Here is a 72,089-nt window from a genome sequence, read left to right as displayed (position 1 = left end):
TACATGTAGATGTGACGCAGATGCCTTTGTGGTGCCATTGCGTCTTTGCTGACCCCCTCTGCGACCAACATAGAGACCTTTAACCACATAATTTCTGATGTGGTTAACCCGATGCAGAACTTCAAAGGGTTGATTGTAGGGATGACTGTGTCCAAGCGACTGAGTCCAGTAGTTTTCACTTGGAACAAAATGACTGCTGTTTGACAAACGGCATTTAAAATAAACCAAAATAAATTATCCAACAGAAAAAGGGTAAACCTTTATTTTTCAGCTTCAGATGACATATCTTCAAACTTGAGCCTGAAGACTAGTTGTGAGCTGTAGGCTGTACTGTATGCTGTGTGTAAGATGACTTGTGGACTATTTACAGTGGCAGAGTCTGGGAGGACACCTGGGAGCCGGCCAGCAAATTCGCCTGATGACCTGTACTATTACTAATACTATTACTACTACTTATACTGTTGTACTATTTGTTTTGTATATATTTGTCAATAATTAAATTCACAATTGTTACATTTTATGATTGGTCTGTCCAATTCATTGACTGCACTGAATAATTAATGTGTCATGACTTTGTACTGCATTTGATGGGAAAAGTAAGATAGTGGAAAGTTGCATGTAGTGACAGTCAAGTCAAGTCACCTTTATTTATATAGCACTTTTTACAATACAGATTGTATCAAAGCAGCTTCACATTGATAACATGAAAATAATACAACAAAGTTTCTTTCTAAAAGAAAATTACGTCCTCGTCCACCTTAAGGCAGATTAGCAAGCCAAACTAAGCAAGCCAAAAGCCAATGGCCTAAGGCAACCAGAACAAGTACCACATTGACATTATACTAACTGATCATGTACATTTTAGTCAGTATTTATGGTCATTTTGGAGCAAAGTAAATGGGCTCCTATCCCTGGTGATAGATGACTCCGTCATCAGGATGTATTACTGAAAGACTGCATCCTTTTTTACCTCTGATCGCTTGCACACAGTACTGTTTTTTTTTTTATCATGGTTGTCTGTTCAGAACAATTATGAGAGTTATTAAGACATTTCAAACATTCCCAATGAAGAGAAGAGGCACATTTATCAATTTTCATCAATGGTACATGGGTCAGCAATGATTTTTCAGGTCAAGAAAGAACTATGACAAATAATATGAAAATGAATTGAAATCACACAAATATTTTTTCCCTCCTCTTTGTCATCAATCAACATACATTATGTGCATGACATAAGGTACATCTGAAGTCTGATGTGCATAAGGACATCAGACTTCAGAGACCAGAAAGACTGGAGACATGAGCCTGAGAAATCGTTAAAGCCAGGAACATTTCCAGCTTGGCCATCAATATAATTTTAAAGTCTAATGTTTTCTTGTCATAAAACCAGGGAGAGGTAGGTTTCCTATGTTTCCCTGACAATATGGAACGTGCCAGGACACTGAGGACATCAATCTGGTCACCCTGGAGTGACTTGACTGTGGGCGGTTTGTAGGCCTATGACAGTGGTAGGAAATCTAAGGCCTGGCTGTGCAAGGTGGGCCACATGTGGACTGATGTGCTGTTTAATCTGGCCTATGTCTTCATGATCAAAGGCCTCTGGTCTTAATTCTCAGGAAAATGTTGCATTATTCATGAAATACCCTCAGTCCCCACTTATTCTAACTTTAACCAGAGGTGGACAGTACCAAAGTACATTTACTTGAGTACTGTACTTAAGTACACTTTTTGAGTATCTGTACTTTACTTGAGTATTATTTTTTTCTGGAAACTTTTTACTTAAACTTCACTACATTTGAAAAACAAATATCATACTTTTTACTCCTCTACAATTCTGTCAAGGTCCATGAGTAGAAAGTAACATAAGTCAGTGGATGATTTTGGTTGCAGGGGTTGCATTGTGGTTGGAAATGAAAGTCGGGTTGACTGATGTTGGTTTCTGACGTGAACCTGATTTTCATTTTCAACCACAATACAACGTCTTTCCAACGTTGGAGATCAACGTCAATCTTACATTGGATTCTGACATAAACCTGACATAGATTCTGACATAAATTTTCATTTTCAACGTTGGGTTTGGTCTTCTAAATGTGACTTTTGTCACTTTTTTGGAGCACACTAGCTTATAGATAACAGTAAGGTTAACATATTCATACTAAAAGCCAAAAAAATGTAAATAGGGCAATATTTGAGGGAACAGCCATTTGGGTGTCCGAAACCATTGTGGACGTTGAGTGCACTTATCCAATCTTACATTCAATCCCACTACTGGAACTGTGTTCAAGAAATAAATGTGATATTGGTATGAGGGTAGGCAGACGTAGATTCAGAGGCATACAGTACTTTAAGTATTACATACAACAATAATAAAACAATGCATTGACATTTACTTTTTACTTTTGATACTTAAGTATTTTTAAAAACGAGTACTTCTGTACTTTTAAAAATAGGTCTTTACAACTTTTACTTGTAACGGAGTAATATTTGACCAGTAGTATCTATACTTTCACTCAAGTAAGGAAGTTGTGTATTTCGTCCACCACCAAGTATGAGCTCTTATCCTTAGGCATAAGATATAGGGGATCCCAATGTAAACTAAATATTTCTAAACTATAGGCCTAATTTAAACCTACCTCAACTACAAATTTTAATAATGTTGCTTGAGGCTGCAGCAGTTGTGCAATAGCTTCATGATATAATGCATATAGGGTGTGTAGGTTGTGGATAGGTTGAAAGATGAGCAATAGACTGTGGCTTTGATGTGCTTCAGTCTGGCTACATATCACTTTGTTTATGTTTTTTTTTTTTTTATTGTAAGTATACAAGATGTGGCCTTTAAAAATGCGCGTCTCAGAGAAAAGAATGCCACGAGCACTTCCGAAACTCTGCGGGATCGTGCAGAAGGGGGATTAGGTGTTGGACGCAGGAAATACTAAAACCTGTAGATGGCAGTCGTGTTTCATGTGGCCATACTGAGTTGACGAAGTATGACGAATACAATGTTTTCTTTTGCCAGTTACATAAACAGTCACATATTCTTCATAAAAATCCGACTCAAACGCGCATCATTTGTCTTATTTTTTTTTCCTGTGTACTTACAGTAGAAGAGACGTGATGTAGGCTATGATAACTGAGTCTTATAACACAATCATTTGCGCAATATCATTATCTAATTTTACATTTAGTTCATTTTTGCATCTTAACGTTTTAAATAGTTTTAACATGGTTGTAATGCGCTTTTCTGCATTACACACAGTACTTTTTATACTATCATGTTTCCCTTATAGGCGTCGATTTCGGTGGGGACGGTGGGTACGCACCCATTTCGTCACGAGTCATTTTGTACCCACCACTTTTAACTTCAGTCCATATTAATTTGACTTTTGGTTCGATTTTTTTTTACCGTTTTCAGTGGTTATGAGGAGTTTAATTAATTTAACCTGAGATGTGCGTTATATCGCTTTTTGATCATTCTTTGTGTTGTCGAATTTTGACACAGTTTCATTATTTGTTCATAATAATTTGATTCATAATTATGTCATTTTTTTCTAAAAGTAAAAAAAAAAGTTTTTTCTAAAAGCAATATTCTAAAGAGATACAAAGACATTGTACGTGTACCCACCAGATTTCGTCATGAGTCATTTTGTACCCACCACTTTTAACTTCCGTTGACCGTTTTCAGTGGTTATGAGGAGCAATATGAGAGAAAAATTTTGTAATCATTGTCTGACACAACAAAAAAATATATAATATGAATTTTATTTTAATTTTCGTGTTCGCATTTATGAGGGAAAAAACAATGTGTCAGTTTACGGTTATGGACGTGAGTGCTCTAAAAGCGGCAATAAAAGTCTGCTTTAAAACTTTCACAGAGACCTTAAACAGAACAGCTGCCTTTCTTTAAATCGAATTTCGTTTTGTATTAATTATATCTTAATTTGAATCAATGTTTCGTGAACCAATTGCCTGGATTTAAGAAGTAAATATAGCAGACAATCACGACATTGGAGGCGCTGGCGATATCTCATAAATGAACCGAAACTCAGCGTGTAATGCACATTCACATTTACAGTGTATTTAGACACATTTAGACGCATTCATAATCATTACGTTTACCGGTTCTTTGTGGCAAGCTTTATGCGTGCGGTCGTGCGCAGTGCGGCTATATTACGTAAACGCTCATGATCCATAAGTAGGCTAATTAAATTAATATAAAGGGGCGATTTGTCCACGAATTACTTAAATAAACAACTAGCCTAGTATACTAGTCGACTACAAAAAAAAAAACTTTTAGTCGAAAGCAGCCCGTATTCCACATATTTTCGAACCAGGCAACAGGACATCTGTGTTGAGCGAGTGACCCTGCGGAATGAACGAGCGGAGCGGAATATTCAGAAATGCGCTCTCCACTCACGAGCTCTGATCGGAACAAACCCAAACCTCACTGTCTGCTGAACTTGCAGAGTCATCAAAATATAATATTTTCTAAAGAAGAATTTTAAAACTTTATTGGTGGTAGTTGAGAAGAATTCCTCTTTCCATATCTAAATCATTTCGAGTGCAATATAAATGTATCATATTGTTATTCTTATTATATAAGAATAATACGTATTTTTTACAACATTTTTAACATATAGAGAATATAACCCAGCTGGCATTCGACTGACCTTAAACGTTTAAATGTGGTTGAAATAATGTCAGTTTATGGAAAAACATTAATTCAACGTCAAAACAACGTTGAACACCAAATGGTTGAAATGGTGTTGTTAACTCACTATGGATTCAACATAGAAATAGAAATAAAATTTGAGTTGTACGTCAAATCAACATTATTTTTACAACCATGACTTTTAAACATTTTGTTGAAATATATCAGTAGAAAAATAACGTTGTTCCAACATCCAGACAATGCTGATCAATTAACTGTTGAAAAAGTGTTGATGCATGAATAATGATACAACGTTGAAAGATCAACTCTGAATTAAACGTTTGTTAAGTAACATTAATTCAACGTCAAAACAACGTTGAACACTAAATGGTTGAAGTGGTGTTGTAAACTCACTACGGATTCAACATAGAAATAAAAATAAATTTGAGATGTACGTCAAATCAACATTATTTTTTACAACCATGACTTTTAAACATTTTGTTGAAATATATCAGTAGAAAAATAACGTTCCAACATCCAAACAATGCTGATCAATTAACTGTTGAAAAAGTGTTGATACATGAATAATGATACAACGTTGAAAGATCAACTCTGAATTAAACGTTTGTTGAGTCGTGATAAAAGCGCCGTTACATCTTTTTTTTAAAAAAAAAAATATATATTTTTTTTTTTATTGCATAACACATTTGTTACAATTTGCCGAAAAAAGAAATTGATCTTGTAATACATAGATACAATTCATGTTTTCATAAGGAATAAAAAATAAAAATAAATACACATCAGCCAATAGAGAATTGAGACGCTTTCTACATCTCCTGGCTACTTTGAGAGCAACTCCAGTCTGATTGATCATTTTGGAATATCGTTCAATACAAGAGCTTGATTGGAGGACGGCGGTTGTCCATCACACAACTGTGATTCTATTGGCTCTGACGGTTCCAGACAACACCCGATTGCGCATGCGCGAAGTGGGTCTGTGTCGTCATCGTCAGGCAGATTCTGACCTCGACCGGTTCGGAATGAATTTGGGGGTAACAGCTCAAACGGTAAGTCACATTTTATAACTAGAAAATTCCTAAATAAATGTTGTGTGTGCCTGACTCTGTCACATATATTAATACGTATTGTGTTAATTAATATTGTGTGTATGGGAAGAGACTAGTTTAACCGCGAACCGCCGTTGTGTGCTAGCTAACCGCCAACCGCCGTTCTCTGTGTGTGTGTGTGTGTGTGTGTGCGTGCGTGCGTGCGTGCAGACTAGTTTAACCGCGAACCGTCGTTGTGTGCTAGGGAGTGTGTGTGCTAGTGTTAGGGATGTCTCTGTTGGTCGAACGCGGCACATTGACACACTTTCCATCCACAAACTTTAAAAATAAGGTTGAGATTATTCTCTTTTCCAGAGATTTGGAAGAACACGACTTGAAAGTCTCCTTCAATGGTGAGTTGTCCCCATAACTTACCTAACCCAACCATCTATTTGAATCTGAAAGTAATTTAACCCTTAAAACAAAAATCATTTACATTTTTGTAAAATTTAAATACAAGTTGATGTGGAAGATATTATTTAAAAAATGATGAGGACAGCCCTCATTTGATTGATTGTTTTTATGACTTATTTTCAAATGATTTTCTTTATAAAAAATTTAGGCTAAAAAATATTTAGTTTTTATATTTTACACTCCCAGATGTATCACAAAAAATGGAGATGACAAAATGCAAAATTGAATGCGAATTGAATGTGAAATCTCAACCTTATTTTTAAAGTTTGTGGATGGAAAGTGTGTCAATGTGCTGTGTTTGATCAACTAGAACAAAATTAAAAATTGCTCCACTGGCAAATTTTTCTATTTATTTTGTGAAAATTTGCATGAAACAAGTGAAAATTGTCTAAACACAAGTTACTTTTTAGTGTATGAGATTATTTTGAATAGAAAATAGACATTTGACTAGAAATATCATAAATATTCTTGGTAAAATTTTGAGTTTTTGCAATGCATTTTTATTGGGCAAATGAAAAAACTTGGATTTTGTGGTGTAGAGCGTACTCAATACATTATAAAAATAATAATCAATCGCTTCTTTTTTTGGCTAGAATTCCAGAAGAGAGTTCTTCAGCTCCTTGTCGAAATCAAGGATAAAATTCATGTTGCCACCTAATCTGCTGGAACAAGTTATGAAGTGAAGCCGGCAAACACTGAAGAAGAGCTTGAAGCTTTAGAGAATCGCTTGGAGGACAAGAATGAGGGAGCAGAACTGGTAAGTTTTAAATAATTAATCTTGTAAAGTGTTGGCAAAGTTTCATTATGACAATTGGCTTGTTCACTTTGGTGACCACTACAAACTCCTCGTCCTCATCATGTGCCTGCTTTGTGGAGGTCTGGACTCTACTGACCACTTTTTCTGGTTATATTTTTAATTTCTTGTTTCTTGTTCTTTTCAGAGTAAACATCTGAAGACGTTGGGAGGCGTTGATGCTGCAGACCATGTGAACAAGTCAATGGCTGCGTAAGTAACTTTGTTCCTTTTTTGCATTAGTTTACAGTGATGTTCCCTGTCATATACTGTCATGCACTCCCCCCACACACCCACTTACTCACTCTCTGCTACATTTTCATAATGAACTTGATTGCAATATAATATTCTAATATAAATCTGTTTTACCATGGCAGAACTATGACAAATAAAATGATGGCCATAATGAGCCTCAGAGGAAGAAGTGGGAAGGTTGCCTTCATGAAGACCCGTCTCTACAAGATAATCTGTGGTGAGTTTGCTTTAACATAGTAGTTTTGTAACAGTGTTTTAAAATAATTGAATATAGTAAGCAGAATAATAATTCATAAGAAATGAAGAAATCATTTTAGTTGGAGGACTCTACAGAGCATGCTCTAATATTATATATAGTACTCCATTCTGGGCTCTAGACTAACTTCTCTACCGGCAGCACTGGTTACTACCAACTGCCTTTTGTTGCTTGCCCAAGCACATGATTATCAATGACCTTGCACATTGATAAATACTAATTTATATACTTGAAACATTGGCAATTCCACAAAAGTTGATATTTGCTAAATATTTTAATTTGAGAGGTTAATGTTTGCTAATACTGATCTGTTTTTTCCCCCCTCATCAGACGCTGTCTTGAGCTCATTTGATACAACTACAACAAAAGCAGACGAATACATGGTCAAATACTTGAAATATGCACCAGAGAGGATAGGTGGCGGTGGCAGAAAGAAGTAACAAAAAGGGAAGATTTAACCAGCCGTGTTCAATGTTGCCCAATGTTTGGGCCGTTTTTCTAAAGGTTAAAGTTCGACACGTGTAAAATGATGTTGTGTGAAATGTTGGCACACTTGCAGCCATGCAATAAAGCATGTTTCTTATGTCAGTGAAATGTCTTTATTAATCTTCTTCCTGGTCTTGCTTTGACCAATTGGCTTCTTCCTAGCTGACTGTGCGTGTCCGCAAACTTAGTGTTTATGTATCCATTTCAAGGTGTTTAGTGTTATTGTTGAACACATCAATAGTTTAGTGAAAACAGTTTAACAAAATAAACTATGTTGAAAAGCAGGACTTTATAGTGACGTTGAAATTTCAACGTTGATTGGATTTGCAAAATCTAAACCAAAATCAATATTGATTCAATGTTGGCGAATTCACCTATGTTGAGAAACGTGACGTTGGAATGACGTTGCTATTTCAACGTTGATTAGATTTGCAAAATCTAAACTAAAATCAATATTGATTCAACGTTGGCAAATTCACCTATGTTGAGAAACGTTACGTTGGAATGACGTTGCTATTTCAACGTTGATTAGATTGACGTTGGAATTACGTTGCTATTTCAACGTTGATTAGATTTGCAAAATCTAAACAAAATCCAACGGTTATCCAACACTGACACCTGACGTTGATTCAACGCTGACTCTACGTTAAAATGCCAGCTGGGGATAGATATACAGTTGTGCTTCAAAGTTGATATACACCTTGCAGTATCTGCAAAATGTTAACAATTTTATCAATAATAGGGATCACAAAAATGTGCGTTTTATCTTTATTTAGTACTACCCTGATGAAGCAGTTTATTCTGAAAGGTGTATGTAAACTTTTGACTGTTAACTGTTGATGAATGTGTGATGTGATTGATTACCTCAGTCACCAGGGCCACATCGTAGTAGAAAGCTGGGCAAGGTTCCTTCTATTTTCCACAAACAGCAGGATTCCACTGACTACGCCATCTTTACTGACACTGGGCTTAAAGTGATTAAAAATAGAGAACCTTTTTATTGCTACTTTACAGGGAATTAAGCATAACTTTATCAATTACACAAGATATATGACCCATGCAAACCCAAGACCAATGCAAATTAAGAAAGGTATTCTTACATTTTAAGCTTGCCCCACATAGCTATCTTCATGAAGGATGTTCCTGTTGCTGTATTTACCACGGTTGACACAGCAATGCTGCAAGCCTTCTTCCTTTGGTTTGTTACCTATAAAATATATGATGATTATAGGGCAGGTGTAAATGCACAGGTGGGAATTTATTACTTGCACATGCAAAAGATTCAAAGCATTTAAAAGCTATAGGGATAGTTAGAGACTTGAAAGTAGTGTTTTAGCTTGATCAGGATGTGCTGTCATGATAAATCTTGTAACATCACCTCATCAATACAGGTCTGTGATTCCACACCGCTTGCACTGTATCTCCAATAACAAATATGAACTGATCCTGCAAAATGAATGTTTAAATCCAGGTAAACACACAAATATTACATATTCCAAAACAAATAGTAATTGAACAACTCTTTAAATACAAAATGAAATTGAACACATTACAAGCATTTTTTATAGAGGTGGGTAATATATTAAATATTTATGGTGGTTATAAGATTGATTATTTGTATTAAATGTATATAAACGTCTTCGAGTGTTACAATATTGGATCAGCATTCAGCAAATGTTTAGTAGCTTGTTTAAAATAATTTAAAAAGTCGGTTTAGTTTTAAAAAAAAATCAGCAACCAAATTCCTCGAACACGACCACACACGCCTTCCTCACATTACAATGTAAGACATTATTAGAATGCAATCATATATAAATTATTGAAAACATGATTAATTCACCTCCCGAGTCTATTGAGTTTATAATATATGCGATTAAAATGCACTCAGCAACTGACATGTTACGGTGAAAAAATAATTAACTAAAGAAAGCATCAATATATACTTACTTGACTGATTATTTGCAGCATAACGTCTCATCTGCAAACAAACATCCAAACGTGGTGCTGCTTTTGTTCTCTTGTTTGGCTAGCTTCAGTATCATCACGCATCGCAAACGGATCGCAAAACATAGCGCATTTTTCAAACTCTAGTGAAGTAGAGCGTCATAATGACGTAGTATTTCTCGCGCATGCGCATTAAACAAAATATTAATATATCATGCATGGTTAAATGTTATTTCAGCTTTTCTGTTTAAGTTGAAGCTGTTCTAACTCATTGTGTTGTTAAACTCTGTAAGTTTACAAAACTTTACTCATTAACCTAACTAAAAGTCAATCTTTTTTTTCAATGTAGTCTAGTGTGATTAAAATTAAATGTATTTTAACTGAATTTAAATGCAAATTCATTTTGTTTACATTTGTTTAACTTTTGCTCGCAATTAATACAATTTTAAATGTGTGTTTAATTGACTTAGAACAACATAATGATATTGAAAGTATTATGTTCACAGATGTAAAGTAGCTACAACACATTACTATTAGACTCCTCTCATATATTACATTTTATTTTCAAATATTATGTAGAAAGCTGACACTAGTTGAGTTCATAGAGCAAGGGCTGGTGATAAAAATGTCAACAATAAGTTGTACTGGATTATACTGTATAAGCAGATGTATTGGAAAAATACATTTCAACTGCATAATGCACACAGTATATATTATAGACAAAACACATTTAAAATACATTAACAAATTAATTTTGGACAACACACTTGAGTTGGAATTAAAATCAATTATTTTCCATGTTTTCCATTAAAACTGTTATTTTATATATTAGTCAATACATCAAAATAAATTCCCTTTAATAACTTATAACTTTAACTTTAATAAATTTAAAACACTATAAATCATAATTATTTAAAATGTATGTTTAAGTAAAACTTAGTAGACATTGCAAAGTGCATTTTTTAAAACATGCACTTAAGTGTGTTTATAAATATTGTCATGAAAGTGTTCTTTCTTTAAGTTAAGCTTAATTAGACATTATTACAAAGTGCATTTTTAAAAAGTGTACTTAAGTGTGTTAATAAATATTGTGATGAAAGTGTACTTACTTTAAATTAAACTTAATTAGATATTATTACAAAGTGCATTTGTAAAAAGTGCACTTAAGTGTGTTTATAAATATTGTGATGAAAGTGTACTTTCTTTAAGTTAAGCTTAATTAGACATTATTACAAAGTGCATTTTTAAAAATGCACTTAAGTGTGTTTATAAATATTGTGATGAAAGAGTACTTACTTTAAGTTAAACTTAATTAGATATTATTACAAAGTGCATTCGTAAAAAGTGCACTTAAGTGTGTTTATAAATATTATGATAAAAGTGTACTTTCTTTAAGTAAAACTTAATTAGACATTATTACAAAGTGCATTTTTAAAAAGTGTATTTAAGTGTGTTAAGAAATATTGTGATGAAAGTGTACTTACTTTAAATTAGACTTAATTAGATATTATTACAAAGTGCATTTGTAAAAATTGTACTTAAGTGTGTTTATAAATATTGTGATGAAAGTGTACTTTCTTTAAGTTAAGCTTAATTAGACATTATTACAAAGTGCATTTTTTTAAATGCACTTAAGTGTGTTTTTAAATATTGTGATGAAAGTGTACTTACTTTAAGTTAAACTTAATTAGATATTATTACAAAGTGCATTTGTAAAAAGTGCACTTAAGTGTGTTAATAAATATTGTCATTAAAGTGTATTCCCTTTAAGTACACTTAAGTGGTCTTTAATTTTAATTTTATTATATTATCTGCAAGTGCACTTTTCAAAAAGTATACTTTGATTATTTTAAGCACACAAAAAGTACACTTTCAATACAATTAAGCACACTTCTTTTTCACAAGGGCTCATCTCCTGGAAACCACAGCAATGACAAAGCATATAAAAATTCGTAAACGTTGTCCAATACCCCTTCTTGTCTTAATGAACCTTTTGCATTTACAAATATTTTCAAATGTCTGTATAATACAGTAGCCTACTGTAAATATTTGTGTCTATTACTATTTATAATTTATATTTTATTGTGGATGTTTTCTCACAATCATGACGTAATGTGAAGTAAAAGAAAAAATCTAATGTAAAGTTGTTTTTTATGCGCCACCTGGTGGATATTCTGTGAAGCGAAACACATTGAGGGAATTTGTAAGTAGCGCCCCCCGAAAGCACTTGCAGAATTCTGCGAGACTCTACGAGACGAATTGCCGAATGCCGCGGGAGAAAACGCGCGTTTTTAAAGGCCAGATCTGTATGTCAGATGTATGATAAAATAATATGTTAAGTTTTATGTGTGAAGTATGTGAACTCAAGGCAAATATCCCTCTGGGGACAATAAAGGAGGCTATCGCCTGCAAAATGGGCTTCATGATATGTAAAAATGTAAACGTTGTCGTAAGACTATAGCAAGCACATCATTGGAAAGGTCTCAAACCTCAACAGTAACATATGTCAGTCTGAAGAGGATACATTACTCCTGATTTGAATTATTGACCTCTGCTCTGAACCTTGAACCCAGTACATGTTTGTGCAGGCTTGTCATTTAGCAACAGTATGTGCTGCACACATAGGACCAGCTGTTATAGAAAGCTCTGGACCTTAGCTGTCATGCAGATATGGTCTCCAATGTTTAATCACTGTCAAATATGGTAATAAGCTAGTTTGACCTATTTAACAATTCAATTTTTAAAATCTGATGAGACCAGTGTGTTCCCCATCCCCCCCAAAATTCTACACTGCCAACTTCTACTTATGAGAAATATACCAATATATTTTAAAACTACAACTTCACACAGAACAAAGTTACAACGCTAGTGTTACTTGTAGTTCTTCCGGGCTGGGTGGTTGGACTTGTTCGACGACTCTGTTTTTCTGCTGTCTGCTGTGAATGGGCTCCAACTACACTCGAAAAGTTTAAAACTGAGCAAAGTGTTGTTGCTGGTGACAAAACCACTGATTAAATATGTACATTGAAGCTATACTGGTGTTAAAAAAACCCTGACCTGCATTGAGGGATATGGGATTCATAGAGTATGTGACCCGCTCAGCCCACATTGTAGTGTTCTGTCTTACAGCATACTGTAATGTTTCACCAATAATAATACTGGAATGACATTATTAAAATAATGTAATGAATACCATGATAACATCTAAATAAATGTTGATAAATGTAGCATTATAGTTTTAAAAATATCAATAATCAAATCAATCCAGCTTCCCTGGCAATAAGACAGAAATAATAACATTAAAAGAAATACATATAAACCATATGATCTCATGAATAAATGTTATCTATGTATCCATGTAAGATGTATCTAGGAGATGGAGGAAACTGTCATGATGAAATGTCTTCCCCCTAGTATAAACACTGTACTTAAGACGACACACCACATTTTAGGCTTTTATTAGCTTATACAACCACAAAACAACACACATAGCTCAGACACATAACAAAAATCACAAATGCAAAAAGTGAAGAGCATGTCAAGTGATTACAAAGGCCTGGTAGGGACTGACCCTGTGATACATGATGGGCAGCTATGGAGTGATTTGCAGTGGTGGTAGTGCAAAAGTAAACATTGCAGGGATTTAATCAGTGCAAAGCTGTTTAATATTACTATGGAAAAAAAGAGTATAATAGTATTGCTTAACAAAAGCAATACAAAGAAGATCAAATAAATAGAACAACAGAAACTTAAATATATTTATAAAAAAGAAAAAAAAGATTATACAAGCCAACAGGGGTAAATGTTGGGACCACGGCCCAGAATGTGTGGAGGGGCAAATGTAGCCTGTAAGACAGTGAAATGGATAGTGGATACTAGACAATAGAGAAAGTGATGTGATGGTTGGCGCAGGGTGAGACTCATGCTGAAAAGTCCATTTCTCCCCTAACCTTTTCTGTGACATTGAGTTGCTGGTTTGCCCTGGGGACAAAGGACCTCCTCGTTGTTGAGCATGACAGAAGACTGCTACTGCAAATTATCCTCAGTTTGTTAAATGATTAACCTCAGCTCCATGCCAAACACAGAGCCAGCTTTCCTTACCAACCTGTCCCAGCTGCCCTCTTCTTAATGCTGCCTCCCCAGCACACAACAGCATAAAAATAGGACTCTGGCCATGTTTAGTCTTGCTCAGAGTCACTGCTGGTATGGTACTCCTCAGAATACCTCGGATACCATCTTGAAGCAGACCCCACGTCTTACCTTACGTTAAAACACATTGAGCCTTTATTAATCAGAAACATTCAGAAACATTGTAATGTATGCCAAGTATAACAAATACATACCTGATGTCACATTAGAAAGCTGGGATGACATCTGCTTCAGGGTGTCTGCACGGGTGCAAAGAGACTTCCAATGTTTGTTCATCTCAGCTATAAGAATCCTCTTCTCCTCCTCAAGTCTCCTTACTGCCATCACAATGTCGAACGCTTTCCTCTTTGTCCTTAGATCTACAGAGTCTGAAATACATAGATGAAACATAAGTCAGTTGTAATTAAGATTAGCATTTCAATATTTTCTGGGGTTACAATCGAGCCATGACAGATTTTGTCCTACTATGTGACTATTTCACAAAGTCAATGGAATTGTGTACATACCACCGTGTGTAAGCTGCCATGGCCAAACAATCTCGTCAGAAAGAATGGTGTCCAATGTCACTTGTTCTGCATTAGGAACCAAGGTGTTGTACTTTTCCACTACAGAAGTTAAGATTTTTTTTTCCTCCCTGATCTTTCGGCGGATTCGGGCACGTCCTTTGCATCCGTCACTATCCTTATAAAGATGCTGGGACCTCCTCTTAACACTTGCCACCAGCTCCTCTATGCGGTTGGCAACAGCGGCAACATCAGCATCATTTGGGGATGTTGTTGCTGAGAGGAAGAAATGAAGAGATAAGAAATATGCTTCTTGATTCCATGAAAAAATATTTTTGGTGTATGAGCAAAATAAAGCCTCAACAATCTTTTCATATTTCTCTGTAACTGAGAGGCTACACTTGTAGCTAAGTTTGAGTATAGTTAGGTTAGCTAGGTTCTTTATTGTCCCCATGGGGATAATCTTGTCCACACGTCATCAGCAATCAGAGTATGTGCTCTTTGACTACGATTACAATGAGCCTCTTTGGAATTGCAGCCAAGCTTAGTCAGAAGTGATACATCAAGCACCATATCAAACAGTATAAAACAGTATATCCTACCTTCTGCCCACTCATTGACATCAAAGATCCACTTCTCCAGTTGACTGTCTGAGATGTCCATTACCGTTTTCATGGCCTCCAGGTTATGCAACTGGCCTTGCAGGGCTATTTTGGCCTTCAAACATAAATGACAATGAGGGAAACGCCTACAACTTTGACAATTGTTTATAAGGATTGTGAAGTACCTTCACTATTAGAAAACCACATACAATACTAATTAAATATACAGTATATTCGTATATATGTGGACTATGAATATATGTGGTATGAACATTTAATATTTTATTTTACAATATCGCTATGCATTTTGCAGAAGGGAAAACTGGTGTCTTTACCTTCCGATATCGGCGGGCAAGGGTAGAAGCCAAGTTGTCAAACTTTTGTTGGTTCCAGCGCATGGCCATGATCGTCAGCATGTCTATGCGTCCTGCAAAAATAAAAAAATATGAGATTATCACCTTTCTTTCCAGTAGCAGTAGGAGAAGAAACTGTGCAGACAAGAATAACTTACAGCACTTTGGAACTATTAATCTGCTGTCTTGTGCCAGTTGATTACTGTCCCATGAAAGGGTTGCACAGGATAGTGAAGAAATAGCATGAAACAGTGGCGCAGGACAGTAGTCAAATGGCTTAGAGCACTATGGCAGGACAGTAGGTGAATGGTACTCTGATGTGTATTTTTTATATCGCACTGCCCTTCCTTATTATCCTCACGTCAAATAAAATAGGATGATGGTATTGTAATCGATCCATCCATTTATGTTGAATATTCTGAGCTTTATATTTTCAGAGTCAGCATATATGCATGAGCTCAAAGTGGCTCACCATTGTCATCAGGATAAAAATGTACTGGTTACCTTACCTGCTTTTGACATGTGCTTTGTCGTAACAGCAATCCTTGAGAGGAAGGCGTTGCACTGCTCCACCTCTTCCCCAAGAGTCGAACCAGCCCCCTCCTGATATGCTCCACTCCATTTTACCTTTAAAAAAGAAAACAAAAAAAAAGAAAACCTAAGTGGCAACAATATTATGCAGGAATTCAGGGAAAGAAAATGTCATGGACAATCATTTTTTCTTACCTCACATTTGAAATCATGAGCTTTGGCATGGAAAACAGAAAGAAATGGCCTCATGGTGAGGAGATCCTGAAGCTCAGGGCATTTCTCTGCCACTCTCTGGAGGTAAGGCCAGTACTTGCATGCCACATCCATTGCAAAAAATGTAACTGGTTTACAGGCCATTTGCTTTTGGAGGTACAGGGGGTAGGCAAAAATCTCCCCCCTGAACATATTGAGGGCACGAAGCAGAACCCCATGACGACATACAGCGAGTTCCAGGCCCTCCTCGTCTGTTTTTCCTGAGGACTTCTGAGACGTTTCACGCGCCGCTGACCATTGCCCTCCACAGACACCTCTTCCAGAGACCTAAAACATGGAAGATGGTTAACAGTCCAAACTTGTTCAAACAAAGTCCTCTGTAGGACATGGTGTTTTATAGGTAAATATAGTGAAGTTGTGCAAGTTTACATAACTGGTTGAGGTATGGACATAGTCATCAACGTCATCATCATTCGCGATGAACACGCCATCAAAGATGGCTTTTTCCTCCGATCTAAATAAAAGAGATACAAATTAACTTTAAATATTCATATGATTTTGAATTCACAGCAGTTACTTTCAAAGTAATGGACCGTCAATGCACACACAGTACCTTGCTGCACTCTCGAATCTGTAGTGCTTACGGTTTCCATCAACGGATACTGCAAGCATGTCTGGGCTGCACGCTGGGCAGTCAAAGTGGTCCTCCTGGCATAATTTTTCCACTTCGAATCGGACAGCTTCCCACTGCAAGAAGCTTTTCCGGAAGCTGTCTGCTGTGATGTTTCCGCTCTGTTTCAAAGAAGAGTTTAGTAAAAGAGAACAAAAGAGAACAGTAAAACGGATCAAATTAAACAATATACTCACTTAAGTAACATGTTCTAAATGGATGCATTTTGGGATGTTTGTACAAACTTTGTTACCACTCCTTAGAATACATATCGAAGGAAATAAACAATGTGTAAACTTCACTCATACACTATACACTGGTGTATTTGGGGGACCTGGCCATTAAACATACAGGATAGTTTGACATTCAGTCTAAATCTATACGCAAAGAGAGCTACAACAGCTTCCATACTGTTTAGAAGTAAGCCTGTGCAATGTTTAGCCCATTAATCCAAGGGAACACTTCTGGGATCAGGAAATGATATTGGGGAGAAGATGTCAAAGTCAGTAGCCATTGGAGTTGAATTTGAGATCTTCAGAATGACCTGTTTTTTCATAAATGTCTCAGTGCAAACTGCTGATGAGAGAACATGAGTTTATGGTTGTCTATAAAGGGTCTAATGGCTCTTTTCATGTGTGCTATCATCATCATCATGCCCTCATAGTATTATATATGGAGTTATGAAATTATTACCACAAATACTTACACGGCCAAAGCGAACAGTGCGTTGATCCAGCATTCTAAGAAATGCTTGGCTAGACATCCCTGGTGCAGCCATCTTCAGCTCTTCAAAAGAAAAAAGGACATCTGTTGCGTACACAGTTGAAAAGTGAGAAGTGGCAGGCCAGTAGTCATTATGGATCAGGTCATCCACTCCAGGACTCCAAGTGGCTTCACATGCTTTGCATATAATCTGAGGCAATCTGAGATCATATCGCCCTGGAAAAAGAAGAAAATATATACACAAAGTTAATTATGACAGACCAAAATTTTGTAAGGCACTCTATTGGAAGTCACACTTTTGTCAGGAAAATGAACTATCCCCATTCAAACAAAGGTTAATTGTTTTCCTCCACATAGATGGGCCCAGCCAATCTAATCAACACACAACCTATTGACACCTCTGGATTTCCATCCATGATAAAGAAAATCAGAGAAAAATCAAAAAGAAAATTCGACAGAAGTGACCCCCACCCAAACCCATAAAGTTCTTCTTACCATTCATTGTAACCACAACTATGGACTGTCCTGCGATGACACTGGACGATACTTGTAGACAACCGCATATTGTCTCTGGCATCTCCAAAGGAACAAGACGCTCTTGAAAAAAACAAAAAAACAAAAAACACATGGATGAGAATTAAACAATAACATTTATTTACTGGAAACTATTTTAAACAAGATGCACTTGACGGCTTCATCGACCTATCAGAAAACAGCATTTCGTTTTTCAGTCTAAGAATTTGACTTAAAAACTACAACTTACCACACTGGGTTAGAACCCTCTCCACAACACAAGTTGTGGGAGGCAATGGATGAAAAAATGCACGTGTCATCGTATCCCTGTTGTGGAACACTTGACCTTGGTGGACCCTGACATCACACTGGCCACAGAGGAATGGGTGTGGTCGGCAGTCACAACAATGGATAACGGCTGGACCATTTCCACAATGTTGGCAGATCCGAGTTGCTGCATGTTGTCGAGCCACCATGGTGTTGACCAGTCGGGGTCTCTCTTTCTCCCACCACCCTGATATGAGGCTCTTTCGAGTCGACCAGTCTGCTGAGGCTTGAAGTGCCGTTTCATCTTCCTATATGTCCTCCTCACCCAGTGAGCGTTTAAGCTCTTGAAGGAAGGACTCTGTTAAAACAATGCACAATATTTAAAAACAGTAGTTTATTATAACAAAAGAGAATAGCATTGAACAATTTTATAATAAATGAACATACTGTTTAGAACCAGTGAAGTCAAAATAAATAACACACCTGCAGTAACGGAAGGAAAGTCACTGGTCATTTCCGCACTGGTTTCCGGAGCCCTGACATGAGAGACACCAGTCTTTCGACTCTGGCTTTGACTGGGACCTGCTGTAGCAAAAAACAAAAAACAAAGCTGTTGCTTTTTACACTCAATGACACAAACTTTACCTGATGCTAGGCACAGGTACGTAATAATAACCTCAGATATATTCTAATTCAGACCCATGACTTGTGATTATGCTGTATACCTTTCCAAGATACAAAACTAGATCTGGAGTCTACATTTTAATAAACATTAATGTAAAAAAAATCGTACCTGCTTGTTTCCGGGATGATCTGGGCCTGCCGTAAATAATGTTTCCATCACTGTCCCTCTTAATCCACCTAACATCTTGCTTGCTGTTTGATGGCCGGCTGGTGGACGGATTACTGGTGGAAGGCTGACTGGTGGACGGATTACTGGTGGAAGGCTGACTGGTGGATGGTTCTGCTTCCTGCATGCCAAAGAGATGTTGGAGGTGAGCTTGATGTTCAGCCTGATCAACAAGGTCACTTATCTCATTCAGGAGACGGTCCATCTCATTATCAGACATGGCACAAAATATAAACACACAGGGACAAAAAAACAACAACAACAACAAATAGAGAGACGGGGGGGGGGGGGGGGTAAGACAGCAAGAGAGAGAGAGAGCACAATACAACAGTAGAGAGAGGAACAAGATACAAGACAAATGTGGCTCTTAAAAGTGCCTTTTTTTTCTCGATGTAATGAGGTGCTGTTTTTTTTTAAAAGGACAGGGATTAAGGAACCTGCAGAGAAAGAGAAGAACAAATCAAAAAAGAATAGATCACCAAACTACATATTACAATATGAATAACTACTAGACTAAGAAGTTAAGCAAATGCTGCTCTTGTTTATTCATGCAATCACAATATCATAAAAAATGAATGGCTTCAAAAAGAAGTATTTTGAACACATCCTTGTTCTGCTTTAATTCTATATATCCCCAATAACCTTTCCCCCAATAATCATTTACACGTCCAAAATAAAATTGAGTTTATTTCCACACACAAAAAATGTTGTATAGCCTACCGGTGTATATATATATATATATATATATATATATATATACACACACTGTATATATGAAGAGTTCAGATGCAAAAGCCTCTAAGTGCCAACTGAAATTTTCTTCTAGAATGATCATTTACAGTATATAAAGCTTGTATATTTAAGTTCAGTAATTTCACTTAAATGACAATTAATAGGTAATTTGCATTGCATTTAAGTGAAATTATATATTATATTATATATTATATGTAATATTAATACAATTACGAGTTTATAAAAAAAAACATGTTGTAGGCATATTGTGATGTGGAGTGCCCGTGTGAGCCACTGGAGGGCACTCTCTCCTTGCATTGTTTCACCATGGACTCATTATGTTTAACTATGTTTCAGTGGTGTTTGATTATGGGTCATTGAGTTCCTTATATAAGTCTGAGTGATCTCTGTGTCCGGTGCGAAGTCTTGTCACACTGTAAGCGTACATCTCTGAACATTCTTCCCTGTTTGAGTATTCCGTGTTTCTCTGGACTTTTGACCCTTGCCTGCTTCTTGGACTGTGTATGAATGAACCTGTGCTGCCTGCTTTGACCTAAGCCTGTTATCACCACTAGTTACTGGATTGCCCCTTGTTTAATTGTATGCCGGAGTTTATGTCTACTTGTGTGTGAGTTGAAATAAAGTGCTGCATATGGATCCGACTGCCTCTGTCCGTACGTTACAGAAGACCTCGCCTCTACAGGATCCAGCGGACTTTCAGCATCTATCCACCGTGGCCAAGACCCAAGTTTCCATGCTAGCCTCTCATCATTTACAGCTGACGAGACTAACATCTCTCCTCGAGGAACTTACAAGCTCTATGCAATCTGTGTCTCCGCAGAGCTCAAGCACAGCCAATAATCAAGCCCAAGCTCTCGCTGCACCTGTTCCACCGCAACCCAGTGTGAGTGCTGTATCTAATTATCCTAGTCTGTCATTTCCTGAAAGGTTTAATGGCTCACCTGTGGCATGTGAAGGATTCCTTCAGCAGTGCAGCTTGTATATGAATCATCAGCCCCAGTTTTACACCTCGGATGATGACCGCGTTTCCTTCATTTGTTCACTGTTCACTGGAAAGGCTCTGGAGTGGGTAGGCGCGTTCTGGGAACCAGGTCGGATATCGTTCCCTTCTTATGACGTGTTTATCGCCCTGTTCAGAGAGGCTTTTGAACTCCCCGCAGGAGAAGAGGATCCCGAGGAACTGTTCTTGTCCTTGCACCGGGGAGGTTCGTTTGCGGCGGATTTCTCTCACTCTTTCCGAACGCCGCTAAAGCCTCATCTCGCCAAACTGTTTGATCCTCCCTTGATGACCGTTAGAGGGGCTTTCAAGTATACAGTTTCTGTCAAACCCATTCATCGTGTCGGACCCCTCGAGCCCGTATTCCGCACTGGTCCTGTTGAATTTGTTAATCCAGAGACAGTGGAGGTTTCACCGGCTGAACCGGAGTTCGAGCGCGTGCCAGCCGACTCGAAAGAATCAAGTGTCGAGTCGAGTGAATTGAGTGGGTTAAGCGAGTCAAGTGAATCGAATCCTGAGTCAAGTGAACCGAATCTTAAGTCAAGTGAACCGAATCCTGAGTTAGGTGAACCGAATCCTAGGTCAGGTGAATCGAATCCTGAGTCAAGTGAACCGAATCTCAAGTCAAGTGAACCGAATTCCGAGTCAAGTCCTGAGTCAAGTGAATCTAGCCCTGAGTCAAATGGATTCAGTCCCGAATCTAGGGAATCCAGTGAATCAAGTTCGGCTGAATCTATGGAGTCCGGTCCAGTTAAGCTAAACGAGTCTGTTCTCCTGGATCCAGAGTTATCAGTTCCTACAGCGCGCCGTCGCAGGAGGAAGAGGAAGAGGACCCGCTCGGCTTGCCAGGCTCCGGTGAGCGTACCTAGACTTCTCGCCCTGCCGGCCCCGCCTCTGCGCCTCGCCCTGCCGGCCCCGCCTCTGCGCCTCGCCCTGCCGGCCCCGCCTCTGCGCCTCGCCCTGCCGGCCCCGCCTCTGCGCCTCGCCCTGCCGGCCCCGCCTCTGCGCCTCGCCCTGCCGGCCCCGCCTCTGCGCCTCGCCCTGCCGGCCCCGCCTCTGCGCCTCGCCCTGCCGGCCCCGCCTCTGCGCCTCGTCCTGCCGGCCCCGCCTCTGCGCCTCGCCCTGCCGGCCCCGCCTCTGCGCCTCGCCCTGCCGGCCCCGCCTCTGCGCCTCGCCCTGCCGGCCCCGCCTCTGCGCCTCGCCCTGCCGGCCCCGCCTCTGCGCCTCGCCCTGCCGGCCCCGCCTCTGCGCCTCGCCCTGCCGGCCCCGCCTCTGCGCCTCGCCTTGCCTGCACCCTTCAAGCTCCGGGAGGCTTCTCTTGAACCCGTTTACAGCCAGGAGGTTCTTCCCATGGATTTCCCCAAGTATTTTTTTGGGGGGGGGCAGTAGGTATCCTGAGAGGGCCATGGAGGTGGCGCTGACATGGACCTTGTCTGTGCTATTTTCACTTGAGCCTCCTTTGTCGCTAGTCCTGTCTGGTCCTGTGCTTCCCATGCCACTGGTTACGTCCAGTCCTGAGTCTGCTCCGTCCTTGTCTCCGTCTAAGTGTGCTTCGTCCTGGTACCTCTCCAAGTGTGCTCAACCCTGGTTTCCGGTCAAGTGTGTTCTACCCTGGTTGCCTACGACACGTGCTTCCCCATGGTCTCTTACCCTGCTCTGGTTTCCAGGCCCTAGGTCTCTCCATGGGCCTGGCCTCCTGCCTCTCCATGGGCCTGGCCCTCCATCCCAGCCCCCGTTGACCTCCCCCCAGAGCTTTTAGGAGCGTCTGGAAGCCGCTCCTTTGGGGGGGGGCTATGTGATGTGGAGTGCCCGTGTGAGCCACTGGAGGGCACTCTCTCCTTGCATTGTTTCACCATGGACTCATTATGTTTAACTATGTTTCAGTGGTGTTTGATTATGGGTCATTGAGTTCCTTATATAAGTCTGAGTGATCTCTGTGTCCGGTGCGAAGTCTTGTCACACTGTAAGCGTACATCTCTGAGCATTCTTCCCTGTTTGAGTATTCCGTGTTTCTCTGGACTTTTGACCCTTGCCTGCTTCTTGGACTGTGTATGAACCTGTGCTGCCTGCCTTGACCTAAGCCTGTTATCACCACGAGTTACTGGATTGCCCCTTGTTTAATTGTATGCCGGAGTTTATGTCTACTTGTGTGTGAGTTGAAATAAAGTGCTGCATATGGATCCGACTGCCTCTGTCCTTACGTTACACATATAGGCTAGCCTATAAACTCGTAATTTTATTAATTTTGGGCGTGTAAATGCTTATTCATTTCTCTTTCTTATGAGACTGTTGTATTTATTTCTCTTTCTTATGAGACTATTGTAAGCGACTTACCGTGGTGGAATCGCGCTGGGCAATGGTTTCTGCGATGGTCGCACACAGTGACGTGTTGCACAAAATTGCGCCAAAATATCAATCATAATTAAAAAGCACAGTCTTAATATTTTTTTATAATATTTTTTAATATAATTTTAAAGGGGTCAGCATAAATGTCTAAGTGAAGGAAACACGGGTATATTACATTTAAACACACAACTTCCCAGAATGCATCCATCACTTTGCCAAAGGATATGTCCATATTAAGCAATAAAAACATTTCTGCAGTAGGCTGTTTAATTTATTACAACATCATAATCAGTATTGAGAAGAAAGTTCTATAAAAGTAGGCTATTCTTTTTTTTTCTTTTTTTTTTGTCGCATAAAAAGCAAAGTTGTAGGCTATAGGATCACTATAGTATAAGCAATTGCAAATTGAAATACCATCGGCAAAATCCCACCTAAATTAAGGCATGTTTTAAGCCTACAGCAAATATGCAGTCCTGCAATTATGTCGTTTTAATGTAGCCTAAAATTATATTTAAAAAAATAAATAAATAAAAAGGAGAGAGAGATAGAAAAAGTCGTGATACCGATTTAGTCAAGGATTTCTGCCCCACGAAAATGTATGGTCACCGCGCCAATTATTGTACAGTAGCCTATGCGCCGCACGCTACTGTGAAATACACATTTTCAGCATAATTAATCACCTGAAACCATACTTTCCAGCTGGATGGATAACCCCCATTTCGTCAAAATCCAAAGATGAGGGATTTGCATTCAAATATCGGACGACCCTCTCCGTTGTCAAGCGACGAATAGGGGGTAGCCTACCCTCAACGTCGGCATTTGGACGTGAGGGGGAAATGATCAAACTATGTGATCTAAAATTATAAAATATCCCATCTAAATTAAGGCATGTGTTAAGCATACAGCAAATATAAAGTCCTGTAATTATGTAATTTTAAAGTAGCCCAAAATGATATAAAACAGAGAAAAGAAAAGGTCGTGATACCCATTCAGACAAGGGTTTCTGCCTCACGAAAATGCAGGCTATGCTCACCGCACCAATGAATGATTGTAACAATATGCGCTGCACGCTACTGCAAAATACACATTTGCAGCATAAAATCAGTCGCCTAAAACCATTCTTTCCAGCGCAGGCAAACCACTGGATGTGTAACCCCATTTCGTCAGAATTCAAAGATGAGGGATTTGCACTCAAATCTATCGGACGACCCTCTCCGTTGTCAAGCGACGAATAGGGGGTACCCTCAACGTCGGCATATGGACGTGAGGGGGAAATGACCAAACGGCAGTATGTGACGAATAGGGGTGAGACCGTGTTGCAAAACTGGATAATGAGAACTTATATCACTCCTGTAAGATTAAATAAATTTAACCCTAATATTCCGGACTTGTGTTTTAAATGCAATATTTACTAAGGCACATTTTTTCATTGTGTATGGGAATGTGTTGAGGTGCAAAAGTTTTGGAGGAAAGTTACTCATTATATATCTCAATTTACGACTACCCCTATATCTTTAAGCCCGATAATATGTATATTGGGTATTATGTAGACAATTATTCTCTGCCCAACAAAGAGAAAAAACTGGTGGATTTGTGCCTACTACAAGCCAGGCGTTCAATTGCCCTTTGCTGGAAGGATACAAGTTGTCCTTCCCTTGGACTTTGGCTAAAAAACCTGATTTCCAGTTTGGCCCTTGAGAAACTAACATATGTTATTAAGGGAAAGTCTTCTGAATTCTACGAAATTTGGGATATGTTCTTGAGATTTGTCAAAGAAGGTGATATTGAAGAGGCTATAGATGTGTGAAGTTGTAGTAAATGCTTAATTTGTAACAGAAGTGTATAATTTAAACCATTGTCTAGGGACTTATTTATTTATTATTATTATTATTATTATTATTTTATTTTTTATTTTCTATTATTGCCGAAGATGTCTTAAATGTAGGACAGGTGCCCACTGCCCAGTGCCCACCCCTACACGAAGACACTACCCTCACTGTGTGTCACACTCATCCAAGGTCGAAAACAATAAAGCTGGCTCAAGCCGCCCGACCTCTAAGTGTAAGAATTGTGCCCACTCCCCAGTGTTCACTCTTACACAAAAGCACTACCCATGCAGTGTCCCACACCACCACAGGGTCCATATCAGTCAAACCGGCTCACGGCGTTCATATTCTGAGTGTAGGAAATGTGCCCGCTGTACAGCGCTCACCCCCGCTTGTGAACATGACTGTATCTGCGCCGCGCACACACATAGAGTCTCAATGTGTGAGCGCGCGCGCTGGCAGTGTGGTGAGTGCAGGTCACGTGTCTGCCTCTCAGCGCACACACTTTGTGAACAACTCGCAGCGCCACGCGCCGCGAGCTCACAGAGCTGTATCTGTATCAAAGCAGCTGCCCGTGCTCACGACCGGGCTGCCAGTTACAGAAATACTGCGTGAAGCACTGTATGCCCCACCCGAAATGAACATGATGAACGAAGTACGTCATCATGGCTGGGTCTCCGGGTCCCCGAATATGAGCAACCACAACCCAGATTTCATTCTACCCCTGGCCATCCACGCGAGAGCGTGGGAAAGCATTCCAGGGGCTTCGAAATGGGTGCTAAATACAGTGAAATGGGGATACTCGCTACAGTTCGCTCGCAGACCACCGCGCTTCATAGCCTCGGTGAATCAGAAAGTAGCACACCTATTTCGCACCGAAATAGCGAATTTGCTGAGAAAAGGGGCTGTGGAAACAGTCCCCTCGGCAGAGAGCGAGTCGGGGTTTTACAGCCATTACTTCTTAGTACCAAAGAAGGATGGCGGGCTCCGCCCTATACTAGATCTCAGATACCTGAACAAAGCGCTGGTGAAGCGCTCGTTCAAAATGATTACAACCAGACAAATTCTCGCTTGAATTCGACCCGGGGACTGGTTTATATCAGTGGATCTGAAGGATGCTTATTTTCAGATCCAAATAGCAGCCCGTCACAGGCCCTTCTTGAGGTTCGCCTTCGAGGGTCAGGCTTATCAGTACACCGTTCTTCCCTTCGGCCTGTCTTTGGCACCTCGTACATTTACGAAGTGCATGGACACGGCCCTCGCGCCCCTCAGACGAAGGGGCGTGAGAGTCCTGAACTATCTGGACGACTGGCTATTATAGCACAGTCAAAAGAAGAATTGGTGTTACACAGAACACTACTGCTGACCCATCTCGAGCAGTTGGGTCTCAGAGTCAACCAGTGTTAATTTTGACAAGAAATTTTAATTTAGTTTTAGTCTTAGTCTTTTGACTATAATTCTTTTTAGTTTTAGTCAAGTTTTAGTCATCTGATTTGTTTTAATTTTAGTCTTATTTTAGTCGACTAAAATTGCTTGCTATTTTAGTCGACTAAAATCAGTAACAGATTTACTAGACAATTTTTTACCGCTGGTATAGGAAACAAACTTAACCAAAATATATAAAACACAAATAAAACACAAATTTAACTTTATTTCAACACAACTGTGTCTTTATTTCAATTCAAAAACTTTTATGCAGCAACAAACACTGTCATGGTAATGTAAACAATAACTAGCTGCCAATTCACCATCAATAAAAGAAAAATAAAGTTAGGTCCAGGACCTTAAAGCTTACAGCTGAGCTGAACAATAAGTGCAAACAGCTTTAATTTGAATCTAAAGTGCACTGAACGACATTTTCTTCTTGCTACCACAATGCTGGCAATTCAACCACAGAATACTAACACTTATTTACCTCTATTCATTTTCAAGAAAGCACTTCGTGCTAAAGTGACTTTTGCTCTGTTACGCTTTCCCCTGGTTAGGTCACCTGTGACACTAAAAACTCTCTCCGCAAAAGCTTGTGAAGCCGGCATTGCTAACAGATCTAATGCTAATGGTTTCAAGCTGTGATAAAATGTGTCACATTTCCCAAGCCAAAACTGGATTCCTGAATCACAAGTAATGGGCTGTGAGAGCTCCTCCTTGTACTTGCTTAGTTGCTGCCTGATGCTACATGTGGAGGACTTTGGTTTAGGCTTTGCACGGCATTTGGACAGAAATCTGAAGACTGGCTGCCTTGAGGAGGAGGATGATGGTCCAGGGTCAGTCTCTGGTCCATTCAGTTCCTCCACATCATCATCAGGGTGAGTCTCTTGACTCTGAGTGCACTGGACCACATACCCCTCTGCCTGCTTAAAAAGTTCCTGAACACTGTCATCAGCCACATCAAGGAGAGTATCACACACAGTAGGGTTGAGAAAGAAAGCAGCAGCAACAAGTGGAGAGAACTTTTCATCTGATGGATCTAATACCCAGGCAAAGCGCTGGTTCAAATTGACTTTCATTTTTCGTGCTAGAGTGGCAAAATCCCGATGATTTGTGTTTTCTTGAAAATCAGTAAGGTGGCTATGCAGATCTAAGAGGGCAGGGACGATCAGTGACATAGACATCGTGTCACTCTGAAGAGTCTGTGTGTGTTCGGCAAAAGGCAACATGAGTTCATGCAATGAGCTGAGCTTCTGCCACTCGCTAGAGAGTAAGTTGTCCCATCCCATCTCATTCGCTATTTCGCAAAGAGGATCTTTAACTTTGAGGAGTCGTGCAATCATGTAATATGTACTTGACCAGCGCGTGGGACAATCATTCACAACAATTAGGCCACACTTATCCAAAATCTTCTGTGTAGCAACAGATGACTTGCGAAAGAGCTTCACAATTGATCGTGCTTTGTCAAGGATTCGCTTCACACTTGCCTCCTTGTTTAGCATGTGGACCACAAGCTGCAGCGTGTGAACCACACATGGCATCCGTTCCATATCCATCTCCATGTTTTGATAGCTACCAAAAAGAAAGTAAATACATATCAGGTAAATGAGGTAATACATTAACTTACTGTCAAATGAAATTATGAATAAAAGTGGCTTACCGATGGTCTTCAATCTCCTCCTCTGAATCACTTTCACCTTGGGGGGACTCCTCTTGATCATCTGAGCTAGCCTCTTCTTCTTCTGGAGTACGGTGTTTAAATGCTGCTACCATATTGCTACCATTGTCCGTTATTACAGTCACAATTTTGTCATTTGAAATGCCCCATTCCTGCATGCACTTATCCACGCAGGCCTTAATGGACTGGGCAGTGTGTGGATGGGCAACTTGTTCAAGAGCAAGCAGGATGTGTTCTGGATTGTTTTGATCAACACAAAAAAAGCAACAACTTATGCCAAGGAATGATGCAGACAGTCCCTTTTTAGTCCATAGGTCAATTCCAATTTACACTTTACGAGCACCACACAGTCGTTTCTTAAACTTTGTCATTTCTTCCTCATAGTGTTTTTCAATCAGATTGCTTATCTTTGTTTTCTTTGGCACTGTCAGCTTCTTATCAAATGTTTCTATCATGAGAATAAAGTCCTCATCTTCTACTGTAGTTAGTGGTAACCCTGAACGTCCAATCCATTTTGCTATAGCCTCCTCTTTTACTTGCTGTTCTCTGGCATTGCTTTTGTACTTTGTAGTACCTAACAGTGCTTCTGCAATGTTTTGATTGGATATTTTTGCCTTTTTTTGCGCTTGGTTCACCGCCTTCATCAGGAGACTTCTGTAGCTGTGACATAAAAAAGGAAAATAGTTTAAATATGTTTATATTATTTATTCATTGCAATCACTTTATTTGCGCAAGCAGTAAATATTAAAGCACTAAACGCAAATAAAAGAGTGAAAAAAGTAAATATTTAATAAGTTGGCAGCTAGGTGGATAAAAAAATGTAACAAGATTTTATAAGGTATTCCTTTGTAGCAATATTGTATGTTTTAAATACCACAATATTGCTAGATTAGTATGCATAATGATAGGATGTGAACAGTCACGTTTCACATGACTAATCTAGAAATATTTATGATATTGTCAACAAGTAGAACATTATGAAATATACTAAACATTAGTATTAATCAAATGTATGTAGCATAATTTTACGTATTCGTATGGTGCTCTCATCTAACTTGAAGAAGGGGCTATTTTACAGTACTTTTCATTTCGTCATATTTAATGCTACAACATCTACGCACTGCAGTCTTCCAATTTTGTTTAGCTCAATAAACAAAAGAACATCGTTGTGAATTTACCTTTGAGAAAATGTCCGGGTGGCTCGTCTGTAAATGTCTTTTCAAATTGGTTGTGTTCTTGCCACGAATGACCGCTCCGCATGCTTTACACTTTGTTTTGTTTTGTTCGTCGTCAAACGTGAAGTGTGCCCACAGGTCTCCCCTTCTTTTTCTCCCGGCTGTGGACATGTTGTCGCTCTTTTAGACATCGTCTCTTCGAATGCCGTCTTCCCGGGAGCTCGGTCAAAGACGTCTCAATAAGCCAGGCTCTGATTGGTTCTCTTCTCATGCAGTCTCGCCTGTTCCGTTTTGCCGATTGGTTCTTTTGTTCATTCCTCGCATCTCTTCCGTCTGCTGATTGGATTTTCGTCACAGTCTATTTTCGTCTCGTCCTTTATTTGTTGACGATAATGTCAATCAATTTAGTCATAGTTTTAGTCTCCATCAGTAACTTCTTTTTTAGTTTTCGTTTCGTTTTCGTCCGCAAAAATATATTCGTGACGAAAATAATGACGAAAATATTTAGTCAACGAAATTAACACTGGAGTCAACTGGACCAAAAGCATTCTACTCCCCAGCCAGAAAATTTCCTTTCTGGGGATAGAACTGGACTCCAGCTGTATGGGGGCGCGCCTGACACAGGAATGCGCGGCAGTGATACAGCACCTGGCAGCGACATTCACTGTGGGGAAACATCTCCCCCTCAGAGTGTTCCAGAGGATGATGGGTCTCATGGCCTCAGCCTCGTCGGTACTGCAGCTGGGTTTGATGAATATGCGCCCTTTTCAACTATGGTTGAGACGGCGAGTACCAGCGCGAGCATGGACCTCAGGTCTGCTCCGTCTCACGGTGAATCAGACATGCGTTTTCGCCATCAAACCGTGGACGAGACCCGGCTGGTACCAGTCAGTCGTGAACCTGGGCATCGCTTCACGAATCAAAGTGGTCTCGACAGACGCGTCCAACACGGGTTGGGGCGCCCTATACGAAGGGAGACCTTCTATGGGCCTGTGGTCAGACGCAGAGAAGCGTCTCCACATAAACTGTCTAGAGATGAAAGCGGTCGAGAATGCCCTTCAGTTCTTCCTCCCTGCACTGAGGAACCACCACGTTCTAGTCAGAACAGACAACACGTCGGTGGTGTCCAACATAAATAGCCAGGGCGGCCTCAAATCCCGGAGCCTGTTTGCAATAGCAAAGCGCCTCCTCATATGGAGCCAGCACAATCTGCGCTCGCTGAGAGCGGCGCACGTGCCGGGCGTCCTGAACGTGGGCCCAGATATGCTATCCAGGGCAAAGCTCTCCCCAGGAGAGTGGTCCCTGCACCCCCTCACGGTGCGAAATATCTGGGACGTTTTCGGCAGAGCAGAGGTAGACCTGTTCGCGTCGCAAGCCAACGCTCACTGCCCAATGTTCTTCTCGAAAGAGATGGACGCGCTGGCCCAAATCTGGCCCAGACGCCCGCTGTATGCTTTTCCCCCGGTCGCTCTGTTACCACAGGTAATCAAACACCTCAGGGAGAGCAAATGCTCGCTACTTCTCATAGCTCCGCTATAGGAGAATCAAGTCTGGTTCCCAGAACTGATAGAACTAGAGAGCGCGGCTCCATGGCCGATTCCGCTGAGGAAGGACCTGTTGTCTCAGGCCCAGGGGGCAATTTGGCACCCATACCCCGTGCTGTGGGCTCTGCATGTGTGGGGGCGATCAACTACCACCACTGCGCCTCCCAGAGGGAGTGCTGAACACGATCACAGAGGCGAGAGCTCCGTCTACTAGACGGCTTTACAACTCTAAATGGTCAGTGTTCGCTGAGTGGTGCTCAGCTCATGATTTAAACCCGCTAAAAGGGGAGGTAACGGTGGTTCTTTCTTTCCTACAAGAGCTGTTGGACAGCGGGAGAACCCCTTCCACGCTCAAAGTGTACGTGGCGGCCATAGCAGCGTTCACAAACCCTGCAAATGGCCAGTCACTAGGAAAGAACGACCTCATAATTCGTTTCCTCAGGGGTGCTAGGAGGATGAATCCTCCTCGGCCACCCTCGGTTCCGGCTTGGGACCTTTCCACGGTCCTCAAGGCCATGAAGGGGCGAACCGTTTGAACCTCTGCACACAGTACAGTTAAAATACCTATCGTTTAAAACCGCTTTTCTGCTGGCGCTAGCCTCAGTAAAACGGGTGGGCGACCTGCACGCGCTTTCAGTAAGCGCTACGTGCTTGGAATTTGGGCCTAATGACTCTAAGGTCATCCTCAAACCAAGACACGGTTATGTCCCTAAAGTGCTTACGACTCCCTTCAGAGCGCAAGTTATCTCCCTCTCGGCCCTCCCTATGTCTGATAGTGAGGCAGGGGTTAACCGTCTCTGCCCAGTGAGGGCATTAAGGATTTATGTAGAGCGCTCTGCCGCTTTCAGGCAATCGGAGCAGCTTTTCGTTTCGTTCAGTGGCCGCATTAAAGGGCTAGCCATCTCGAAACAGACCCTGTCCAGATGGATAGTGGACGCTATCGCGTCAGCTTATGCTTCCAAGGGTCTAAACTGGCCTTTGGGGTGAGGGCCCACTCGACGAGAGGCATGGCCTCGTCATGGGCATGGTCAAGTGGGGTTTCTATCCATGACATTTGTATGGCAGCAGGCTGGGCCTCGCTGTCTACATTTGTAAGGTTTTATAACCTGGAAGTACCCGCATTACATGCCAGACTGCTCTCAGTCTGATAATGCTATATTAATGTTGTCTACCCAACTCGGTTTGACTAGACTGTTAATAGACTGCAAGTCCTGTGGCCCACGCAGTTTAAGGTGGTCATACTGCCTTAACTGTATAGATATACGCTAATGCACCTATCTCATAACACCGAGTCGTCCCGCCCTGTTATGCCGTTGTGATTGCTTCACTTTACATGAGCCCCGGGCACTGCCCTTGGGACATAAGTGTTGGAAATTCAGCACACACAGCGCTTTACATAGGGTTCCCGTAGTGTAAGCTAAACTTACGCAACACGAGAGTACTCTCGTAAGAGAACGACACTCGGTTACTAACGTAATCTCGGTTCTCTCTAGAGAGGGAACGAGTGTTGCGTAGCCTGCCGTGCTTGTGCTGCACTTTGGTTTCGCTTCTAGTCGACTGAAATCACTTGTGCAACCTGTGCAGGGGGGTTTTATAGGCGAAGCCACACCCTGTTCTGGCGGGCTATGACGACAGCGCGGGAAGGCTTCCCATTGGCGCTGGAGTCATGCCAAGACGCACTGATAGGTTGCAGCAGTTGCCGCAGAGCAGCCAATAGGCGCGCGAGCTGTCTCGCCTATGTCTGCCTGCTGCAGCAAATGCGTTTTACATTCTAAAAATTAAAGGATAATTTTTGCTTCAGTATTCTCGAGAAAAGGAGTTTTCCCGTAGCGTAAGCTAGACTTACGCAACACTCGTTCCCTCTCTAGAGAGAACCGAGGTTACGTTAGTAACCGAGTGTCGTTTTCCTGCATTGGATTTTTTTCTGGTGGCCGCCAAAGCCTAATCTGATCGGTGAGTGGTGTAGAATACAGTATAATGACTGCTGCGCTTGACAGGGCGCATAAGTACGAGAGAGAGCCCCGGCCGCGCGCGCACCGTCTTCATTGGATTTTTTTTGGCAGCCTCCCAGTCGTTCTCCATAGTCAAGCCACAACAGTGGGAATCTAGCAGCGTCATCACCCAGTTACTGTAAACAACATGCTACCTTTGAAGAAACTCCAATAAATGTTATTTCAATGCATTTTAAGACAGAAATGTTTAAATTTATCGAGCACTTTGATTTACACATTAATTGGTTGTGGTGGTTAACCTGCAATTTACACTTTAAAGTCTCTCAGAAACTGAGGACCAGCCAAAATGTCCTCACTTGACTCTCTTTGTCCTCACTCCAATGGTCTAAAACTCAAACTGGTCCTCACAAAGATAGTTGTACAAGTACACACACACACACACACACACATACACACACACATAGGCTGCGTTCGAAACCGCATACTCAATGAGTAGGTACTTAATTTCAATAAGTACTTACTTAACGAGCGCTAAAAGAGTAGGTACTTTATAGCCAAATCTCGTTGAGTATGAATGCGAACCGGACATCTGCCATGTTGACGTCATCATGTGACCTACGACGCGTTATCACAAGCGCAACAACTTAAAAGATTTGAACGACACGTTTAATTAATCTATCTGTAAATATCATGATATTGATTAAACTTGCTCCTTTTGTGGACTTTTTGAAGAAACTGCTGCCCATTTATTTTGTGAGTACATTTAGGGTTGATTTAAGTTCTTATACCCTACTAATGTGACCCACCGTTTTATCCTTAACGATATTTATTTTTATTACGAAATCCCAAAATTGTCATCTCTTGAATATGTTGTTAATTTCTTTATTTTATATCCAAATATTTTCATCCATAAGCAAAAGTGGCTTACTGCTTTATGTTTTCCTCTTTTTCTTGTTAAATTTAACTCTCGTTTCATCCCTCAGGCCTATAAATAACAGAAAATGCATTTTTTAAATGTATTATATAATTAATTATTTAAGAAAATATATATTTAGATATTCAACCTTACAGGTTTTTTCCTGTGTATAAAATCTCATGTTTGCAAACCCATGATTGAGATATATATATATATATATATAGATATAGATAGATAGATATACACATATACCTCATAACATCAGTAACTCGACAGCCCTACCTAGAACGGTTTTCCTCAGCGTTTGTAATGTCTGCACAAAGGGCTGCTGTGCGAAGATTGGAGAAAACTGTTGATTTTATACTCGAAAAATTTAAGTATCATTAATATTAAAAATTAATATTACCCCAGAACGAATTGCATTGCTATCCCACCCCAAAACATACAATAATAACAACGATAAATGCTGACCAATTAATTATATTACTTTTTACTGAAAATGATATAATTCAATAAAACAAACAAAATGTAATGTATGTCATTTGAAATAGCTATGCATGAATACACTCTAGATGTGTATATAGCGAACATACCTACATTTTCATTCAAACAATAAATAAAGCATGAATTAATTGTATTTTATTTACTGACAACAATGAGAAATATTAATAAATTAGAAAAAGAATGAATGAAAGTCACCATCACATAATAAACAAATGCATAAGTCAACACATGAAACAAAGCTTTATTCAAACTACAATCATGTATGTAGGCTACAGGCGCTGAACCCCACATCCTTCTGCCGTCTCAACACAGCGGTTCCTATTCTGCGGCTTTACTCTGGTGAATCAGCTGAGCGCCAGAGGTGAGCCGTTCCTTCGTGCCTGAGGTTGCTGCGTGATGTGTTGTGCTTCACAATCTGAGGCAATAAGGGCAGGTGGAGTGATGGTGGGTCTCATGAGGGCAGGTGGAGGGTCTCATAAGGGCAGGTGGAGTGATGGAGGGTCTCATCCATGGCACCATCTCCAGGATTCAGCTCTGGGCTCCTCATCCTCAGTACTCACACCAGTCTGCTGACATTTCAGATGCTGCAAAAATGAACAAACATAACACAAAAGCAGTCATTATTTTTAGAAGACAAAAATGCTTTTTTTCCACAAATGCCGCCATCATCTTTCCTTGCAGGTCCTGCTCCACCACAAAAGATCTGCAGCAAATGCACAGAAATCAAGAATCAGAAAAGTGCTGTAATAGCTCTGTTTGAAAATACAATAATTAAAATAAACTACAACTTAATATTTAAATAGTTGTTGTTATTCATTTCTGTAATGTCACAAAGCCTTTGATGGCAGCATTCAGCTTCATGAGCCACTCTCCACGGGATAAACACACATCTGTTCATCTGTCCCTGTGACATCCAGACCAGACTCACATTACCTCTGTGATTTATGAACTCAACACTACATTTACATGTTGAGGTTGTTTTAACTTTTTATCCTACATAAATGTTCCTTAATTTATCAACAGTACTAATGGACAAATAAAATAGATAACTTATGTTTAGTTACTTTATAGATTGGTTCTACATAATAGCACACATCACTCAGATGCCTATTTCATATTAGACGTAGTAATCTGCAATTCTTATAGAAGAGTTTCTTGCCAGATATTAAATAGACATTTAGTAATTGTATTTAAGATGTATACGGTTTAAAATGTATGCAAATCCACTTTGGAGACGTATGTGTCCTTACTGGAGCTTCTCTGTTAGCTATATGTAAGCTGCTCATCCTAAACCATAATAAAATGTGAATTACAGCAAAATCACAAATATATAGCGTCTTTACACCTTCAACAATTCAACAGTTTACTGTACAGTAGTTCAACACATGCGATCATTTGATTTGTAAAACTCACATTTGAAAACAGTCTCGTCCGTCATCCTTTCCGTCACGTTCGAGTATGACCTATCCTTCTTCTTCTTTTTCATGACGTATCCTCTCGCGTGGCCTCCTGGGATAGAAGAGTATCCATCGGTTGAGCACTCAAAAATCTGGGCGGAAGCAGTAAGCCATCCGGGAACTTCTCGCCTACTCTTTTATGAATACTGATGTTTCAAACGTATTGCTTCCTTCACGTACTGTTTTCGCCTACTATATAGTAGGAAAGTAGGCATATTCGAACGCACTTAAGTCCGAATCTCGCGATATTTAGTACGTCGCCCAGGTAATTCTCGCCTACTCTTTTGGATTCGTACATACTTTTTCGCTCGCCTACTCTTTTTCCCATACTAAATAGTAGGGAAGTATGCGGTTTCGAACGCAGCCATACATCTATGTGTGTGTGAGTGTGTGAGTGTGTGTGTGTGTGAGAGAGAGAGAGTATGCTATTGTAAATACTGTATTTATTTAATTTCATTAATTCTACAGCACGTGTTTGGAGAACATTGTCAATAAAAAAGCAAAACAGACTTTTTAATTAATATACACTTTTTGGATGTTCTGTCTACTTTCTGTACTTCTCTGTATACTGTTGTATGCTTTGTTCTGTCAATAATTATTATTATGATAAAAAAAAGAAATATATATATATACGAATTTGTACGTAGTGGGCGTGGCCTACCCCACGACGTCACGCGTAGAACTGGCGCAGCACAGCATGTAGTCTGTTGCTAGGCGACCGACTACTCACTTACGGAGTTTACTGTATTATTACTGCGGATGAGATATTATCGCAAAATAAAGGTAGGAATTCGTGTCACTTGTCTAAGGCTGTTGTAGAAACCCATCGCAGCACAAATGTGTTTGAGAACTAAAGCAGTGTCTTATAGTCACTCAATATTCAGCTCTTCTCAATCTCCTGATCTGTGCCTTTACTCGAAAACAACACGCACGCACGCACACACACACACACACACACACACACACAGCTTTAAACGGCAAGATTTAAAACTTCTTTCAAGTCTTTCTCGAGCCAAATACTTTTATCTAGTTTGAAAATAAATTTGCTCAGTCCGAGATTTATTTGTAACATATTTAGTTTATTTAGTACTAAATTAGTTTTTGCTTAAAACGGATTATATTAAATTATTTTATTTTATTATAAATATAAAAAAAATAATAGTTAATCTAACTTAAAGAAGAGCATATGGTCAAGAGAATAATAATGCGTCATCATTAATGGCTGACAGGTGAGGTCAGGTAAGGACAGGTAACCATGATGACGATGAGCTCTGGACGCTGGAGTGAGGAAACACCAGGCCTGGACTTCAGCAGGTAATACACTGATATTGTTCTTTAACAATTTGTCACTGCTCGGTTTCGCTAGTCTGCGTTTTTTATTTGATTTTATTGGGGAAAAAAGTTGCACAAGCAAGATTTCATGTGTTTTCAGTTCCCAAGAAGAGGAGAAAGAGAAGGAAGATCCAAAGTCATCTGCATACCAGGAGCTAATCAGACAGCATCTGGAGAAGTGGCAGAAGTACTGCGATCAGGACATAATTATGGCTTCATAACTTCACTATGCAGGACGCTGATGTGTTATTGTGAGCGATTGATTAACTCTGTCTGGTTGATTCTCAGGAATACTGTGACTCCGGCTCAGCTGGACGCCTTCGAGAGCTCAGTAACACACTCACAGGACACACACGTCACGGTTCAGCATGTGAAATGTAAGTCTGTGTGTAATGAACACAATATGAGCAGTGAAAGCCTGATGTAATGTGATGTGATGTGATGTGATGTGTTGCAGTGGCAGCGCTGCGTTTGCTGACGGAGAACGAGCGATATCCCGTACCTCACCGCTTCCTAACACTCATGAGGTACGCCATTACTTTTAGTTTAAAGGTCCCGTGACATGAAAATGTCACTTTATGAGTTTTTTTTAACAATAATACGAGTTCCCCTAGCCTGCCTATGGTCCCCCAGTGGCTAGACGTTCTGATGGGTGTAAACCAAGCCCTGGGTGTTTGTGAGAGAGAGAAAGCTCAGACGGGCGAATCTAGAAATCTTCCCCTTATGTCGTCATAAGGTGAAAGGTCACCTCCCCTTTCTCTGCTTTGCCTGCAAAGAGAATTTGGCCGCCCATGAGAAAATGAGCTGCGCGACTGCGATACTGGTTTTTCCTCGAGAGACATCATGGCTTGCAAACGAGCGGAGCATGGCAGTTGCTCAGTGTTTGGATGTACAAATGAACACAAAAGTATTTTTTAGTTCCTCCATCCGAGCCTGTGATGAACCAGTGGGTTATGTGAATGTCTGTGTAATTGTTCAAGTTCAGACAGATAATCTTTCTCTCAAAGTAGTTCAATACTGTTTATCAGCGCTCCCAGAAAATAACATTTAATTTTGTAACAGAATAATAGTGTTTTTTTTACAAATGTAATTTTACACTGTTTATTAATATTTTTACTCAACATTTTTGCAATTTTTGGAAGATTTTTGATATATAAATAGTGTTTATGCATCAGTAAATCAAGCCAGTGACTAAACGATCAACTTCACATCATTTCTCTTAGTAGGATGAAAATAATCTTATTTAAACTGTGATTAAAATATACAGAAAGCGATCAAAGAACAATCCCATTCCATTCGCCCAAGCTGTCAATCACACAGCTCGAGTTTATCTGGACACTTGCCAAAACTCGTTATGAAATCAATGACGCTGTTACGCTGCACAGCGAAGCTCTTACTGTATTTACCTCATGTTTGCATTGGTGAAATCATTAGTGAGAGTGCAGAAACTGTGTTGCAATGATGAGATCACTTCATTCACGCGATCAACAGGCTGTCATCTGCTCAATCATCACTGCAACCTTTCATGTGATGGGAATAGATCTAAACACTTAAACTTCTTACGATTCGTTAATCGCTTACTTCAAAAGCACTCATTGTTAATGATATGATTTCAGATAATAACCTAGATGTGCTGTGTTTGACAGAAACCTGGCTAAAACCAAACGATTACATTACTTTAAATGAGTCCACCCCGCAAGATTACTGTTATAAACATGAGCCTCGTCTGAAACGCAAAGGGGGTGGTGTTGCTGTAATCTATAGTAATATTTTCAAAACCACTAAGAAATCAAGTTTTAAATATAATTCTTTTGAAGTGTTAGTGCTTAAAGGGGGGGTGAAATGCTCATTTTCACTCAATCTCCTGTTAATCTTGAGTACCTATAGAGTAATATTGCATCCTTCATATCTCCAAAAAGTCTTTTGTTTTATTATATTTTTAATTGAAAGATCGACTGTACCGAGTCTTTCCGGAAAAAAACGAGCGGCTGGGGGCGGGCCGTGTGGGCGAAGCTAAAGATGTGCTTACCCGCCTAGCTAACAACACACAGAGACATTTGTTCAACAGTTTTACTCACCGTTCCAACGCACGACCGCGAACCTTTACATTGTGACTGCTCGATCCTTAAGCATTAGACGATCTGCAAATCCGTCGATATGGGCTTTGTTTATAAAACAATCATCGTCGAAATGCAGGGAACAACAGTCTAACACAACTCCGTTTATGCTCAGGAAAACAAACTCCATCCACGGGTTCCTTAACGCTGGGTTCTTTGGGAATCTGTGCAGGGTTGTCTTACCCTGGCAACCAAAAACACACTTCTTTGGTGACATTGACTTCCCAAAAGCCGGGCAGGGCGCTTTGATGAGGTACTGCTTTCACTCTCTTGCTCTGGTTTACGACTGCGCGCGCGCCCGCGATCTTACCGGAGAAGTGCCCTTAGGACCCATATAAGGAAATTCCGCTCTATCTTACGTAAGACAGAGCCATACTCGAAAAAAACTTTCCGAAACTTGTGACAAACCGGAAGGAGTATTTTTGGAACAAAAATACTCCTTCAAACGTACAACTTAGTTTTTGAAACTTTGTCCATGTTTAGCATGGGAATCCAACTCTTTACCAGTGTAAAAAACTCAGTATGCATGAAATAGCATTTCACCCCCCCTTTAATGTGAAAATATATAGTGTAAACAATAAATCCCGTTTGAGATTTGTGCTGGCTACTGTATACAGGCCACCAGGGCACCATACAGACTTTATCAAAGAATTTGCGGACTTTCTATCAGAGTTAGTATTGGCTGCAGATAAAGTACTAATTGTTGGTTATTTTAATATACATATAGATAATGAAAAAGATGCATTGGGATTGGCATTTAAAGACATTCTGAACTCTATTGGAGTTAGACAACACGTGTCAGGACCTACTCATCGTCGTAATCATACTCTAGATCTAATATTATCACACGGAATAGATGTTGATGCCGTTGAAATTCTGCAGCAGAGCGATGACATCTCAGATCATTATCTAGTCTCGTGTAATTTGCATTTAGCCAAGGCTGCAAAGCCGACTCCGTGTTTCAAATATGTGAGACCTATCACTTCTGCCACTAAAGATTGCTTTATTAATAATCTTCCTGATCAGTTTCATCATCTCAGCATCCCGGATAGCTTAGAAGAGCTCGATATTATGACAGAAACTTTTAACTCTCTCTTTTCCAGCACTTTAGACACAGTTGCTCCGTTGCGCTTAAAGAAGATTAAAGAAAATAGTCCAACGCCGTGGTACAACGAGCACACTCGGCACTTAAGAGAGCAGCCAGAGAGATGGAGCGCAACTGGAAGAAAACAAAACTAGAGGTATTTCGCATTTCATGGAAGGAGAGCTCGATTGCTTACAGAGAGGCTTTAAAAGCTGCTAGATCTGCTTATTTTTCAACCCTATTAGAAGAAAATAAACATAATCCTAGGTATTTATTTGAAACGGTGGATAAACTAACGAAAAAGAAAGCTTCAAACACAGAAGTTTCCAAGCAGCACAGCAGTAATGACTTTATGAACTTCTTCACTTATAAGATTGATAATATCAGGGACAAAATTATAACTATGCAACCGTCTACTACAGTATCGCATCAGGCAGTGCATTGTAGTCTCCCGGAGGAAAAATTTTATTCATTCGTTGCTATAGGAGAGGAAGAATTTACTAAACTCGTTAAATCATCTAAATCGACAACATGTATGTTAGACCCTATACCGACTAAGCTACTGAAAGAGATGCTTCCAGAGGTCATAGATCCTCTTCTTAATATCATTAATTCATCTTTGTCTCTAGGATACGTACCAAAAAACTTTAACCCCCTGAGGTCGACAATCGCGCCGGTGCGATAGGCTCGCTTTTTTTCAGTTCAGTTCAAAAGAAATTAATTTTGCTCTGTTGACTTTGAAATTACAAGCAAGTTTCATACATCAATCGATTCTGTTAAATGTGTATTACAGGGTTCTCAAGTTTTATCAAAATCTTGGAGTGAGATCACATGCGGTTGGGGGAGGAGCCCTAATGGAGCCCCGCCCCATCTGTCCCCGCCCCCCAATTTTACCCATTGTTCATAATTAACCAGCACAAATTGAAATTAGCCTATAACAATTGGTAAATCTGATCAATGACAGAGCAATTAATCACATTAAATATACTCTTTAATGTTATATTTCAAAATTACAATTAAGTTACAAAAATTACAAAAATATAACAAATTGCTCAAACAGTTTGGAAAAACAAATATTTTTGCATTTTGAATGTGTCTAGTCGAAATGGTATAATGATTTATTGTGTGGTGGGACATTGAGAACAAATGACATATTAGAGTATTATTAAGGTATGTGTGTGTGTTTGTGTACACAAGAGTACACACTCCAGCTTATGAAATGTGTTTTGTGTTGCAAGTGTTTGAAAAATACAAATGCAATGGCAATCAATGATTAATGCAACGTTATGTTTTGACAGGATATAAAATATTACCCAGAGCACTCTGCTTTAATACGTATGTAGCCTTAATGTAACTAGAAATATTAATACAGTATAATATATAATATAATTTAAAATAAAATAAATACATTTAAATTTATTTAAAATAAAATGAAGAAATAGATCTTCATTCCTTCCCATACCCACTAACATTTCCCTTAGTTTCAGATAATGTAAGCTAGCCAAACTGAGCCAAAGCTTCTGGCCTGGTTGCAAAGTAGTTGTAGAGTTTTTGACTGTGCACATCAATAATAATGTATACGATGGGCTATATATTAAATGTTCTAGCCTTAAAATGTTAGACGAGCTTTCTTCCAACTTACCTTCTCCATCATCACGACGTGTGTTCGCGCGATGTTGTTGGTTACCTAGTAACGAACGTACGGTGGCCGAGAATGTTCCGTCAACTTCCGTGTGTTCGCGCATCTATGTTGCCTATTAACGAACGCAATCTGGCCGACATACGTGCTGGCGGCAGGAAACTTCACTTTGTGTGCCCGCGCCTCATATACAACGTTATATATAAAGCTTGTAGGACAACTTGGTTGGCATTGCCTTTTCAGCGTGAGAAATACATGGTGTGGCGTGTGAGCGTGTGAACTGGTTGAATTGCGTGTGTCTCACGGCCAATGCGTGAGACTTGAGAACCCTGGTATTATTTTTGTGTATACTCACAATAAAAACAAAGTGTTGTGCTTTTTGCCAAATAAAGAAAAATAAACGTGATGCGAGTTCTGCCTTCTCTCTGTCAGTGAAGACCATTCTGAAACGCGTCCGAAAATGAACTGTAACTCAGCGAATACTCAGTCAAACAGTCATACAGACACACAGGCATGAAGCTTGAATTCTCTTCTTTTAAATGAGGTAATTTATATAAAAAACAAATATTCTCATCTTGTGAAATCTGTATTAAAAGAGAGCGATTCCAGTCGAGCTAATTAGAGCTCATTCAAATGTAATGTGAACACGCCCACGGAGAGCGCGTGCTATTCAAATGCAAATTACTGAGGCAATCCACGCAAACCTGTGAACGCCCCCATATCAGCTCGAGAAAACACAAGTTTAATCATATCATTGTAGCCTATGTGTTACACCATCTGGCAGCGCTGTGAGGAATAATAATAATGGAAAATCTACCTCAGAGTGCGGGTATTGCAGGAGAGAGGATCCGAATACTGTAGTAAGTTTTTTTTCCTTCTCAAGTTAATCGCGTTTCTGTGAATGAATGAACGGCAGCCGCAGAGATGCGCGCTGTTTATCACAGCTCGCAAAAAGACAGTTTAAATTTAAATTGCGTCTCTGTGTGAATGAATGATGATGTTTTAGCAAACTGTATTGCTATACTGAGTTGAGTAAAAATCAACAGAAATATGTTGAAATAAAATGTAGGCTATTTGTATAAGCAACGTGTTACGATGTAGGCAGGAATGAAGCAGAGAGAGAATCCATATGCAAGCGTTATTTTAATAAAACAAACAGGAAATCCAGGTAAACAACAGAACACGGAACTCAAGACCAGAACAAGGAAACAGCTACATGAAACAACGACCGACCAACAATAACTGAAGCACAGAGGTTTAAATACACAGACAACCAAGCTAAACTAGATAACAAGGGGGCGTGGTAAATAAGAAACACCTGGGAAGACTAATCAACATAACGGGAGACAGCTAAACATGCAAAGACAGAGGAACACATGACAGACAACAACAAGACACAAAACCCACACCGTGACATAGCCCCCCCTCTATGGGCGGCTCCCGACGCCCAAATAAAAAAAAAAAGTTCAGGAGGGCGGTGAAGCGGAGGCGGTCTTGGGGGAGGGACGGAGGGCCAGGCCCGCACTGGGAACCGGGACCAGGATATAGGCAAGGCGGACCTGGGCCGTGGAGCGTGGGCGACCAGGGCGGAGCAGGACGTGCAGGCAGCCAGGGCGGAGCAGGACGTGGAGCAGGACGTGCAGGCAGCCAGGGCGGAGCAGGACGTGCAGGCAGCCAGGGCGGCGAAGACCCTTCGGGCGGCCAGGGCGGAGAAGACCCTTCGGGCGGCCAGGGCGGAGAAGACCCTTCGGGCGGCCAGGGCGGAGAAGACCCTTCGGGCGGCCAGGGCGGAGAAGACCCTTCGGGCGGCCAGGGCGGAGAAGACCCTTCAGGCGGCCAGCAGCGAAGGAAGCTCTGGACTGGACGGAACCAGCGGCGAAGGAAGCTCTGGACTGGACGGAACCAGCGGCGAAGGAGACTCTGGACTGGACGGGACCAGCGGCGAAGGAGGCTCTGGGCTGGACGGGACCAGCGGCGAAGAGGACTTTGAGCTGGGCAGGACCAGCAGCGAAGAGGGCTTTGAGCTGGGCAGGACCAGCGGCGAAGAGGGCTTTGAGCTGGGCAGGATCATCACAGACTTTGGCTCGGCGGCCATCTTGTCCAGAATCACTGGCTCGGCGGTGGCCATCTTGTCTGGAGACACTGGAAAAGACACAGGAACAGGAACACACACAGGCTCGGCCGCGGCCATCTTGTCCGGAGACACTAGCCGTTTCTTAATGTCAAGGAAGGATCCTCGGAAGCCAGAATTTCGAGGATGCTACGTCATCCACATCCGTCTAAGGACTGTTCCAATGTCGAGGATCCTCGGAATTTCAACCAAGGACTGAGTCCTCCGTTCGAAAAATATCCCATATACAGGAAAGGATGCATATGTGTAGCCTTCGCGCTCTTCACGCTCTCAAATCACCCACAATCCTATGCGCGCAGCTTTGCTATCTTGTTAAAAAAATTCAAAATTTCGGACGTTAACGGAGTCGGATCGTTAACGGCGCAATATGCTTTCAAATTTAAGTATATTTACGTTACCAAACATTTGTTTTAAAAAATAATTACATCCATTATGTTATGAGTCAAATTGACCCGCACTGTTTATAAACACACTTGACAGTCAAAGAATCAATATGATTAAAAAGGAGTTTATTGATTTAAAAACGATTATATTGCCTGAGTGAACAGAACTGCGTCCATAGCAACGCTCTGTTTTTCATTTTCACTGACGTAATGACGCACTGACGTGCACTTGCTAGCCTGTTCCAGAGCCGTTGAAAAACCATAGACAGTAGAATGCTAAAGAGGAGCCTCGTCTAGCCTTTGAAGGAAGTGACTTGGAAGGACCAGTCCTGCCAAGGAAGTATCCTTGACATTGAGAAACACCTACTGGCTCGGCGGCGGCCATCTTGTCCGGAGACACTGGAACAGATGAGACGTGAACAGTCTCTGGATCGGCAGACGTGACGTGAACAGTCTGGATCGGCAGACGTGACGTGAACAGTCTCAGGCTTTGCAGGCATGACGCGAAGAGACTCAGGCTTTGCAGGCATGACGCGAAGAGACTCAAGCTTTGCAGGCATGACGCGAAGAGACTCAAGCTTTGCAGGCATGACGCGAAGAGCCTCAGGCTTTGCAGGCATGACGCGAAGAGACTCAAGCTTTGCAGGCATGACGTGAAGAGACTCAGGAAGCGTGAAGGCGGCCATTCTGGGAATCAGAATTAGGCGTGGCCGCCTTCTTGGCTGGAGACTCTCCAAAGCTGCTGGATTCATTTTTGGTCGGTCGTTCTGTCACGCTGAGGCAAGGATGAAGCAGAGAGAGAATCCATATGCAAGCGTTATTTTAATAAAACAAACAGGAAATCCAGGTAAACAACAGAACACGGAACTCAGGACCAGAACAAGGAAACAGCTACATGAAACAACGACCGACCAACAATAACTGAAGCACAGAGGTTTAAATACACAGACAACCAAGCTAAACAAGATAACAAGGGGGCGTGGTAAATAAGAAACACCTGGGAAGACTAATCAACATAACGGGAGACAGCTAAACATGCAAAGACAGAGGAACACATGACAGACAACAACAAGACACAAAACCCACACCGTGACACAACGTATTAAACTGAAAATTAACATTTATATGCCTTAATATTTCATAAAAACAACGTTACAGTCAGGCGTTTCTGTTTGTGAATGAATGTTTCGGTTTTAGCAATCTGTATTGCTATACTGAGTAAAAATCGACTGAAATATGTTGAAATAAAATGTATTTGTATAAGCAACGTATTAAACTGCAAATTAACATTTATATTTCTTATAATAAAAATGAAAGACCTATGTTACAGACATATGAAAGACAACATTTCGTTGATTAGTTTTGGATAGATTATACATTTTTACTGTAAAATATCTGCCACCTCAAATAAGCTTTTGTTTGCCAATATTTGCTCATGTTAAATATAGTATGTTTTGTCAAAAATAAAGTAATCAAATAATCAATCAAATCCTTAACTTTGAAATATGTATGATAAAATGTATACTTTAGTTTTTACAAAGAAAGATTACACTTGAATTGTTGTTGTAATTGTAACCTTTTTAATAAAAAAATATATTTACAAGGTAGATGTAAACAAACTATTAAAAGGTAAATATAAGCCTTTTCTTTAAATAATTTTTATTGTGTTTTATTAGTGACAAATTTGGGGAGAGGATAAATATTCCAAAACTGAAAATACAGTATGAGAATTAACTGCACAATTACTAGACATGTTTTCCTTGGATATTATAGGCCAAATTGCAAGCACAATATGTGGAAAAATAAAAAAGAATTGAGATGCTTCCAACTGTTGCTCTTGCATTCTTGTGGCTCAGTTACTCACCTGAATGAATGGCTAATTAAGTATGCAGGCCCCATTGTCTCCTCAGGTGTGAACCACTAAATATGCATGATCGTTGACGCCCACTCCGCATATTGCCTTTCCAAACAGAAAGTGCTTTGCAAAATTCAAATCAATGTATTGTGTTATGTGAATGATAAGGCAGGGTGATTTTCACATCATTTTGAAGAAAAAACACTAGGCGATGACATCCATTAGACAAAAGTCTTATTGGCACATATTTAGAATGTGTTTTATGGCCTTATTTCAGAAACTTTAGTTTTTAGTTTTTTCAATAACCATGCATAAACATTATTCTGTCAAAAAAGCAGACATGTACATTCTTGTTGCTCACATATTATGGTAGCCCTGTTTGTGCTAAATAGTGTGTAATTTTTTTTTGCCATTAATATGTTTATAAGCAACTGAAAAAAGCACAAATGTCAGGGCATGTCAGAACATCTCAAGGACCCCAAAAACACCTTAGACCCCAGAGGGTTAAGCTGGCTATGATTAAACTGCTTGTTAAAAAACCGCAACTTGATCCTACACAATTAGTCAATTACAGGCCGATCTCGAATCTACCTTTTCTGTCAAAGATACTAGAAAAGGCAGTATCCTCACAACTGTATTCCTTTCTTGAAAGAAATGATATCTGCGAGGATTTCCAGTCAGGATTTAGACCGTACCATAGTACCGAGACAGCTCTCGTTAGAGTTACAAATGATTTGCTCTTATCATCCGATCGTGGTTGTGTCTCTCTATTAGTGTTACTCGATCTTAGTGCTGCATTTGATACTATCGACCACAACATTATTTTAAATAGACTAGAAAACTATGTTGGCATTAGTGGAATTGCACTAGCATGGTTTAAATCATACTTATCTGACCGTTATCAATTTGTAGCAGTAAATGAAGAGATGTCTTATCGATCACAAGTTCAGTATGGCGTACCACAAGGCTCAGTACTAGGACCGCTGCTGTTCACTCTGTACATGCTACCCTTGGGAGATATCATTAGGAAACATGGAATTAGCTTTCACTGTTATGCTGATGATACTCAGCTCTATATTTCTTCACGCCCGGACGAAACTTACCAATTCACTAAATTAACAGAATGCATAGCGGATATAAAAAATTGGATGACTCGTAATTTCCTACTTCTAAATTCTGAAAAAACAGAGATTCTAATTATTGGACAAAAAACTTCCTCACGTAATAACCTAGAATACTGTCTAACACTTGATGGCTGCTCTGTTAAGTCTTCGTCGTCGGTTAGGAACCTGGGTGTGCTCTTTGATACCAATCTCTCATTTGAAAGTCACGTGTCTAGTATCTGTAAAACCGCATTTTTCCATCTTCAAAATATATCTAAATTACGCCATATGCTCTCATTGACAAATGCGGAACAATTAGTTCATGCGTTCATGACCTCAAGGCTAGATTATTCTAATGCTCTACTGGGTGGTTGCCCTGCACGCTTAATAAACAAACTACAGCTGGTCCAAAACGCAGCAGCTCGAGTTCTTACCAGAACCAGGAAGTATGACCATATTAGCCCGGTTCTGTCAACACTGCACTGGCTCCCTATTAAACATTGCATCAATTTTAAAATATTGCTGATTACTTACAAAGCACTAAATGGTTTAGCTCCGCAGTGCTTGAGCGAGCTCTTAACGCATTATAGTCCTTCACGTCTATTGCGATCTCAAAACTCTGGCCAGTTGATAATACCTAGAATATCAAAATCGACTGCTGGCGGTAGATCCTTCTCCTATTTAGCACCAAAACTTTGGAATAGTCTTCCTACCATTGTCCGCCAGCACTCTGTCAGTTCAAAGCTAGATTAAAGACACATCTCTTTGACCTAGCATTCACATAATACATTATAGACTTCTATAATTCAGTGTTAGGCTGCATAGATTAGGTCAGCCGGAACCGGGAACACTTCCCATAAATCCTGATGTACTTGTTACATCATGAGAAGAATGGCATCTACGCTAATTTTAGTGTCTTTGTTTATCCCGAGGTTTTCCCGCAGCCTGCCGGATCCAGGCCGTATCCAGATCTGACGAAGGACCTGCGCCTGGACCCGATGACAACGCAGTGCTGAAGTGCCAACTAGTCTCTCCCTATGGAGGATCCCTTTACCACTCTACAGATAAAGCGTTGTCGGGAAACTCAATTCACGTATCTACCCCAAATTGATAAATTAAAATAAAATTCTGAATCAAAACTATAAGGAAAGACCAGTACTTTGTTTAGGATTGGTTTGTAGGGAATTACAAACCTGCGTACATATATTCAAACGCACATAACTATAGAACCAATTCTTAATGCGCATGTGAACGCCATCAGCGTTTCTCACAGGTTCGCGTTTAAAGTCTGTGTAGAGAGAATGGTGTCGTCTTAGCGGCCCCTAATTTAATAACAAATGATCGTTGCAATGGAAGCGAATCAATCAAAAATAACTTTAGCTGTAAAATAACTTTATTAAAGAACCGCTATAAAGCCAAAACAATCTTACCTTAAAGATCCCGTTTTATGCCCCTTTTCACAAGATGTAAAATAAGTCTCTGATGTCCCCAGAGTGTGTATGTGAAGTTTGAGCTCAAAATACCCAACAGATCATTTTTTACAGCATGTTTAAATTGACATTTTTTGGGGCTCAGAAAAACGAGCTGTTCCAGTGTGTGCCCTTTAAATGCAAATGAGCTGCTGCTGGACGACCCTGGGGGCGGAGCTTCAAGAGCTCGCGCTCAGTCTGTCAGGAAAAATTCATCTCACGGAATGATGATAATATCAGAAACTCTCAGTAACGGCGTTCATTTCGAGTCGGACAATAATGCCTACAGAGTCAGAGTGCTGTATAGAGATGAAACAGGTATGGTTTAGTAGTTAAATTACGGTTATTATAACGTATTTGTCATCTGCTTGTAGGCTATGTATCCATTATTTATTAATAGCCTACAAGTCTGCTGTCTGAATGATGATCAAACATGTACTGATGAGTTTAATAAAGTTTATTGTACATCACACAAAAGATGAAGCGTCAGTTTTACTTCAGAAAATCACCGTAAGAGCTGAGTAAACACAGTAGCCTAAGTTATAAGAAGTGCGCAAGTAGCCAGTAGAGTTGAGGGAGCATTCCTGTGGGCGGAGGTTAGTCAAGAAACGGTTCTAGTGACATCACTAAAGCAGGATGTAGAGGGATGTAGTCCAATCGAGCCGTTTTTTGTAGTCCACTTCTGTTAAATAAAATATCTCGCTTGGCATGGAACTTTGAGCTTTATAATTTTACAGATATTATTTATGCTCTAACAGCAACATTACACACTAACTAAAGTTTGAAACATGGAATCGCATGCAACGGGACCTTTAAATTATACGTTTATCTCTGTAAAGCTGCTTTGAAACAATCTACATTGTTAAAAGCGCTATATAAATGAAGATGACTTGACTGACTTGACTAATCCTGATGGCTGTAATAGTGAAAACGTATAATAGCTGTAATAGTAAAAGTTTTCAAGAGAGTTCCACATGTAATGCTAAATATTCCATATGCAAGCCTGTCAGCCAATCACAGCAGTGGCCGTTTACACTGAAGTCTCACAGCATCCAATCACAGCAGTGGGCGTTTACACTGAAGTCTCACAGCCAATCACAGCAGTGGGCGTTTACACTGAAGTCTCTCAGCAGCCAATCACAGCAGTGGGCGTTTACATTGAAGTCTCACAGCCAATCACAGCAGTGGGCGTTTACACTGAAGTCTCACAGCAGCCAATTACAGCAGTCGGCGTTTACACTGAAGTCTCTCAGCAGCCAATCACAGCAGTGGGCGTTTACACTGAAGTCTCACAGCCAATCACAGCAGTGGGCGTTTACACTGAGGTCTCACAGCCAATCACAGCAGTGGGTGTTTACACTGAAGTCTCACAGCAGCCAATCACAGCAGTGGGCGTTTACACTGAAGTCTCACAGCCAATCACAGCAGTGGGTGTTTACACTGAAGTCTCACAGCCAATCACAGCAGTGGGCGTTTACACTGAAGTCTCACACTGACACGCCCCTTCAAACAGATCGTTCAAATCAGAGGCTAAAATCAGGCTAGGAAAAATTCCTTTTATTTCCAAATTATAGTATCTTAAAAACATAACATTATAAGGGCACACCAGAAAACATTCTAAAATAATAAAATATTCCATGTCATGGGACCTTTAATAGGAGGATGGCTTTGCATTTCCATATTCTATTCTATTAAAGGGATAGTTCACTCAAAAAATGAAAATGTTGTCATCATTTACTCACCCTTTGTCACACATATTAAGTTTAGTTTGTTCTTAGTTTCTGTTTTCATACACTGATTACGTTTACATGCAGCCAATAACCCGTTCAAAACCGGGATATTAGCAATAACCCGGTCGCGCACGGCCATGTTAACACCGGCAAAAACCCGAATATGCTCATATCCCGGTTTTTAAAAACCCGGATATGATCCCTGGGGTACCCCTTTTCTAACCCGAATATTTGGTCATGTAAACGCGTATCAGCATATCCCCATCAAAAGGAACATTGATTTGTGTTCTGCGCATGTTCTATTCGCAAGGAATCTTGGTCTTTTGAGTAGAGACGGCGCATACAGAAACCCGCGTGCAGTATACCGGAAGTAAACAAGAAATAGAGGTAAACATGGCGAGACGCAGCACAGCACCACACTTGTGGAGCGAGGAGGAAAGCGCAAACAAAGGCGATCGCTATCTGCCCCGAACTATTCATTATCCGCGTGCTGCTGCTGTTGTTGTTGTCTTTGGATACATGAAGAAGAATCGGAAATGACGCATATTGCGTCTTATGGTTGTCCGTACGTCCAGACGCTAACCGTGCGTCGCCGTTTACATCAGGATATTGCCAATTGATTACAAATTCCATGTATACAGGAGTAACTCTCTCTGCTCACGCATGTAAACGGGTTATTCCGAATGTTTCAGAAACCCAAATAATGACCTTAACCCGACCATAACCCGAATATTGACAGCTTGTAAACGTAGTCACTTTTGGTTAGTTACTTTCAATAATGTGTTTCTTTGTCTTACTTTCCCACCACTCATCAGTTGCCATGGACACTCATCTAATCATCACACCTGTTCGTTATCATCTCATTATCACTGTGTATTTAAGTTGCACTGTTTCACCCTTCAGTTGTCGGCTGTTGTTCATGTTTGTGTGTTGATACGCTGTTACTTTGCTTTCATCTTCGTGGATTACTTGAGTTTGTTTTCATTAAAAGACTCTTTTGTTTATTGAAACCTTTTTGAACTCTCCTTCATATTCATCATCTTCATCTTCTGTTTGTTGTTCCAAACCTGTGTGAGTGTCTTCTGAAGAATGCCTGGAACCAGACAGTAGACGGCACCCACTTACTTCCCTTGTGTTTTGTTCCCTACCATGGAAGTAAATGGATGCCGTCTACCGTCTGGTTCCAGCATTCTTCAGAATATCTTCTTTTATGTTCAACAGAAGGAGGAACGAAACCCATACAGGTTTGGAACATCTGGAGAATAAATGATGACAACATTTGAATTTTTACTGCTGAATTTCATTTAAGGGAATCTAAGAAGCGAATATACAAGTTAGAGGAAACATGAGTAAATATTAAAGGGATAGTTCACCCAAAAATGTAAATTAGCCCATGATTTACTCTCCCTCAAGTCATCCTAGGTGTATATGACATTCTTCTTTCAGACGAATACAATCAGAGTTATGTTAAAAATGGTCCTGGCTCTTACAAGCTTTATAATGGCAGTAAATGGCTGTTTCTGTTTTGAAGTCCATAAAAGTGCATCTATCCATCATATACACTTAGGATGGCTTGAGGGTGAGTAAATCATGGGCTAATTTGCATTTTTAGGTGAACTATCCCATTAAGATTTTACTCATGTTTTATCTTTATCTTGTATATTCGCTTCTTAGATTCCCATATATTAAATTCTGCAGTAAAATCTGCTTGCTAGTTCTATTAGTGCAGCACTGAAGCTCCAAACCTCTTTATATCTGCAGGAGCAAAGAGCTGGATGGGTTTCTTGCCAATCTTCTGCTCTACTTTTCCTGCTTCTTTGAGAAGAAAGCTCTGGAGAAAAGACCAAAGTCTCTCATGGGGTGAGTTTGAGCCATAATTGAGCCATATGAGATTAGGAGCACAATAAAGAAGTGTATCTGTTTCAGAGAGGACAGTGGCAGCGAGAGGAGAACAGCAGACCGGCTGGATCTGGCACTGCGGCAGCTCGGACTCTCCTACTCTCGGCTGCTGCTGATGAGTGCTGACGGGTCAGAACACCTGTATACTGATGGGTCAGAACACCTGTATACTGATGGGTCAGAACACCTGTATACTGATGGGTCAGAACACCTGTATACTGACGGGTCAGAACACCTGTATACTGACGGGTCAGAACACATGAACACTGACGGGTCAGAACACATGAACACTGGCGGTTCAGAAAACATGAATAGGAAAACTGGAAGAGGTGAAAACTGGAAGAGGTGTTAGTGAGGAAAACTGGAAGAGGTGTTAGTGAGGCCAGCAGGGGGTGCTCACCCTGTGGTCTGTGTGGGTCCTAACGCCCCAGTATAGTGACGGGGACACTATACTGTCAAAGAGCACCGTCCTTCGGATGAGACATAAAACCGAGGTCCTGACTCTCTGTGGTCATTAAAAATCCCATGGCATTTCTCGTAAAGAGTAGGGGTGTAACCCCGGTGTCCTGGCCACATTCCACCCATTGGCCCTTACCAATCATGGCCTCAAATGGTGTAATTTTGCAGCAGGTAGGCTAGAAAAAATATGTTTATGTTAGCTACCTGCCTGATGGCAAATGCTGCTTAAAACATATTATAATATGTAACCATATTCCGTCCGTTCGAAAAAAAAGTTGCACTAACTGTTTGTTACAATTGTAACAAACAGTTAGTGCAACTTTTTTTTCGAACACTTATCACTTACCACAATTGTAACAAACAGTTAGTGCAACTTTTTTTTCGAACGGACGGAATATGGTTACATATTATAATATGTTTTTTATTGGGGGGGGCCTCCATGTCCATTTTGCTTGGGGCCCCCAAATGCCTTCAAACGGCCCTGGTCAGAACACATGAATACTGACGGGTCAGAACACATGAACACTGACGGTTCAGAACACATGAATACTGACGGGTCAGAACACATGAATACTGACGGGTCAGAACACATGAATACTACTGACGGGTCAGAACACATGAATACTGACGGGTCAGAACACATGAACACTGACGGGTCAGAACACATAAATACTGACGGGTCAGAACACATGAACACTGATGGGTCAGAACACATGAACACTGACGGGTCAGAACACATGAACACTGATGGGTCAGAACACATGAATACTGACGGGTCAGAACATGAATACTGGTCAGAACATGAATACTGATGGGTCAGAACACATGAATACTGATGGGTTAGAACACATGAACACTGACGGGTCAGAACACATGAATACTGACGGGTCAGAACACATGAACACTGACGGGTCAGAACACATGAATACTGACGGGTCAGAACACATGAATACTACTGACGGGTCAGAACACATGAATACTGACGGGTCAGAACACATGAACACTGACGGGTCAGAACACATAAATACTGACGGGTCAGAACACATGAACACTGATGGGTCAGAACACATGAACACTGACGGGTCAGAACACATGAACACTGATGGGTCAGAACACATGAATACTGACGGGTCAGAACATGAATACTGGTCAGAACATGAATACTGATGGGTCAGAACACATGAATACTGATGGGTTAGAACACATGAACACTGACGGGTCAGAACACATGAATACTGACGGGTCAGAACATCAATACTGACGGGTCAGAACACATGAACACTGACGGGTCAGAACATGAATACTGATGGGTCAGAACACATGAATACTGACGGGTCAGAACACATGAATACTGACGGGTCAGAACATCAATACTGACGGGTCAGAACACATGAATACTGACGGGTCAGAACACATGAATACTGACGGGTCAGAACATGAATACTGACAGGTCAGAATATGAATACTGACGGGTCAGAACATGAATACTGACGGGTCAGAACAGATGAATGATGTGTGAGTCAGAGCATGTTTGAGAAAACTATGAGTCTGTTTATATCAACAGGTTCAAGGTGTCGTCCACTCACAGTGACATTCAGCTAGATGAGGTTTGTGCCAAACTTTCAACTTATATACAGTATGTGATTCCTGAGGATGTCAAACCAAAACGTTTATGTATTTGAACATTAGTAGCCAAGAGTTTCGTATCCGTCTTTCCCATCATGACAGTGTGTTTTCTGTGCCTCAGTGTCTCTACAGCTTTTGCAGCTATGCAGTATGGGTGAGCTTTGAGAGGCGGGGCCTGAAGGGTGTCCGGGTGGAGATTGGCCGCTTGTTCCGCTCCGACAGCTTTAACTCCGCCCTGAATGATCAGTCTGAGGATGTGGAGCCCCGACGAACAGCACTGAACAACAGGTACAGTCCACTTGCTGGAAACACTAGATATAACTAAACTCTAGTCAAGTTTGACTGAACTGAAAACTAAAAGTGATTTCATATTTTATTCAGTATATTTTATTAAAATATATTTTTAAAGTTTTGATATTTTAATTCAAATATTTTATATATATATATATATATATATATATATATATATATATATACAGTGGGGAGAACAAGTATTTGATACACTGACGATTTTGCAGGTTTTCCCACTTACAAAGCATGTAGAAGTCTGTAATTTTTATCATAGGTATCACTGTGAGAGACAGAATCTAAAACAAAAATCCAGAAAATCACATTGTATGATTTTTAAATAATGAATATGCATTTTATTGCATGACATAAGTATGTGATACATCAGTAAAGCAGAACTTAATATTTGGTACAGAAACCTTTATTTGCAGTTACAGAGATCATACATGTCCTGTAGTTCTTGACCAGGTTTGCACACACTGCAGGGATTCTGGCCCACTCCTCCATACAGACCTTCTCCAGATACTTCAGGTTTCGGGCTGTCGCTGGGCAATACGGACTTTCAGCTCCTCCAAAGATTTTCTATTGGGTTCTGGTCTGGAGACTGGCTAGGCCACTCCAGGACCTTGAGATGCTTCTTACGGAGCCACTCCTTAGTTGCCCTGGCTGTGTGTTTCTGGGCGTTGTCATGCTGGAAGACCCAGCCACGACCCATCTTCAGTGCTCTTACTGAGGGAAGGAGGTTGTTGGCCAAGATCTCGCGATACATGGCCCCATCCATCCTCCCCTCAATACGGTGCAGTCGTCCTGTCCCCTTTGCAGGAAAGCATCCCCGAAGAATGATTTTTCCACCTACATGCTTCACGGTTGGGATGGTGTTCTTGGGGTTGTACTCATCCTTCTTCCTCCTCCAAACACGGCGAGTGGAGTTTAGACCAAAAAGCTCTATTTGTGTCTCATCAGACCACATGACCTTCTCCCATTCCTCCTCTGGATCATCCAGATGGGCCTGGACATGCGCTGGCTTGAGCAGGGGGACCTTGCATGCGCTGCAGGATTTTAATCCATGACGGCGTAGTGTGTTACTAATGGTTTTCTTTGAGACTGTGATCCCAGCTCTCTTCAGGTCATTGACCAGGTCCTGCTGTGTAGTTCTGGGCTGATCCCTCACCTTCCTCATGATCATTGATGCCCCACGAGGTGAGATCTTGCATGGTGCCCCAGACCGAGGGAGATTGACTGTCATCTTGAACTTCTTCCATTTTCTAATAATTGCGCCAACAGTTGTTGCCTTCTCACCAAGCTGCTTGCCTATTGTCCTGTAGCCCTGTAGCCCATCCCAGCCTTGTGCAGGTCTACAGTTTTATCCCTGATGTCCTTACACAGCTCTCTGGTCTTGGCCATTGTGGAGAGGTTGGAGTCTGTTTGATTGAATGTGTGGACAGTTTTATACAGGTAACGAGTTCAAACAGGTGCAGTTAATACAGGTAATGAGTGGAGAACAGGAGGGCTTCTTAAAGAAAAACTAACAGGTCTGTGAGAGCCGGAATTCTTACTGGTTGGTAGGTGATCAAATACTTATGTCATGCAATAAAATGCAAATTAATTATTTAAAAATCATACTGTAACGAGGTTCAATATTATATTGCAAGGAAGGAAGAAGACAGGGGTCGGCGTGACTGAAACACTCACTTTTATTTAACAAAAGAAACAAATAAACAAAAAGGGCGCACGTAGCGCATTCACCGTGCCACGCAGAGCAATAACAAAACGGGACAAATAACAATCACAGCTTCCACAAAACACAGCGTACAGGTGAGGTTCCAGTCCAACTCTCTCTCTCATCTCCTCCCGCATGCTGGCTTATATCCGGTCTCTCCACACCAATCACTGCAATCAGACACAGGTGTTCATCATTTTGCACTTGACCTACTTACTCACCGATCGGCCCCCTCCTTTCTCTCCTGCTACAGACTTCGCAAAACCACGCCCCCCTCGCCACATACCCCCACCGCCCGACTCAGGCCGGGGAGCCATCCGGCCTGCAGCCCCCCCCCCCCTCCTCCTGGAGAGGAAGTCAGTCACAACCATCTGTACACCCGGCCTGTGGATCACCTTGAACTTAAAAGGCTGTAAAGCGAGATACCAACGAGTGATCCGCGCGTTGGTATCCTTCATGCGGTGGAGCCACTGCAGGGGAGCGTGGTCCGAACAGAGGGTGAACTCTCGTCCCAAGAGGTAATAGCGGAGGGTGAGAACGGCCCATCTGATGGCCAAACACTCCTTCTCTATGGTGCTGTACACCGTCTCTCTCTTAGAGAGCTTCCGACTGATGTACAGCACCGGCCGCTCCTCACCCTCTACCTCCTGGGACAGGGCCGCGCCCATCCCCCTGTCCGACGCGTCGGTCTGTAGGATGAAAGGGAGAGAAAAGTCAGGGGCATGTAAGAGCGGTCCGCCACATAAAGCAGCCTTTATCTGGGTAAAAGCCCGCTGACACTGCTCCGTCCATTGGACCGTATCTGGTACCTCCTTTTTAGTTAGATCAGTCAGCGGGCTGGCGAGGTCCGAATAATTAGGCACAAACCTTCTGTAATAACCCGCCAGCCCCAGGAACTGTCTAACCTCCTTTTTGGTCTTGGGTCTCGGACAAGTCGCAACCGCTGCTGTCTTATCAATTTGGGGACGCACTTGTCCATGACCCAAGTGGAAGCCCAGATATCTTACTTCCACCCGCCCAATTGCACACTTCTTCGGGTTGGCCGTGAGCCCAGCTCGTCTCAGCGTCTTCAGGACAGCCCGCACCTGCTGCATATGACGCTGCCAGTCACCACTATAGATGATGATATCATCCAAGTAGGCAGCGGCATATGCAGCGTGCGGTCGGAGAATCCTGTCCATCAGACGCTGAAACGTTGCCGGAGCCCCGAACAACCCGAAAGGAAGAGTGACAAATTGGTGTAACCCAAACGGCGTGGTGAAAGCTGTTTTTTCTTTGGATAATGGAGATAAGGGGATCTGCCAATATCCCTTGGTTAAGTCCAATGTCGAATAAAATCGAGCAGTACCCAGCCGATCAAGCAATTCGTCAACCCATGGCATTGGATAAGCGTCGAACTTCGACACAGCATTCACCTTCCTGTAATCTACACAGAACCGGATCGAGCCGTCCGTTTTAGGAACTAAAACTATCGGGCTCGCCCAGTCACTGTTAGATTCTTCTATTACTCCCAACTCCAGCATCGACTCTAATTCGCTTTGCACAACTTTCTTTTTGTGCTCTGGCAGTCGATACGGCCGGCTGCGAATCACCACGCCCGGCTCTGTCTCAACGTGGTGTTGAATGAGGTCCGTCCGACCAGGCAGGGGCGAGAACACATCAGCAAAATCTGCTTGTAAATTATGCACATCAGTGAGCTGGGATGGCGAGAGGTGGTCTCCCCCAGCGGCCAGGGCGAGAGATTTCGTTTTGACATTCGCCTCTGGACCGAGATCCTCCTCTCCACTCACTACCATCGCCAGCATCACTGATTCCACCTCAGACCATTTTTTAAGCAGGTTGAGGTGGTAAATTTGATGTGCCCCGCCCCTATCTGTTCGTATTACCTCATAGTTAAGATCCCCAATTCGCCGCGTAACCTCAAAAGGTCCTTGCCACTTTGCGAGTAATTTTGAGCTAGAGGTAGGAAGTAATACAAGCACTTTCTCTCCCGGTGTGAATTGACGCAGTCTAGCCCCCCTGTTGTACAGCCGACTTTGCTTGTCCTGAGCCTGTAACAAATTCTCCCGTGACAGCCGCCCCAAAGTGTGGAGTTTTGTTCTCAGGTCCAGGACATACTGAATTTCATTTTTACTAGCTGAAGGTCCGTCCTCCCAAGTTTCCCTAAGGACATCTAACACCCCGCGGGGCTGACGCCCATAGAGAAGCTCGAAGGGGGAAAACCCCGTGGAGGCTTGCGGGACCTCCCGTACAGCGAACAAGAGGGGTTCTAACCACCGATCCCAATTTTTGGCGTCTTCTTGTACGAACTTTCGAATCATGGATTTCAAAGTGCGGTTAAATCGTTCGACCAGCCCGTCTGTTTGTGGGTGATAGACACTGGTCCGGATCGATTTAATGCCCAATAATCCGTAAAGTTCGCGTATCGTTCGTGACATAAACGCCGTGCCTTGATCGGTGAGAATCTCTTTCGGGATTCCCACCCGGGAGATTAGCTGAAACAGAGCGCTCGCCACACTATTTGCGGAAATATTGCGAAGCGGAACTGCTTCAGGATATCGCGTTGCGTAGTCCACCAGGACTAAAGCAAAGCGATGTCCCCGTGCTGACCGTTCTAATGGCCCGATGAGGTCCATACCAATTCGTTCGAAGGGGACCTGCATCAACGGAATAGGGCACAATGGTGCTTTTGGGTTGGCCGGTGGATTCACCAACTGACATTCACGACAAGACGCACACCACTTGCGTACATTCTCGTGAATGCCCGGCCAAAAGAATCGGGCCATGAGACGGTTTAGTGTCGCGGTTTGTCCTAAATGCCCGGCCATTGGATTAGAATGAGCCGTCTGGAAAAGCATTTCCCGACGGCTTTTAGGTACCAACAACTGAGTTGTATCCTGCTTTGATTGGGCATCTTGGGTTACCCGATACAACTTATCTTTTATGATTGTAAAATACGGATAGGTGAGCGGTTGGTCCGTGTGGGGAAGCTGGCCGTCGATAGAGCGAACCTGATCAAAGGCATGTTTCAGCGTGTCATCCTGGGACTGTTCCAGGGGAAAATCATCGCGCTCTGTGAGGATGGTTCTCTCCAGTGCGCTCTGTTCCCCTGAACCAGTACCCAGAGGTTCCGGATCAGCTTCTCCCAACTGAGCAATCGCCACCTTCCTCTTATCTTTTTTTACCCAAGAAGCATCCGCACATAAATGACCCAATAACTTATTAAACGCTGGCCAATCTGTCCCCAAAATCAGCGGATGCCGGAGGTGCGGGTTAATCGCCACCTCCACACTATGCTTTTGTCCCCTAAATTGAATATCCACAGGCATCACCGGATAATTCACCACTTCCCTGTGCACACACCGTACCTTAACCATGCGGCCATTATCTAATGCCTTAGGTTGAATCAGGCTTTGGTGGATAGAGGTTTGGTTACAGCCTAAAACTACCAGAGCCTGAAAAGTACCCCCCTTTATACTCACGGGTATTTGGTACAGGCCAGCTTGATCGGGGGCAGCTTGCGGCGCGTCGGGGACCCGGATCAGCGTCCCCACCTCCATCACCGGACACCGGTCGATAAAATGACTCGGGTCCCCGCAGCGCCAACAAGCCGGCCCGGGCCTCCCCGCCGCTCCAGTGGCAGGAAGCGGGTCAAGGGATTGGCGTGGAGAGAGAGGCAGCGCAGCCTGGGGAGAGAATCCCCCCCTCGATGGGCCCCCTCCCCGGGGAAGAGGCCTGGGGGAAGATACCGGTTCTGCGGCACCCCCTGTCCTCCACCTTGGAGCTGGTCTCGGTGGCAGATTCCCCCGGTACCTGGGAAGGGGAGAGGGCTTAGGAGGGGGGTTAGAGAGAGAGAGAGAGAGAGAAGCAGATGGTAGGGGTTCGCCGACCCCCGGGCACGCCACCATTTGGTCCTCCGCCAGCTGGATGGCCTGGTTCAGCGACGTCGGGCGGTGGCACTGGACCCACTGCGCGGTCTGCGCTGGCAACCGCGCCACGAACTGCTCCAGCACCACACGATCGATGATTTCCTCAACGTCGCTTCCGTCGGCCATCAGCCACTTGCGGCACGAGTCCCGGAGCTGTTGGGCCATGATGAAGGGTCGACCAGACTCCTCGAGGTTCAGCGTCCTGAACCTCTGGCGATGTTGTTCCGGAGTCCGGCCAACCCGCTGGAGAATGGCCCGCTTGAGATCCTGATAGACCAGGAGATTCTGGACTGGCAGTTGGTGCGCGGCCACCTGCGCCTCTCCGGACAGCAGGGGTATCAGCCGCATTGGCCAGTCCGTCGAGGGCCATCCCCGGTCCTCAGCCGACCTCTCAAACAGCTCCAGAAATGCCTCTGGGTCATCCTGGGGCCCCATCTTGTTGAGAGGTATCGGCGAGGACGAGTCTTTGTACGATGGGGGGACGGCCCTAACCTCCCGGTCTATCCAGCTCCGGAACAGCTCGCGGTCTTCATGCTGGCCTCGGAGGAGCGCCTCGAACCTTTTGTCCTGCTCCTCCTTTATGGCCAGCAGATGCTGATGTTGTTCCTGGTGAAGACCAGCGAGCGATTGGATGATGTCCGCAAATGGCGTTCCTGGCGGAGCCTGCATGGCGGCGGCGATCTTCTTCCTTCCCGGGTTTCGGCACCAGTGTAACGAGGTTCAATATTATATTGCAAGGAAGGAAGAAGACAGGGGTCGGCGTGACTGAAACACTCACTTTTATTTAACAAAAGAAACAAATAAACAAAAAGGGCGCACGTAGCGCATTCACCGTGCCACGCAGAGCAATAACAAAACGGGACAAATAACAATCACAGCTTCCACAAAACACAGCGTACAGGTGAGGTTCCAGTCCAACTCTCTCTCTCATCTCCTCCCGCATGCTGGCTTATATCCGGTCTCTCCACACCAATCACTGCAATCAGACACAGGTGTTCATCATTTTGCACTTGACCTACTTACTCACCGATCGGCCCCCTCCTTTCTCTCCTGCTACAGACTTCGCAAAACCACGCCCCCCTCGCCACATATACAATGTGATTTTCTGGATTTTTGTTTTAGATTCCGTCTCTCACAATGAAGGTACTCTTCATTGTGAGAGACGGAATCTAAAACAAAAACCTATGATAAAAATTACAGACCTCTACATGCTTTGTAAGTGGGAAAACCTGCAAAATCGACAGTGTATCAAATACTTGTTCTCCCCACTGTACATATATATATATATATATATATATATGATTATCTTTATTTGTTGATACATACGCCAAGCATTCATGTATGGAGAGAAAAATTTAAAAATAGTAATATTTGATTCCTTTTATCACCAAAGCATAGCAGAACCCAGATTTTTAAAAACGAGTGACACAAATGTATTCTAAATGTTTTTATGCATATACTGTATTAATGAAGATGCTTTAGATGTTTGTGAGGTGTGCTTTTACTGGCCCATCTCTCACTCTCTGTCTGACCTTTAATCCAGGAAGTCCAAACAACGCCCTGCCCTGAGCAAGATCCTAACCCAGTGCTCCCCTCTGATGGCCTCTCTGCTGCCCACTCCACAGGAAAATGCCCCGCACCTGTTTAGGCGCTTTAGACGTGGTAAACTGCCCTCGACTGAACGCAGTGATTCAGAGGCTCTGATGGAGGGGCTGAAACAGCAGCTAAAGTCTCTTAGGTAATACTTTTGAATTATTTACAACTGATGTAATAAAAAGCATAGTAATATGTGTCTATTTCACTTTTGTTTCTAATAGTCTCTGTTGCCTGATTGTATCAACTTTCTTTTGCCTTTAGCTTTGGCATTCTTGGAAAGCCTTTGAGCCAATTCAGCTCGAATACACTGAAGCCTCAGGAAGGCCAGAGTGAAGAGGAGGAAGATGAGGGTAACGACAGCGATCTGGTGAGCCCTAACCCACACGTACACATCAAGAGTAGGAAAACCTCTGTCACGGGCCAAAGATCACTGACCACAACTGCAGATAGACGCATCCGCTCTAGGCGAGTTGACCTAGTCTCCAGAGCAACCACTGAAGCAGTGTCCTCAGACACAGAATAAATACAAAGATCTGTCATGAAACTCTAGATGGCGCAGGCTGATACCTTGACCCAGTCTGATTGCAATCACATCATTCTCTACAGGACACAGCTGATTGGTTCCCGCCGTATCAGTAGCCAATGAGCTTGCTGCTCAACATTCTAACTTATTTGCTGTAGCAGTTTGTAGTGCACTTTCAGAAACCCTCCACCTTCCCCAGCTCAACCTGTATAGATCTGCTACGGTTAATTCATGTATGCTTGTGCAGCAGTAGCATGTCTGTCTTGCTCACAGCAGCATGTTGTGTATGTATTGGCAGTAGACAGCAGCAGCAGCAGCAATAACAACAGCAGCAACAATGACAAACAGCAGCAGCAATAATAAGAGCAGCAGCAGCAGCAATAATCAACAGCAGCAACAATAACAGCAGCAGCAATAATAAGAGCAGCAGCAACAATAATCAAGATCAGGAGCAACAATAATTAAGATCAGCAGCAACAATAATCAAAAGCATCAGCAACAATAATCAAGATCAGCAGCAGCAATAATCAAAAGCATCAGCAACAATCAACAGCAGCAGCAATAATCAACAGCAGCAGCAATAACAGCAGCAGCAGCAGCAGTAATAACAAATAGCAGCAACAATAACCAACAGCAGCAGCAGCAATAATCAACAACAGTAGCAATGACAAACAGCAGCAGCAACAATCAACAACAGTAGAAATGACAAACAGCAGCAGCAACAATCAACAACAGTAGCAATGACAAACAGCAGCAGCAATAATCAACAACAGTAGCAATGACAAACAGCAGCAGCAACAATCAACAACAGTAGCAATAACAAACAGCAGCAGCAATAATCAACAACAGTAGCAATGACAAACAGCAGCAGCAACAATCAACAACAGTAGCAATGACAAACAGCAGCAGCAATAATCAACAACAGTAATAATCAACAACAGTAGCAATGACAAACAGCAGCAGCAACAATCAACAACAGTAGCAATAACAAACAGCAGCAGCAATAATCAACAACAGTAGCAATGACAAACAGCTGCAGCAACAATCAACAGCAGCAGCAGCAGCAATAATCAACAGCAGCAACAATAACCAACAGCAGCAGCAGCAATAACAGCAGCAATAACAAACAGCAGCAGCAATAACAGCAGCAGCAATAATCAACAACAGTAGCAATGACAAACAGCAGCAGCAATAATCAACAGCAGCAGCAATAATCAACAGCAGCAGCAACAATCAACAGCAGCAGCAATTATCAACAGCAGCAACAATAACCAACAGCAGCAGCAATAATCAACAGCAGCAGCAGCAATAACAAACAGCAGCAACAATGATCAAGAGCAGCAGCAGCAGCAATAATCAAAACCAGCAACAATAATCAAGAGTAGCAGCAGCAATAATCAAAAGCATCAGCAACAATCAACAGCATCAGCAACAATCAAAAGCAGCAGCAATAATCAACAGCAGCAACAATAACCAACAGCAGCAGCAACAATCAACAGCAGCAGCAATAACCAACAGCAGCAGCAGCAATAACAAACAGCAGCAACAATGATCAAGAGCAGCAGCAGCAATAATAAAAGCAGCAACAATAATCAAGAGTAGCAGCAGCAATAATCAAAAGCATCAGCAACAATCAACAGCAGCAGCAATAATCAACAGCAGCAACAATAACAGCAGAAATAACAAACAGCAGCAGCAGCAATAACCAACAGCAGCAGCAATAACAGCAGAAATAACAAACAGCAGCAGCAATAAACAACAGCAGCAGCAGCAATAACCAACAGCAGCAGCAATAACAACAGAAATAACAAACAGCAGCAGCAATAACAAACAGCAGCAACAATAACAGCAGCAGCAATAATCAACAACAGTAGCAATGACAAACAGCAGCAGCAACAATCAACAGCAGCAGCAATAATCAACAGCAGCAACAATAACCAACAGCAGCAGCTACAATAACAAACAGCAGCAGCAATAATCAACAGCAGCAACAATAACTAACAGCAGCAGCAGTAATAACAAACAGCAGCAACAATGATCAAGAGCAGCCGCAGCAATAATAACAGCAGCAGCAGCAATAATAACAGCAGCAACAATAATCAAGAGCAGCAACAATAACTAACAGCAGCAGCAGTAATAACAAACAGCAGCAACAATGATCAAGAGCAGCCGCAGCAATAATAACAGCAGCAGCAGCAATAATAACAGCAGCAACAATAATCAACAGCATCAGCAGCAATAACAAACAGCAGCAACAATCAACAGCAGCAACAATAACTTACAGCAGCAGCAATAATCAACAGCAGCAACAATAACCAACAGCATCAGCAGCAATAACAAACAGCAGCAACAATCAACAGCAGCAACAATAACCAACAGCAGCAACAATAATCAACATCAGCAGCAATAACCAACAGCAGCAACAATAACAGCAGAAATAATAAACAGCAGCAGCAGCAGCAGCAATAATAACAGCAGCAGCAGCAATAATCAACAGCAGCAACAATAACTAACAGCAGCAGCAGTAATAACAAACAGCAGCAACAATGATCAAGAGCAGCCGCAGCAATAATAACAGCAGCAGCAGCAGCAATAATAACAACAGCAACAATAATCAACAGCATCAGCAACAATCAACAGCAGCAGCAACAATCAACAGCAGCACCAATAACCAACAGCAGCAGCAGCAATAACAAACAGCAGCAACAATCAACAGCAGCAACAATAACTAACAGCAGCAGCAATAATCAACAGCAGCAACAATAACCAACAGCATCAGCAGCAATAACAAACAGCAGCAACAATCAACAGCAGCAACAATAACCAACAGCAGAAATAATAAACAGCAGCAGCAATAAACAACAGCAGCAGCAGCAGCAATAACAGCAGAAATAATAAACAGCAGCAGCAATAACAGCAACAGCAATAATCAATAATCAACAGCAGCAAGAATAATCAATAACAGCAGAAATAACAAACAGCAGTAGCAATAAACAACAGCAGCAGCAATAACCAACAGCAGCAGCAATAACAGCAGCAATAACAAACAGCAGCAGCAATAACCAGCAGCAGCAGCAATAACAGCAGAAATAATAAACAGCAGCAGCAAAAACAGCAACAGCAATAATCAATAATCAGTAGCAATGACAAACAGCAGCAGCAATAATCAACAGCAGCAGCAATAACAAACAGCAGCAACAATAATCAAGAGCAGCAGCAGAAATAACAAACAGCAGCAGCAATAAACAACAGCAATAACAAACAGCAGCAGCAATAACAGCAGCAGCAATCATCAATAAGCAACAGCAGCGATAACAGCAGCAGCAATAATAATCAACAGCAGCAATAACAAACAGCAGCAACAATAACAGCAGCAATAACCAACAGCAGCAGCAATAACAGCAGCAATAACCAGCAGCAGCAATAACAGCAGAAATAACCAGCAGCAGCAATAACCAACAGCAGCAGCAGCAGCAGCAGCAGCAATAATCAACAACAGCAGCAGCAATAACAGCAGCAGCAATAATAAACAGCAGCAGCAATAACCAACAGCAGCAGCAGCAATAATCAATAACCAACAGCAGCAGCAATAACAGCAGAAATAACAAACAGCACCAGCAATAAACAACAGCAGCAGCAATAACAGCAGCAGCAGCAATAACCAACAGCAGCAGCAATAACAGCAGAAATAACAAACAGCACCAGCAATAAACAACAGCAGCAGCAATAACAGCAGCTGCAATAACCAACAGCAGCAGCAATAACAGCAGAAATAACAGCAGCAACAATAAACAACAGCAGTAGCAATAACCAACAGCAGCAGAAATAACCAACAGCAGCAGCAATAACAGCAGAAATAACAAACAGCAGCAGCAATAATCAACAGCAGCAGCAGCAGAAATAACCAGCAGCAGCAGCAGCAATAACAAACAGCAGCAGCAACAGCAGCAATAATCAACAGCAGCAACAATAATCAACAACAGCAGCAGCAATAACCAACAGCAGCAGAAATAACCAGCAGCAATAACCAGCAGCAGCAGCAATAACCAGCAGCAGCAGCAGCAGCAATAACCAGCAGCAGCAGCAGCAATAACCAGCAGCAGCAGCAATAACCAACAGCAGCAGCAATAACTTTCAGAAATAAACAGCTGCAGCAATAGCAGCAGCAGCAATAACCAGCAGCAGCAGCAGCAGCAATGACCAGCAGCAGCAATAAAAAACAGCAGCAGCAACAGCAGCAATAATAATCAACAACAGCAGCAGCAGCAATAACCAACAGCAGCAGCAATAACCAACAGCAGTAGCAATAACAGCAGCAATAACAAACAGCAGCAGTAATAACAGCAGCAGCAGCAATAATCAACAACAGCAGCAGCAATAACAGCAGCAGCAATAACAAACAGCAGTAGCAAGAACAGCAGCAGCAATAACCAACAGCAGTAGCAATAACAGCAGCAATAACAAACAGCAGCAGTAATAACAGCAGCAGCAATAATCAACAACAGCAGCAGCAATAACAGCAGCAGCAACAAATAGCAATATATGTTTTTCTTGTCCTTTAATTGGACAAGAAGCCTTCACTGGCTTCAAAGTTCTTTAATGACAAGTTTAGTTGTATAACGATGAACTTTCGCCCAATATCTAAATAAATTAAATAAATAAATAAATGTACTGCAATCACTGAATAAATTAACTTATATATATATATAACGTATATATAACCGAAATCCTGTTAATTGGCCCCAAATCAAAGAGTTTACCCAGACATGACATTTTTATTGATATTGATGGTGTTCAAATTAGGCCTTCGAAAACTGTGCGGAATCTGGGAGTTTTGTTTGACCCCACATTATGCTTTCATTCACACATCGGTCAGTTAAATCATGCTGCTTTCACCTGCGGAATATTGTTCGTATACGCCCCTCTCTTAACTTTGGAGATGCTGAAACTGTTACTCATGCTTTCATAACTTCTAGATTGGACTACTGTAACTCCTTATACAGCGGCCTACCCACCAAAGCAATACATCGCCTTCAAATGGTACAAAACTCTGCTGCTACATATTACCCCTATCCTTCATCAACTTCACTGGCTTCCTGTGGTCAATCGCATCCAGTTTAAACTATTAGTCTTAGTTTATAAAGCCTGTCACGGTCCCGCACCTCAGTAACTCGCTGAGTTATTGCAACCATACCTTCCTGCCCGGACTATAGATCTAGCAACGAAAATTTGCTTGTCGTCCCCAGGTTTAAACGATCTACTGTGGGTGGTAGGGCTTTTAGTATTGTAAGCCCTAAGCTATGGAATAAACTGCCCCCTAATCTTCGTGCCATCGACAACCTCCAGATCTTCAAATCAAAACTTAAAACTCATATATTTACCATGCTCAATAAATAATCTTCAATTCTATTTCTCTGTCTACCACTCTCTCACCTTTATTTTATTTTACATACTTCGCCGAAATTTATATGTTGCTAAAAATGCTTACATGTTTGTTACCTTTGACTTATGTTCATTATTTGTAGTGTTTGCTTGTTTCCATCTGCTTTTCTGTTTGTTTGCTTGATATAGCCTAATAAGCTGATTGCTTGTTTCTTTTGTCTGTCTACTATTTGTATTATTTTGTGAAGCGACCTTGGGTTCTTGAAAGGCGCTATAAAAAATAAACATATTATTATTACTATTATTATTAACTTTATAGATCTTGCCTCTCATTTACATCTGGTTAAAGAATTCCATCAACATCATCCACGAGTCATGGGAAAAAAAGCTATAAATGCTGGATCCATCCTTGTACCTCAACTTCTCCACAGGACTCTTCCTATTACGTAATGCAGACACTGGAGAGGAGGATGGAAGGTGAACAGTGAGTTTATTGACAATAATGAGGCAGTGATGAAGTGAGCAGGTAGGTTAGAGTAAAGGATGATCTTGAGGGAGACAGAGGAATGGAAGACATTGGAGACAGGGAGAAAAGCCTCCAGGGCAGAGCCGGCCAATCAGGCAGCCAGGGCGGAGCCGGCAGCTCGGCTATATGCCCCCCTCCCCCCAGCGGGACGAGTCTCTGGAATGGCGGCCATCTTGGGACGAGTCTCTGGAATGGTGGCCATCTTGGGATGAGACTCTGGAATGGCACTTGGACAGTGAGTTTATTGACAATAATGAGGCAGTGATGAAGTGAGCAGGGGGCTGTTCCATAAACCAAGATTAGAGTATAAGCCAGGCTTATTTCGGCTAGTCAGGCTTATTGTCGGTGGATTCTGTTTCATAAAGCAAACTTAAAATAGTTCAAACTCAGTTACCCTGGCAACTTATGCTGGGAAACTAGCCTGGTCCAGGGCAGGCTAACTGTCAGGCTAAGCCTCAGTTGTTACACAGATCCTCTAACACTGACCAATAGGAACACAATGATATTACCACTGACACTCTCTCATACCATTATTGGACTTTATTAACCACTATTAGTCTAAAAATAAATACACAGTATACAGAAAATCAACTTAAATAAGGCTACAATGATAAATTAGACAATATAGACCTATATATAGATAGATAGATAGGCCTAAATACAATATATATACTACAGGTTTTCTTTTTTTACTGGCTGAATGTTTTGTGCCCAAGATTTAATTATTGTTTTAAAGATTTATGAATACATTTCTCTCTGGTTTTGTTTGGCAGCTGTAGTACATGTTTATGATTAGAAGAACATTAGAACACAATCTGAAAAAAGCTTTGTAAAGCAGAAGTTAAAATCACAAAATTAAAAATAAATAATTACAAAAGCAGAGTATACATTTTAACTGGTAAGATGAATCTGAGCTTAGTAATTGACAGTATATTAGCCTACATTTGATTTACCCCATTACAATAGTTATTACCCCTTTACAGTTATTGCTATCATAAAAATACACAGGTTTAAAATTCTAAATAAGACACATCTAATGTCCAAATAACAAATATTTTAGTATATATATATATATATATATATATATATATATATATATATATATATATATATATAAATAAATAATTTACTTTATTATGTCTTTCAATTCAAACACATTTAACACAATTATACAAATTGACAGTTCCTTTAAAGACATCATATTTCCCCCCAATAAATATTCCTTATTTTTCCTTCTACTTTTTTTCTTTTGTGATAATACCCACCAACACATAGCCTAAAAACACACATGATTAAAACAATAACCAAAAAGTACAAGTAAAAGTAAAAGTTTGATTGATTGATTGATGATTTAAGGGGGAAAAGACAAAAAACAATAAATAAATAGTAATATGATGTAAAATAAAAAATAAAATAAATAAATAAAATAAAATAAAAATAAAATGTAATATTAACATATTTATATCAAACTCTTATAATGACACATAATTCCTAATAGTTATTCAAGTAATATTATTTGAATATCAAATATTCAATATTAAATAAGTAAATAAATAAAATAACAAATAACTAGAAATAAAAGGGAGGGAGGGTTATATAAAAATGTAGTTAATGTAGGCTAATATATATTCCTTTATTTTATGGAATATTCTTTGATTTTAGAGTTGCACATATCTTTTCAAAATGTATACATTTGCTCTTAATTTCATGTTATCCTCTCCATAATGTACTTTAGAAACTAAATCTACTCATTTAAAACTGGGGATTCTTGCTTTCTCCAAAAAAGTATTGCATTAAAAGCTGTAATTCTCAGCATTCTAAATAAGTATACGTCATCTTTATTAAGTAGCATAGGTCCTATACCCAAAACTATATTTTGTATCTTTATATATTTTATATGTGTTTCTTAAAAAAAATCTTCCCTGAATTATAGGCTACTTCACTGAAGTACTTCTGTTCACTAGAAGTTCACTGCAACTTATCCAACATCCTAAAGATAAATTATTATGATTAGAAGATATTTCTAGTGTTATAAAATATCGCATATTAATTTTCCAAGCAAAATGTATATTTTAGTCAGAATTATTGCACTCCTATTTGGCGCACATGCGCGCAGCAGCGCTCGTTCAGTATGAAGATTAGCAGCGAAATGGATACATTTGCATGACTTTCGAACATTTACAGATGGAGAATATAACTGTAAAATGTCAGTTTTGAACTGAGGGGGGGGGGGGGGGGGACATGTCACAGACGCATAAAACATAAATAATGATGTTGAACAAACATAAAACAATAATAATTTGATGGTGGATCGATTTGATCCACGATCGACCTCTAGGGCTGCTTCAGAAACGCGTGCACACGCAATTATCTAGACTTGATAAACCTGGATCAAATTAGTGAGATTGCGTGAGCTTCAATTACCTTTTATGGAACCACTTTAGCCCCAACTCATTTGTTAGGCTCATTCAAGTCAGGTTTTGGAGTTTAATCCCCGCTTTTCTAAGCGGCTTTTATGGAACAGCCCCCAGGTAGGTTAGAGTCCAAAGGATGATCTTGAGGGAGACACAGAGGAATGGATAACACTGGAGACAGGGAGAATAGTTGACTATGGGTGCCTTCACATCTGTAGTTCGGTTCATTTGGTCCGGACCAAGGGCAAAAAATGATACATTGTAGCATTTTTGAGGCGTTTTGGTTCCTTTTCACACCACACTGATTGCTCTGGTCTGAATCAGTTTATGAGTTGATAAAACAAACCAAAATGCAGTCACATGACAGCATCCACATCCCTCATTGGCCAGATGTGTTTTGAACGCATTCCCATAACTGCACTTCGATTGGTCAGAATTAACATGTGGGAAAATTCCAACAGAACTCCCAGAAGTAAACAAAGAGGTGGAAAATCCAGCAGACAACACACCGATGTTTACTATGGAGAGACGACTGCGTGGGCTGATTGTATCCCTGGTCATATTTTATTATATAGTTTGTCTACACCACTTTAGACAAACAATAATATTTGAGAACGATATGCGGCTCAAAAATAGTCACTTCAGGAGGAGGCGTGCATTAATGTTGCTAAACACTGACATGCTCATCATCCAAAAAATTTAAAAACGATCCATCATGTTGTGCCCTTTCTCTCTTTAAAATTGTTTTTGACAGTTGGGACAAATGGTCATCAGACCAAATTTCTATCAGGCTCCGCACCTCCTCACAACTCCAAGTTTAGCTGTGTCCCAGTGTGAAGGCTGCATCCTTGGAAGGTCGCATTTGAAGGCCGATTGCGTCACCGCGGCGCAATGAAGGCTGTCCCAATTCAATTCTGCATCCTTCGAAGGCCGTATTCGAAAGACGGTTGCGTCATCGCGCCGCGACGAAGGCTACCCTGATTCAAAAGCGACGCCAAATGCACCGTTCGTTTCCCCATGAAAGGAAGGATA

General features: G+C 41.3%; 1 protein-coding gene and 1 long non-coding RNA gene across 3 annotated transcripts; both read left to right on the top strand.

Moving 5' to 3' along the window:
* The first annotated feature begins 6,843 nt into the window (after positions 1–6,843).
* On the top strand, positions 6,844–7,878 carry LOC307144728. 2 transcript variants are annotated; one of them, XR_013818829.1, is made up of 4 exons: positions 6,844–6,925; positions 7,110–7,174; positions 7,339–7,433; positions 7,803–7,878. It is a non-coding gene; the product is annotated as an uncharacterized lncRNA (long non-coding RNA). The 2 variants fall into 2 exon arrangements; XR_013818830.1 differs by lacking the exon at positions 6,844–6,925 and having other exon boundaries at positions 7,161–7,178.
* Positions 7,879–37,110: 29,232 nt separating this feature from the next.
* On the top strand, positions 37,111–62,735 carry ppp1r36 (protein phosphatase 1 regulatory subunit 36; the record flags this gene model as incomplete). Its single annotated transcript, XM_079898392.1, has 10 exons — positions 37,111–37,166; positions 37,285–37,371; positions 37,473–37,561; positions 37,642–37,711; positions 52,457–52,555; positions 52,622–52,923; positions 54,590–54,660; positions 54,801–54,967; positions 62,160–62,354; positions 62,474–62,735. The coding sequence occupies 10 exons, from the start codon at positions 37,111–37,113 to the stop codon at positions 62,733–62,735; spliced, it is 1,398 nt and encodes a 465-aa protein (XP_079754518.1).
* Positions 62,736–72,089: the final 9,354 nt, after the last annotated feature.

This window comes from Squalius cephalus (assembly GCF_949319135.1).
Source record: "Squalius cephalus genome assembly, chromosome: 17".
Lineage (NCBI taxonomy): Eukaryota > Metazoa > Chordata > Actinopteri > Cypriniformes > Leuciscidae > Squalius > Squalius cephalus.
This window is presented reverse-complemented; position numbering and strand designations above follow the sequence as displayed.